Source organism: Rousettus aegyptiacus, unplaced genomic scaffold, assembly GCF_014176215.1.
Source record: "Rousettus aegyptiacus isolate mRouAeg1 unplaced genomic scaffold, mRouAeg1.p scaffold_m13_p_14, whole genome shotgun sequence".
Taxonomy (NCBI): domain Eukaryota; kingdom Metazoa; phylum Chordata; class Mammalia; order Chiroptera; family Pteropodidae; genus Rousettus; species Rousettus aegyptiacus.
The window spans coordinates 41167059-41239147 of NW_023416289.1; the positions used below are offsets into that span (position 1 = coordinate 41167059).

Genomic DNA, 72089 nt, shown 5'->3' on the forward strand with positions numbered 1-72089 from the left:
TGCAGTGTATGCTTTGGACGAATGTATAATGTCGTTATCCACCTTAGCTGGGTCACACGGTATAGTTTGACGTCCTTAATTTAGTTTCGATCCCTTGAAAATTCCCCGTGCTCTGCCTATTCGCCCCAGCCTTCCTCGGCCCGTGAAAAATGTTGAACTTATACCGTTTTCATCTGCCTTTTGTAGAATGCGTCATGCCGTGTGCGGCCTTTCCCCATTGACATCTTGCCCCGAGTCATACGCATTTAAGTTTATCCTGTCTTCACTGTGTGCTGAGTAACATCAGGTGATTTTCAACTTATTCTGCCTGGCTTCTTTCACTTAACATGATTATCTCGATCGAGCTAACTGGTTTTTCAACTACCGGTTTCATATCTTTGCAGAATATACCTAAGATTCGAATCCTTTCCTGAGTCGACATACATAGTATTCACAGATACAGCCAGCTGTTGTGGTGTGTGCAAATCTAAGACCCACGGAGCCAATTGAGATTAATTACGAGCCTTTATTAGCCGGCCGGCGACTGACTCTCTACCACGCAGGGTTAGAGGAGATCAGCCCCGGGTCTTTGTCTGAGGCACTTTTATAAAGCCTCGGACTCCATCGTAGAACAAAGAGAGAGTAAGGAAATTACAGAAAGCAGAAGGTAACCGTTAATGCCCTTTACAAAGATAAACGTATCTGGGGAACTGCTACATCGAACATAGCCTGGTAGACAGTCTTGTTATCTGTATCTTGGAATGTGGTGCCTCTTCCTGGGACTTTGGAGCCTCAAGGAATCACCTCCTTGTTACTCATTTACTGGGAAGTCTTCACTCTTACAATTTCAAAAGAGGCAGCTCACAAAGCCCAAAACTACATTAAACAAGTAAGCAGTTTACAGAAAGCAGAAGTGGACCTTTAACGTGATACGAATACATCACCTCGTACTACACTCTGGTTACTAAGTGAGCCGATTACAGAAGCAGACCCTGGCCATCTTCATATCCTATACGATACATTTCCCAAACTCACACCCAAGCGAGTAGGACAACTTCTGGTATCTAAAGATATTTCTTCCCTGTAGCTGACTTAGCTAGCTGGCTCACTTTGAAGATTTTCCACCCTTAACACAGCGACCTGATAATTCCGTTTAAAAAACATTTCTTTACCATGAGACAGGGACAATGAGGCAAAGCCCATTAGCTTCTAACGGTTGGAATAACTGCAGTTCATCATTCAGAGGGCTACGCCTTTTCAAGATTCGTATTGTCCTTGGTGAACAATCTTTAAGGACCTCGAAGGACTCCTTATGCAAGGGTACCTTTTCGACAGCTTCTTCTCTTTTACGAAAAGGTTGTTTTCCCAATTTTTCTCTTTTGTTTGATTCATCTCCGGCAGTCGTGGGCTGGCTTCATATCCCTGTTATGTGTCGAAACGTCTTGAAAATTGCTAATGAGCCTTGGAAAGTCTACTTCTACTTGTAATTTTGCCAAATTTCTGACCATAGACTTACTAAATTCTTTGAAATATCTTGTCAGTTTGCAGGCAGGACAAATGGTAAGATGTTTTAAAACACCTGCTCCGATGGCCACGGTTTACTTGAGAGTTCCTTGAGAAATTAATTTCATTTTTCAAATTTTCTAATATTTATTTTTTCACCTGAAAGCCGTAGTGAAACATGATCAGCTCTATTATGCAGACAGGCATTCTACATTTTTAAAGAATTTAGGCATGTGTAAACAGAAGAGCTCTTTAGAAAGGAAAAACTCGAGAATGAATAAAACCTTCCAGTTTTGACTTTGTCATTTGCAGTAGCTCTAGTCAGGTCTTCATTTCAAGATACATGGCAGCGCTTTAAAAGTGGCCGATCTATTTCCTCAGTAACATCTTTCACGTGACAGTGCTTAAAAGGTACAAATACTCATATGCGCGAAGAGCTAATCTGTAAGAAAAATATGTCCAGTCCTGCAGCATAATGAATGTGGTATCTGCGATGACCTCATGTTAGTCCGTTTTTAACATACATGATACCACTACCTTTTTCTGCCAGTTCACATGCTAAAGGTTGTTTCTGGAGGCCTCTGTTTCGCACGCATTACCCGGTATTTAATACACAATGCAGGCTTTTAAAGAACTTGTCCTGTGTTCAAAGCCGAGATGAGTGAAACAGGACAACAGTGCAAGAGGCGGAGAGGTGCAGTGTGAGCAGGACATGTTCGTTCCGGTGAAATGTCTATATGAGGCTGTGAGAAAGGGCTGGTTGACGAGCTTCCTGCCGGAAACGGTCCTGTCGCTGCCCCACTCAGAAAAGGATCACTAGATACCCCAGCAGCTGCAACTCCACCCAAAGGGGTCAGCACCGGCTTTGTTTGTCCAAACGCTGCACAACCTGCTGCACTGGGCTGTTGAGAAAGGCTGTCTGCTGAGGGGAAGCCACTCGGGCCGGGAAGGCAGGCTGCCGGTAGCTGCCGCTGAAGCTGGTGGGAAGGATGCAGGGCGCAGGGGTGCCGAGCCCCGCGGGCATGCTCAGGGACGCGGTGTCCGGCGGTGCCCCACGTCGCCGCTGTCACTCTGCTGGCATTCGTCTGAAATGGATTCGCAGAAAGTGCCACAGAAGGACCAGCAGCAGCGATAATGGATCTGCGGAAGGTGTAGTTCCCAGTGGAGCAGGCACACTGCAAGGAGCAGGCTGTGTCTGTGCAGAAGCGCCCCCTGGCACTGTTCCAGAGCACTGCTGCTAGCGTTCCTTGGGGAAGTGTGTGCATTCCTGAATACAGCCGCAGAGCTGCACACGCTGTCCCTTTCTGCCAGGGCTGCCTCCTCGTCTGAAGATGCACTTGGCTGGCCCGGAACGGAAGCCACGAAACCAGCCAACAGGAACTTTCCCTGTGGTCCCGAAGCCACTCCCCTGAGCACCACCTTGTCCAGCAGGGAAGATATTGTCTGAATTAACAAGTGCTGCGTATTTTCTGAAGATCAGCTGTATTCGTGGAAACTTCGCTAACAGCTGATGCTGCTTGATGAGTCTGGGAAGCACTGAGGTTCCAGAATCAGCACTGGAGGATTTGGGGGAGTCATCAAAATGAGCGAAATGAGCATTTACTGATCCAGCACTTCCACCTGTAGTTTGGGGCTGAAAAGGAGAGTGTCTCGCTGTGGGGAAACATTGTGCAAAATGACTCGAACCACTCGACTGTCCAAATGCAGGAAAGGTTGCAAAATCTGCATTTGCAGAATCTGAGCTGCATGACTGTTGAAATGTGCAGAGTTAGCAAAATGGGCTGTAACTGTTGAGTGTGGAGCTGGGGCCGAGCCAAGATCACGTCAAGGTCACACTGCTTCTTTTCGCGCTGCCGGCCTTGAGAGGGACCTGCAGCAGGGGACCGACTAGGTGTGCCCTGATTCAAGTGCAGCGCTGGAGCCGAATCTCCCAACAGAGACTGCAGCGCTCTGGCCTCAGGTGTGCTGCTGGTGCTCCCGGCAGGCCCCCTCCCTCCCCGCCCCCGGAAACAGATGCCAGAACTGACGCCACCGCCGAGGCTTGTTCTGGCGGGACGCGCCCGCCCTCGTTTCTTTGCATAATTTTCTTGTAGGAACTCTTTCACTTTTCGTGGCTCCCTGAAGTCGAGGATTGCGGAAGACCTATATCATCAAATGATCCCAGCCAACTCTGTTTACAGCCTTCATTGCCATATTCTCGCAGAATGCAGTTTCCTGTTGTGCGAATGTTGGCATGGAGACAGATTTCGCCCGGTGTGTGTGGCAGCAGGAGGGACAGACCGAGGCGCGGACCGACCTGTTGGACTCGTTCGCGTAGGCGGGGCCGGGCTGGTCGCGGTCCAGGCGCTGTCGCGAGTGCGGGAGGCCGGCGCCGTCCCGCGGCATCCTCAGGTGCGGCTGCTCCTGCTCGCGCTCCGCGCTGGGCGCCCTGGCCACCGCCGCTGCCGCCGCCGCCGCCACCGTCCCCGTCCCGACTTCTCCAGAGGGGAAAAGACGAGGAAGGGGGAAAGAAAGCAATTTCTTTTCTTGAAGCTTCTGCTCAGAGGTCGATCGTCCCGGAGAGGTTTGGAGCCCTGTCCTTAGGAAATCTCTTTCCTACCACAGTCAACTGAACAGACAGCGACCAGAAGAGGAAATGAAAGGACGCGCGGCCACGGGACGCGGCGCCCAGCCGGGAAGGACCCTGCGCGCCGCTGCCAGGGCGCTCCTGAGAGTGCGCGATCCCCGACGAGACGAGAAAGCAAAGATGATGTTCCACCGGGCACCAAGCTCCTGCGGCGTCCCTCACGTGCCAGCGCCCATCACACGCGAGCGCTGCGCGATCGTCCTCCATGGCGGAGACTCCCCCGCGAGTCGCGAATGAAGGCAGCAGGAGGGACAGACGAAAGAGGCAGGAGGTGGGACCGAGGAGGGCCGCGCGGCAAGGCGCGCACGCGGCGCGCAGGCGGCGGCGGGCACGTCCGCGGCTCGGAGGCACCGGCCCCCATTCCGGAGATGCCGGTCCGTGACGGCGAGGCCGCGTGAGACCCTTTTTCTGAACCAGGTATGTCAAACTAAAAAGAAATGGCCAAAGGGAGAGACCTTTGGAATCAAAGCGAGCGTTTATTCGAAATCCAGAACAAGAGGACAGCTGTTCAGGAAGCACTCACTGATTTTGGCAGAAGCCCCTAGAGTGTTCCGATTAGGAGGAAAAGTTGAGGAAAAGTTGAGGAGGTATTTCTAAGAAGGGGAAGGGGGACAATGGGATCAACAGCAGGAAGGCACCCCTCTCGGTGCTGTAACGGAACACAGGGGATAGTCACTGTGAAGGATGTCTATAACTTTTGGTTCCTTTGGGTAGTCGTCGGTCCGAGTTCATAACATTTATTTTACTGTCATGTCATAAAGAGTTCTCTGGCACGCAGTGTGGTTTCAGGCTCAGTGCAAAGGGGATAGGCCCTCTTTTGACATTGCATAATTTCGAGGCGTGACACGGCTCCTCTGGGATGGCGGTGCAGGCTCCCTTGTAACGTGGCTCCATATGTGTGACAGATCTTACATTTTCCTCTGCTGTGCCAGAGCTCTTTCGTTGGATGTAGCCTCATTGCTCAATTTTCCTGTTGTTGCCTTCCCTTTGGGTGTCAAATCCCAGATATTCTGGAACAGATGAATCCACGACGACATCTGTCACTTCAGGAATTATCTTCTCCTTTCGAGAAGTGGACAGGATAGTTCTTAAAGATTTCCTGACGGTCAGATTCTGTACAACTGTAGCCAGACCACGCAGCATGAACGTGAGGGCCTTTTTGATGAGAAACTCGGTCATTGCGGTGAATAACCACCCGGACATCCAGTGGTCCCCCATAAATGTCTTGACTCGTTTGTGGAGATACATGCTTATCTCAGCAGCCACTAAGTTCTCCATGGCCTCCTCCATCCGTCTCATGGTGCGGTGTCTGAAAAAGGCCATAATTGACTCCTTGGAGAACATGGCAGGTGTGCTCGTCTGCCACAGTGCAGACAGTGAGAGGTGCAGGGAGCCTTTTATAGAGGAATAGGCTAAGTCTTTCCAGCACACATTGGGGGTGAATTTTCACCTGAAAAGCTGAGAACTTTGGAGGTGGTGCTCATCTGGTAAGCTTCCGCTGGCAGTGTGTTGTGCAATACTCAGAGGACATGTTGTGTGCTCAGATGCCTGTTGAGGTGCTCTGTAAGCATAAAAAGTCTCAAAAGAGATCTCTTTGTGGTGATGCTAATCCCATCGTTCATGTGGAAAGCATCATACTACTTTCAGTACCTCGCCCTGCAGCACACTTGTTCATCTAAATAATCCCTGGGTGGGACGAAGTATTGTTTTGCTCACAGGATAGGTATTTATTTAAATCACTGAGTGAAAAGCAAAAAGAACATCATATGGTGCTCAAGGAACCAGCAAGTGACTAAGTCTTTAGGGCTGGCCTTGGACAAAGGGCACCTTAAGGTTCAGAAGGAGGCATATTTTGCAGTGTTGAAGTGATGACTGCTTATAGCTCATCGGCTACAAAACCGAGCGTTTTTTAAGAGGGCAGCCACAGATCGGAGTGACAGCACTGGGCTATACTGCAAAGTGACATGAGGGAGGTTTCTAGACAGTGGGGAGAAAGTAATGATAATAAATCTACCTCGTCTCTAGACCCTCTACTCTCACATTCTTAGCATCTCAAGAATCGTATTGGCAATGATGCAAAGTCCTAACTATCATTAGGGAGAAACATCTCCTGGAGAAGCAAAATCTGTCCTGAGGTATTTTTATTATTTTTCTATGTTTTCAGAACCGTGCACTGTGGTTTCGTTCCTTACAAATGACTGCCCCCAAATGAAATTAGTCGGCGATGGACAGTGTCAGGATCTCAGTCCCAGCGCCTGCGGGCTGACCGCATCCTCCCACCCCATCCCCTCTGATGCCAAAACTTCAATATTTATGTTTAGATGACTCATGAAAATTTCATGGATATAGTCAATTCCTCTCTCAGGCTATTTTGCTGTTGGCTAACCTTATAAGAGATAAGATGAACTTATTCTTTTTTGTAAATCCAGAGAAAATAAAAGATGATAGTAAATATTGATAATCCCAAAGACAGTTCTTTTTGTACTGAGGCATCTTAAATGAGTTTTCTACTAAATGTCTTCCCAATCATGTGATCGTGAAAAGCGTTTGAGGTGGATAACATTGTAGTTCTCGACTTATTGAAGCCAGGTAAGCAAGGTCTTTTTGTAAACCAATTCTGATCTTTTCTTCCAGACCTGGACATACATATTATTGACAGATACAGCCAGCGACCTGATAGTTACATTTAAAAAACATTTCTTTACAATGAGACTGGGACGATGAGGCAAAACCCATTAGCTTCTAACAGTTGGAATAAGTGCAGTTCCTCCTCAGATGGCTATGCCTTTTCAAGCTTCTCTACAGCAGACCTTTAAGATTCATATTGTCCTTGCTCAACAGTCTTAAAGGACCTCAAAAGGCTCCTTATGCAAGGGAGCTTATTCGGCAGCTTGTTCTCTCTCCTGAAAAGCTTCTTTTCCCACTTTCTCTCTCTCTCTCTCTCTCTCTCTCTCTCTCTCTCTCTCTCTCTCTTTTGATTTCCTCTCTGGCAGTCATGGGCTGCGTTCACATCCCTGTTATGTGTCGAAACGTCTTGATAATTGCTGATAAGGCTTTGAAAAGTCTACTTCTACTTGTAATAAAGTTATGAAATTCTTTGAAATATCTTGTCAGGTTGCAGGCAGGACAAACAGTAAGATGTTTTAAAGCACCTGCTCAGATGGCCAGAGTTGACTTTAGGATCGCTGAGATATGAAAATGTTTTCTTGAAATTTCTGCTTGTCAATCAAAGATTGATTGTCCCAGAGAGGTTAAGATCCCTGTCTTCATGAAATCTCTTTGCTGTGACAAACAACAAAACAGACGCAGACAAGAAGCAGAAACGAAGGAACACACAGCCAAGGGACTAGTCGTCGCCCAGCAGGGAAAGCACCCTGCGCGCTACTCCCAGGGCGCTTCTTCAAAGTGCGCGATTCACGAAAAGATGACAGAGCCGAGATGATGTTCCACGTGGTACCAAGCTGCTGTGGCATCCCAGAGCCCTGGACCCTCTCCGACCTCCGAGAGCTTTTGACGTTCCCTCAAGTGCGGCGGCGGAGACGACTCTCTACCGTCCTACCTTCACTGTTTTCCCCTCCACTTCTACTCTCCGGGCAGACTTTGTTGTCAGCTCTTCAGTGTGCTTCTGAAGTTACTGACTTCCACCTCTGTCCTTCATCAAGCCCCACATTGTGACAGGCCCTGGAGGTGCTTTCTCCACAGGATTTTGAGGGGAAAGTACTCAAAAGCAATTTCTTTTCCTCTCTGGAACACACCAGCACCCTGAGTGCCTTCGTCATTCCCTAGAAGCATCAGGACACTTTTCTTTCCTTTTTTTCTTTTTTGATTTTGACGTTCTTTCCATCTGCGCAGGGGGAGCGGCGGAATGTGGCTCTCTACCTGTTTGTAGAGACTAACAGAAATGGACAGACAGAAATGTTTTGAGTGTGCACAGAACATGATGTGCATGAACTCACGAAAGCTTCACCTCTTAGGAGAGTTAACAGAAATCAACATTCCTGAGCCAAAACATAATCAGGGGTGGCTTTCACCATCACCTAAGAGGTAAAGTGACATCAACAATGTAGCCCAAAAATAAAATATGCACCACAGTTACTCATAAATCTAAAATGGTTGTTTTCCTAAAAAGAACGTTGCCATGCATCATTTTCATTTGCGATAATGGAAGAGTGCCCTTCTGTCAATAGCTAGCCACAATTTTGTGACCTGGTTGGCGTTATTACCCTTTTCCCTCTTAAATCTCCAATAGAAGAACTAGTGCCAGCTCCCAGGCCCTGTGCAGGTCTCACCGCCTGCCCCAGCAGCAGGTCTACCTGGTGTTGCAGCTTCCCTGTCCTCCAGAAACGGGGAGGACAAGGAATGTCCCTGCAGCTGCATGGCCCCCGGCCCACTGGGCACTGAATGACAGCCGTGAGCTGGCTGCCAGACCCTCTGTTGTGCTCTCTGTGACTCCATCCTGACCTTCTCGCAGGTTCCGCAGACAACAGGACGCTGCAGACGCCAGTCTCTCCTGGAAGCTGGGACCCCCGCTCAGCGCTGAGTGCAGCTCCTGCGCGCTCCTGAAAACTGTGACCATCTGCCCAGGTGCTCCCCACCCGTAGTTCCTGAAAGTCCTCATATCCACCGTCACCATGACTAGGAGGTGATTTCGCACAAAGTGCCCGGATTCAAAGACCCATTACACTGACATTTTTCTCTATGAGATGCCAATCGGGCTGCATTTCCATCCACCTCCTTAGCCAAAGCCAGGATCCTGTTTTACCTGCCTGGTCTCCTCCATAGGTCTCAATGTCTCCCCCTGGAGGGAAGAAGGAGAACTGTGTTCTTGTCAGAGGCTGCACCAGAGGCCCAAGGAAGGTCACGTGAGGAACAAGTTCTGGTCGCTGTGCATCTGGATGCCAGTACCCTGTGGAGGGGATTCCTTGCTGAGGCCTAGGGCAGGGCAAGGAGGGAGTCGAAGGTTGGCAAGGAGCTCGCATGCGACCAAGAGGCAGAGACAAGGAGCCCGCATCCAGGATTAACTCGTGATGTGTTAGCCAAGGTCCCTCTCTATGCCCAGAGTGGGTCTCTCAGCAGAAGCTTCCCTCCAGTGACAATGTCTGTGAGGTGATCTTTGCCCCCAACAGATGCTTGATAAACAGGTGTTATATGGATGAAGGAAACCACACGATGGAAGACTGTCACCCCATGTGATAACTGTGGGTCAGACCTAATTCTTTATGGACACAGGGGATAGACATCAGCACAGCCAGCTGGAGATCAGTTTATGCCTGCAGCTGTCCCAGGGATGGACGTGTACCCCTCTTACTGTCAGGAGGGAGGACAGGCAGCCCCTAACGGTGAGGGAAGGACCCTTCTTCTTTCCCAGAAAAACACTGCCTTCCCGTCTGACCTTGGGAGAGAGATTTCGTCTCCTCTGAGGGCCTGGGCTGCAGCCTGTGTCCTTCCTCTTCTCCAAGAGACCTGACCTGGGACAAACTCTGGACCCTCCTCCATGCTGAGCTACCACAGGGGAGGGGGGAACCCATCTCGATGATGTCAGGGGGTGACGCCCTGTTCTCAGGGTTCCTGGTCTATGGAGACACCTGCCTGTGGTCCCCGAAGACATCTCACCAGCCCATGGTGTCCTGGGACCCAGGGGGAACTTCCTGCGCAGGTTGGGGTGGGACAAACCAGGAGCTCTGCTGGCTTCCATCTCTGAGGAGCTGAATGTCTCATGGGGCATTCCTTCCCCCTGGGGTGCCCTGGCTGAGTCTCCATGTGGAGGCGCCCTAACTCCAGGGACCTGTGGGGAAGCCTAGGATGGATGAGAGACAGGGATACAGATGACTTGGATGCAACACCCTGGTACTGTGTTCAGGGAAACACAGGGCATCATGGGGAACAGCCCTTCAGCCTGGCAACTTCTGAAATTCTCAAGAGACCCTTCCCTTTTCCTTTCATTTGAAACCTGGGGGACAGAGAGCTCCTGCCAAAACAACACATCCCCTGGGGGGACAGTACTTCTGACACTGAAGTCGGAGTCTCCTGGATGATGCCCGTCCTTTGTGGGCTAACCCTGGTATGAAGCCTGGCGGCCTGGAACCACAGTGACCAGGACCCAGGCTGACAGGCCTCTCAGTCTGGAGGTCAGAGTGCACCTCTGCCCAGGGCCGATGGTCAGCTCATACCCTCGGAACCCTGGCCTGCATCCCTGGTGCACCCCTGGCCTTGACTGCAGGTCTCCTCATGCCCTCCAGGGGGTGGCACTGAGACACCCAGACAACACATAGAAACTTAATAGGTGAACCTGGCTTTGGTTAAAGAGAGGGAGGAGCCTGATTTCCATCCCACAGACCCTTCTGGGCCCCTCCCACATGCCTGCTCTGTCCCCTTGCTCCCCCTAGGGGCCTCGGATCACGTGCTCTGTCAGGGGGCCCTGTGCATCTCCCCACATTCTGCCTGGCACCACCCATAAGGAAGGCAGGGTGACCACAGGAAATTCCCCAGACAGAGGACAGAGGAGCTCATGGACAGGGTCTGAGCCACAGCTCAGGAACAGACAAGAGAGGGAGGGCCTCCCTGAAACAGACCCCCAAGGATCAGGGAGCACACAGCCACCCGACAGCCCACCACCGTCCACTCTTCCTAGAATAGGCAGGTCACCGCCCTCTTCACACCCGGCAACTGCGGCTCCACTGAGCCTCAAGGCCCTGGGTCTCTGTCCCTAAAAGCAGAGGCCAGGCTAGTGACACTGGAAATGGAAGGTGGGTCCCCTCACCCATCACCACCCAGCTGGCCCCTTTCTCATTCTCAGTGTCATCTCTGTGACCCTCCTGCTGGGAGGAAATCCAACCTTCCCAGAGCTTTTGAGGACACAGGGAAGACCCCAGCGCCCAGCTGGGGTTCTGTGTCACAAATGGAAAGAATCCCCAGGTTGAGGGACCTCTGGTCTCCGTGTGTGGTGCTGAGGGACCCAAGGCCAGGACATAGTTCAGGCTCCGGTGGGGTTGGTAGGTGGCCAGCATCATTGGGTTCCAACATCAGCCTTGCCATCAAAAGTCTGCTCTCCAAGACAGTGTGATTGGCGTCCCCAAGAGCTTGTTAGATGCAGACTGTGGGGTCCGTTGTGCACCTTGAGTCAGAATCTGAATTTCCACAGTCTTCAGACCGTCCTTGTGCCCGAGAGCGGGGAGGGGCTGCCCCCCCACCCCCCCGCACCTGGACCTCAGCCTGGCAGGACATCCACATTAGCTGGGCAGCAGCTGGAGTAGCATTTCTCAGGTGTCGCAGGGGCACCACGTTCTTTGTACAGTTCCACAGGTGATTCAATAAACAGCAGGGGTGATGTTTCTAAGAAAAGAGTTTCTGCTGTAGCCCCCAGGACTTCTGCTTTGAGGATGAGAAAGGATGAAAAGGGCTGTGGAGGAGGGTACTGTGCACCCACCCAAATGCCCCAGCCTTGTCCAGGTCCAGCAGTGTGTGCACACACATGTGTGCGTGTGTGTGTGTATGTGTGTGCGTGTGCGCGCGTGTGTGCAGGGTGAGAAGTTACGGCTGTAGAAGGCAGAGGTCTCAGCAGTTCCCAGGTAACAGAAATGTAAGTGGAATCTCATTGGGATGGAGGGGAGAGGAGAGGCAGGAATGAAGGGAGGGAGAGGCAGAGTTGTAGCCATAGAGCCCTCCCCTGGGCGTGTGACCTGAAAAGTACTCCTGCCTGGGAGGAGGCTCAGGGCACCAGGAGGAGGGACAGCAGTGCCCGTGAGCACTTCTGTAGCTCAAGCTCTTCTCTGCGAGGGAAGAAGAACTGGGCAGACAGCAGACACCTCGAACGTGTGGTCCCTGGAGGAGGCACCTGCTGGCAGGTGAGAGGAAATGATTTTCTGCAGGTGGACAGGAGAGCTGGAGACAGAGACTGACCGGGGTCTCCTGGGGAGGCTAATGCTCTGCGAGGGGACAAAGGGCAGGACGGGGGAGGGGGCTCCCCAATCGCAATACCTCATGATCTTGAAGTGGTGACAGAGAGGAAAACATCAATTACCATAAGTGTGACAAGTTAGTCATCACTGAAGAGTAATTTCTGAAAACTAAGGATAATAATAACAACTTATGTTGGGGCGACACCAGGAAAAGCTTATCCAGGGGCTCTACATGTTGTCCTTACCAGCAGCCCCAGAAAGGGGCAGATACACACCAGGAGGTGGAGGGCCCTGGGAACACTTGTTCATTCTCCCACAGCTGTTTGCTGCCTGTTGGAGGCACTGGGGGGTGGGGGGACAACGAGGTCAGACAAGCCCCTGCTCTCACTGAGGTCACGTTCCATGGGGAGGAGACAGACAAGGGAAGGTCTAGAATATGATGTCAAGTACCCACAAGTGTCATGAGGGAACAGAGCAGGGAAAGGTCAGAAAGTGAGGACAGAGGGACTTCGGAGGAGGTGGTCAGGGAAGATGTCTCCCACAGACACCCCTGAGATGCAGCAGGAGTCTGAGGGCAGTGAGGGGGTGAGCCGGGCAGACACTTGGGGAAGAGGATTCGAAACAGGAAATACGCAGTTCGGAGGTGTTGAAGTAACGGTGGCCGACCCTGACCGTAGGTGACACACATACATTCACACACTCACTCACACCAAGGCGGAGAGGTGAAGAGACCTGCTCGATCGCCAGAGTCTTTTTTCTCTATCCAGATACATGGATCCAGATATTGACCAATTTCTCTTTTCCCTCCTAGTCTCACTCTTACCTTTCTGGGAACCGCCTGCCACTCCTGAGCTCACTACTGAGTCTGTGCTGCCGAAGGGAAGGATGTGCTTCTCCTTATCCAAAATCTGCCTGAGGGTCTTGCAGGCTATGCCTGGTACAAAGAGGAAAATGTAGGTGCCAGTGATCAAATTGCATCATACACAATACACACTCAAGTATCTCCGGGCCTGCATAAAGCAGTCGGGAGAGAATATACCCTAGTAGATTCCTGCTCTTCCAGAATGTCACCCTGCAGGACACAGGATGCTACACACCACAAGCCATAATGAAATATTTTCAGAATGGAGTAACTAGACAGTAACTCCGCGTATACTGTGAGTGATTCCTCTCTGTCCTCTGGATGTCGAGTAGGGAGAATTCTACTTCACACACACAGGATCAGCAGCCCTGGACTCTGCCTCCATCTCCCCTGCATTGTATCCCAGGCTGGGGGTTGAGCACTGAGTGCGGGACACACACAGTGGAGACACACTTCCTAGGATCAGAGCTCCCTTCCCGGATTCCAGCCCCTGCAGGCATTCACCGCAGGGGGAAGGACCAGTCTGATGGGAGCTGCTCAGCAGAGGGAGACCAGTCTCAGTCCAGCCCTGGGCCCCTCCCATTACCATGACCATGAGAAAGACCCTGCAGGACTCGGTCAAGGCCTAGCCCGAGGGGCCCCCTGGGATCCACACAGAGAAGCTCGGCCCCCCGAGCGGCCCCTCCCCAGACCCCTGTCCCAGGGCTCCTGACTCCAGGGCCCCCGGGGAGCTGGTGCCAGGTTGGATTTGGCACTCTGGGCAGGGTCAACAGTGAGCAAAGCTGTCCCAGGTGCCTGACTGACAGGGCTCAGCCCAAGAGCCACGTTTGAGCAGAGGTGTTGCCTGGCCCTTCACCTGAGACTGTGCGTGGAGAGCACAGACGAACAAAATCTCAGAACCACCAGCCGACTGCCTTGGGGGACTTGGGAGACTCCAGAGGAAGGTCAGGGTCCCCAGGAAGGGACAGGGGAGAGAAAAGGTTCTGACAGCCCTTCGTCCCCCAGAATGAGCTCAGGGGACCCTCTCTCATGGAGGCAAATAATGAAATTGGGGCAGGTCCTCTATACTAAGCTTTAGGTCAAGTGTTTGGGGGATGTTTTAAGGTTAATTTACCGATAATATAGTAATCCAGAGTTCATGTACCATTTAATCAATTTTATTCAGGCTGAACAGAGGCACAGAGAGATACACTCGCTGAACCAGGGTCACACAGACCATGAACAGCAGATCAGGGTCGCTGGAAGCAGTCAGCAGCCAAAACCTCATCATCTCCTCCACTCCAGGGCACTTGTTAGGTGTGTATGAACCTAATTAATTTAGATCAGCCATTAATTTAGGTCCTTTCTCTCAAGATTCCACAGCTCAGAGGGAGAGATTCTGGTCTGGGAAGTGAAAGCAAATGGAGGATTATTCTGTGTTTACCCTAGAATCCAATTACCTGAAGTCACAATCAGAGTCAGTGCTGGGAACACCCAGGCCATCCCAGCAGGTGGCCCATCCGCACCTCCCTGCACAGGACTCAAATCACTTATTTGTTTCCTGATGTGTTGGTGTCACTCCCGCTGCATACAAAGGAAAGGACTTTCCCTCTCACTCCCCACTCCACACCTGCAACCAGCTCAGGGCCCAACAAACACTCAAGTGTTCTGATGAAGGAGGAAGGAATGATGGGGAATGTACGAGAGAATGAACGAATGAGTGAATGATTCATAATCTCTGCAGAGATGGGCACCTGGATGCAGCGTCTTATAAGGATCTGGCTATATCCCTCCAGCAGCTAAGACCCACGTTCCATCTCTCTCACCACCTGCCCCTAAAGCCCCCCCCTGCAGCCAGTCTCACGGTGACTGTGGGGCTGCTCGGCCATGGGAGGGTTTTCCTGCCCTTGCTGGTCCTGCACTGGGGCAGCCGTGGGGTCTCTGAGTCACCTGTAACCCCCGCTGCTCACTGCCGTGGACAGTTCTGGCTCTCTGCTCCTCCCATGACCCTCACAGCCTCCTCCTTCACTCCAGCTATACTGCCGTGCTCTGCTCTGCTTCCTCCTCCTGGAAGCCTCCCTGGATTTTCCCACTAACCCCTATGGACGGGGCCACCCTCCCGGACAAGAGGAAAGGACACAAAAGTCAACCAGAGCAGCATCCCCGGACTCCATAATGAGCTAGTGTCCCAGATCACCAGGAGAATAAGCTGTGCCCTGTCCAGGGCTCCCTCCCTCTCTGATGCCAACAAGAGGAATGGGCCATGTGACAGGGACTGGGACCACTTGATCTGCTCTCTACATGACTCAACCAGGGAGTCGAAGGCAGAAGGGGCAGGTCTCAGTCCTCAAAAGCTCTTGGGCTCGCTTCACCCCTGACTCATGACTCACATTCTCACCCTGGGGAGGCTCCTGTTCCTCCTAATGGCTCCTAAGAACGTCCCTAGGTGGGGCCAGTGAACCTATGTCGTGTGACAGATTTGTTCACTGTTTGGCAAAACTGTGTCCTCACGGTGGCACCTTTACCATAGGGCGGGGTCCCCTCTGACACTGAGATCACTAGCCAATGTCCTTACACTCAGATGCTGCCCAAGTTCAATGAATTTGCTCAAATTCTACTTCTGTCTCCTGAATTAGAAAAGTAAGGATGCATGACAATCTCTCTATCATAACTGTCATTATGAATAGTTCAGGAGTGTCAGATTCCCACCACGCCCTCTTCACACTGGTCACCCTATCAGCATCAGAAAACCCAAACACGCATTTCAGGAAAGATCACCATGGTCCTCACCGCCCTCTGCAGGGGGACAGGGACATTAAGGACCAAGGGCAGAGAGCGTGGTTCTGCTCCAAAGCCAGGCAGCCCCAGCCGCCCCCTCGCTCTCTTCCTGTCATTTCCAGCCCTGACACTGTCCCACCCTTTCTGGGGTCACAGTTTCATGTCAGCCACCTGAACAATCTGTCCCACGGGAGACAGTGCCATCGGAGTCCTGAGCTGACCTCCAGGCTTGCTCCTGGTCGCCCGGGGGTCATTTCTGCTCAAACCCCGACTCCCAGGCCAGGCAGTCAGCTGGTCAGTGAAGAACCAGGTGACATGAGAGGTGAGTAGGTTCCCAGGTCCTGTGTCTTTCGGTGAACCGTGCTGCCGATATACTGACACTTGACAAAGTCTGTGCCTTCTCCCAGACATAGAGTTGGTGGTCCTACGTTCTCTGAGTGCTCAGATCCTCACGCTTTTGTCATGTGAAATGCAGAGCTGCCTTGTTTTTTGAATGACTTGGGCTGGCTGAGAGGTGACCGATGCCAACCCAACTCTGCCTGAAGATGCCTTGGGAAGAAGCAAAGGTCCCACACAGGGCAACGTTCTCTCTGTTATCTGCACAGCTGAGCTACCCACACCCAACGTCACAAGCCACAACTCCGACCCCGTGGAGAACAGGGACCCTGTAGTGTTAACATGTGAACCTCACACTCAGGACACCACCAACCTGTGGTTGATCAACCATCAGAGCATTTCAAACAGCACCTGGCTGGAGCTGTCCAAGGACGACAGGACTCTCACTTTACTCCGTGTCACAAGGATTGACACGGGACCCTATGAGCGTGTAACCCAGAACCCAGTGAGTGCCAGCCGCAGTGACCCATTCCACCTGAATGTCCTCCGTGAGTAACTTCTGTTCCTACCTGGCCCAGGCTGCCTGCCCAAAGCCACACTGACAGAGGCCAGGCTACATCTGTCCCTCTCAGGTCCAAGTACATGGACCCTCACTTCAGACTCACAGGCTTGCCATGGCTTCCTGTCTTTGGCAAATCCAGGTGGGCCCAGCCCCGGGACAATACTAGTTGGAGGCAGGCTGCTCCTGTCTTGAGAGACACAGAGTCAATCACCTGTCCTGGGAAACAAGTTCATGTCTCAGACTCAGTTAACACAGGGTTTTATGGCCCAGACTTCTTAAAAACAAGACCATGACCCAGCTCAGGGAGACATTGTGGCCCTTGTACAAATAAGGAGCTTCCCCTTCCCTCTGATTATGTCACATTGCCTTTGTTCTCTTTGCTCCAGATGGCCCAGAGACCCCCACCATTGCCCCCTCAAACCCTCGTTACCGTTCCGGGGCAAACCTCAGCCTCTCCTGCCACTCGAACTCTAACCCGCCCGCACAATATTCCTGGCTCATCAATGGGAGGCCCCAGCAGCCCACACAGGAGCTCTTTATCCCCCACATCACTGCAAATGACAGTGGATCCTATACCTGCCTCGTTCATAACTCTGACACTGGCCTCCATAGGACCACAGTCAAGATTATCACAGTCTCTAGCAAGTGGCCCCCTGGCCCATCGGCACCAGCTCTAGGGTGGAGGTCTGTCCGATTTTCAGAAGAGTCTGGAAGGAGTTACTTCCCCCAACCCTCCCACTACGTCTCCGCAGACCCCGTCTCTCTTTGCTCCTGTCCTCTCAAGACAGACGTGGGTCCAGCCTGCAATGTGCAATGTGCGGGGAGGTGCTTCTCTCTGCCCCAGAAAGCCCCATGTGGTGGAGGGAGCTCTGCAGATGGAGACCCTTATTTAGCCTACTGCAGTATTAAAACCACTTCCAATGTTCACTCTTTACGTATGAGAAATGTAGCTCTTGTAGCTGAAGTGGGCCATGCTCCCCCAGCCCTGTATCGGGGTCATGGGACCCTCAGTCCCTCCTGCATTTCCTCTATTAGTCTTCACGGTGTGCACGAAAACATCAGCCAGTAAAAAACGCCTCTTTGAAACATAACCGACTTCCTGTGAGGTTGTAGTTGGGGGCGGGGGGTGCTATCAAAAGCTGGACTGTGCTACGATAAAGTTAAATCTTGCGCTGAAAACACAGGAATCACATGTTACGTTATTTCTTTGGAACTGCTTACTTCATTTAGCAAGGACAAGCTCATGGACTCTCTAGTGGAAACTGTGACTGATCTGCTCAGTGAGTACCTATGGAATTTTGTAACAGAGCCATTAGTGCCAAACGGAATGGAGCGAGCCCTCTGGGTCTTGAAAGCACTGTTAAAATGTGTTATCAAGAAAATGCTAATATATGTAATCGGAAGGATGACTTAAGCTCTATGTAACGAAAAGCAAGGAAAATGCTTAAAAAAAATTACATCGCCTATTTCTTTCGCAAGTAACATGCTCTAATTTTTTGCTTACCAAGCCGGTTTGCACTTACGCATTCCTCGTGAATTCTTTTGCTGATGTTTCTTTTTTATTTTACTTTTCCTCATGAATTCTTAAAAGATTACCTGACCTGTTATTTTTATGAGACGATACTTCAGGAAAACTTAACGGAGGAGACTTGTTACTAACTATGAATTCCACATTTTATAATAATGATCGTTGGGAAGACACACAGATTCCTGACGTACCTTCCTGGACTGATTCTTCAACTGTGGTTTCATCCACCCGCATCAGTCACGCTAAAAGCCATGATAGAAACAGAATTAATTCCTGATCTAATTGCAGTATCCAACTCCCCAGGAAACAGTATCTTAATCGGTTTGGAATTTTCTGGTCTACAGGGATGAGGAAATCTGTCCCGTGGGCCCTCTCCAACGGCCCCTAGAAAGAAGAAGCAACCGGCAAGATAACCTAGCCTCCCCCTTCCATCCCCCCAAAGGAAAGGTAACCCTGCCCCCAAATTAACCTTCTTTTCCTTCACTAATAGCTCCCTTGCCTGGCCCTGCTTCCTGTCAAAACCCTTCCATTTTTTGCACCACCTTAGGTCGCCTTTCTGGCTGCCAGATGGGATGTCCTCCCATTCACGATTCGCTTAATAAAGCCACTTACAGCTTCAAGTTTACTCGGCTGAGTTTCGTTTGTTACCATTTCCCGACATGGAAATGTCCGCATGGAAACAGTGAGACCCTGTCGATTCTCTCAGCTTCTTAAACTCAAGAAACAAGTGTCTTTTCATGTTTCAGCAACAGGGCCTGAGCACCAGGCGTCTGAGGAAAGCAAAGCAAAGTGGGTGAGGTTTGGGGACCTTGACACAGGTTTCACGAAGCGAGTGGGAAAGCAGGAAATGGCCCCAACCGCAAGAGGGGAGAGAAAGAGGGAGGTGGAGGTAAGTGGCGGCTAGGGTGGGGGGAGGGGCGGCTCCCCGAGGCCTGGTAGGCAACAGTCAGGGGGCAGAAACGCAAAGCCCTGGGTGGGAAAGGAGGTCCACTTGTCGCTGAGCTCAGTCCAAGGACACAGAGTGGCTGTCTCGGAGCCGGAGAGAAGCTGGCCGGGACGCGGGGCCCGAGCCGACAGAGCCGGCACGGCGCTGAGCCCTCTGAGCGTCAGGCCGGGGCTGGGGCGAGCTGCGCACCTGCCCGTGCCATGCGGAAACGCCGGCGGGGGCGGCGTGGAGGGGCGAGGCCCTGGGCAGAGTCAGATGAGACGCTGGGAGAGCTGGAGGCACGGGGCCGGCGGGGCGAGAGGCGGGTGGGTGGCGACAGGAGCGCAGCTCGCGGCTGCAGGGTCGGCGGAGAGGGGCGGCGGGAGCCTGGCGAGTTTCACTAGCACACCCGCCTAGGGCGCCACCGACCAGCGTCCGCGGGGGACATGCTCCATCAGCGCGCATGGGCAGTAAGGCCCGAGAGCGCCTCTCAGGTGACTTTTCCTTCCTCAAATAATAAAAAATCACGTCCAGAGGTGGAGATTGACCACGCTAGCGAGACGCGCGCCGCAGGGAGAAGCAGGCGGCCACACCGCACGCAGGCGCCCGGAAGCCTCCGCCTCTACCTGCCCTGCACCTCGCTCTAGCCCCGCCTGGCTCCCTCTAACACCCGGCCCCACTTCTCTCCAGGAGCCCCCCGAACCTCTCCTGGTAGGCAACAGTCAGGGGGTCGGATCCCTTGTGCACAGGCGTAATACACCTTGGCCTCTTGCCTGCACTTTCCTGTGGGGAATTCTGTGGGTTTTCCCGAAGGGAGATCGCAAGGACCCGCGGCACCGTTAACAGGGTGAGAGCTTGGCTTTACGGCGAAGACCGCGCAGGAGAACCAGGGCGAGGCCGACGCCGTGAGGGGAGGGAGGAGGCCGACGGTGAGAAGTGACACCTAAGGACGAGGAAAGACAAAGAAGGGAAAAGCGAATGTCCGAGAAGGCAGGGGGCGCGAAGCGTGTTTCCTTCCAGGAAGGTGGGGAGGGGACGAAGACAGGTAAAACATCCTCGGGACACAGGAGGGCAAGGCTGAGGACAGGATGGCCCAAGGGGAAGGGGCTCACTCACGGTGACCCGGGACAGGGGACAAGGGGAAAGGGGCAGAGCCCAGTGGGCAGCGGGAGTCTAGACACAAGGAGGGTTGCAGGGCATGGGCACAGCTGGGGGCCAGAGGTGGACAAAATCCGGGGCGGGATTTGAGGACGCAAGAATGGACAGTGTGGGACCAGGGGGAGTGCAGCGGGGTGATGGGAGCGGGTCCCCAGCAGGAGGGCGTTCCAGACCCCCCAGCCGGGGTGTATGGTGAGGACTGAAGCGCTCAGGGCTCAGGCGGCAGGGGTGAGGTCAGGCCGCAGGGAACATGTCCAGAGTCCAGCTGTGACCAGGGTGACAGGCGGGCAGCTGGTTCCGTGATGGGCATTTTCAGCCTCACCTGCCTGGCAGTGCTGGGAAATACCCATGTGTTCTCCTGCCCTCCTTCCCCCGGGCCTCCTCCCCCCCGGACCCGCGTCAGGGCAGCCAGCACCTTCCCTAGTTGCAGCCCCCAGGACTCTGGGCTCATCTGCAGGAGAAGGAGGCCCTGGAGAGGGGCTGAATGATCCTTTGTGGGCAAGGAAGGGAGGGGCGCACAGGGCGCATGTGGACAGAGTGCAGGGCTGAGTCAGACTCTAGATGGCTCTCCTCTTTGCCTTCAAACTTTACCCCCATCCCCTTGTGTGGACCTTTCCCACCTGGAGCTTCCTCTGCTCAGACAGGTAGTTCTCACAGCTCTCTTGGGATCTGTCACCCAAAGACCAGTTTTGGACTCTCTGCCCTCATGAAGGGAACCTCATCCAGGCTGCCGACCCTGCTGTCCGCAGTGGAGGTCCCTTGCCCCATCATGTGAGTGTTGTGCTTCTTAAGACCCCCACCCCTGGTCAGAAGGCAGGCTCTGACACTGAGCCCCACTGAGAAGGAAGTCACCCCAGAACAGGACAGGAGGGCTGTACTCTGTGGGCATAGACGATGCTTATTTTCACAGTCAACCCAAGTCCATCACCTGCTTAAGCAAGCAGGCAGGCAAAATATCATGAATTTTGTGATGGTGAAATCAGAGTTGGGGACAGGCGCGTGGAGCCACTGGCTGATCTGAGGTCAGGAAAGTGATCGTTGTCCACTGGAGAAGATTCTCCTGTTGACCTGGGTAGATCAGGCGTCATGAATCCAAGATCACAATCGTAGCTCTCGGGAGCATCTTCTTTTGCAAAATTAGATGTTTATTCTTCAAAAGCCAACTGACAATCAGGTTGTGTGCAACTGGAGCCTCTTGCCCAGTTGCTGGCATCAGGATGTTCTTCAGTAAACACATGTGTTTGAACAACCACATAAATCATGTGTCTGCACTTGTCACGCGATACATTCCCCCCTAATGCAAGAGGAAGGTGGCCACTAAGTGCATCGTCCCGTCCATGGCTTTGTGTTCCAGAAAGGAGTTCTCAGAGAACACGACGTGTGTGCCAGTGTGCCACGAAGACTCTGAGTGCTCTGAGAGTGAACCTTTTGTACAAGTCACTGGAGGGGCTCACACTCCCTGCCCTACACACACACACACACACACACAGACACACACACACGCAACACAAGCACGCATACACAGAAGGGCTCACTAGGCAGCAAGCTCTCCCCTGGTGCCCAGCACCCAGTTTCAATCTGACCTGCACACTAGAGAGCTCATATTGGCGGGTGGGATGTGCGATGAAGGAAAGAACCAGCATTTGTTTACCAGCATCAGCAGGGGGACTGGAATGAGACAGACACGTACACGGCGGAGGGACATGGTCAGTCTCACCGACGGTAACACTATGTACACGTATAAGCAGTGTCCTGGATACCTGAAACTAATGAAAATAAATTAATTAATTTTCAAAAGTCTAAAAAAGATTCCGAGAGGAGATAGATTATTCCACAGTGCTGGGAAACATGGAGGACAGAGCTTGAAGAGTGACTTGCTTCTGCAGGGGCTGGCTCACAGTGCAGAGGACACTTGGCTCACCACCAACACTTTATTCACGTGCGTCATGATTTGTGCCATGAGGGTATACTGGGACAAACTGGAAAGTGGGTCCCATAGCTTTTGTAATCAGAGAGAAGGGACCAAGAATCGATGTGACGAGTCTGTGGCATGGGCCCCCGGCGAGAGTCGGGAAGGCTTTGCGATGTGGGGCCTCGAAGCAAAAAATGTGTTGGCCTTCAGATGCTGGAAACAGCCAGCAAAGCAGGGAGCTGTGTTCTGAGCACGAGATGTCTTGAAACACTCTTTAGACGTTTGGGCTCCAGGGCTGTGAGAAAAGACGTTTGTGGTCATGCTAAAGAAAGAGCTTGTGGTTTCAGGTACGAGGAACCAGGGCATTTCTGAAGCACGGTGTTCATCTCCTCCCAACTTTGAAGTATCTGCATGTAGCAGGGAGACGGAAGATTCTCTCAGCTTCTTCTGATAGCAGAGAAACAAGAGTTTTTTGGTGTGTCAGCAATAGGGCCTGAGCACTAGGTCTCACCAAAGCAAAGAAGATGAAGTGTGGAGGCCTTGACACAGGTTTCACTAAGCAAGTGGGAAGCAGGAAATGGCCCCCACTCTGAGAGGAGGGAGAGAGGGGCAGATAAGTGTGTGCTTGTGCTTTGGGGGCTTTGTTCCCTGATGCCTGGCAGGATACAGAGGACAGGAGTGCAAAGCCCGGGCGTGAAAGGAGATCCAGTTGTAGCTGGGAGCACAGGCCAAAGGAGGAGGGAGTCGCAGAGCGGGAGAGGGACTAACTGACGCCGGACAAACTCTGAGCATGAAGCTGGGTCCTTGGAGCATCAGGCTGACGATGGAGAGAGCTTACACCAGCTTGTGGGCTGTGGAAACCTGAGGTGGGCCGTGAGGGGTGGCACGGAGGGGTGGGGTCCCTGGGCAGAGTCCAGATGAGACACTGGACAGGCTGGAGGCAGAAGGCAGGCAGGGACAGAGGTGGATGGGGGAATGCTGGCGTTTCGAAAAAGTGTCCAGGAAGGCTAGGGAGAGGCCGACACTTTGAGTGAAACAAGAGGGACACAATTGGTGAGAGACTACTAAGGATGAAGAAAGACCAAGAAAAGAAAAGCGAATGTCTAAGAAGGCAGAGGATGGGGAGTGTGTTTTCTTCAAGGAAGGCAGAGGGGTGTCTAAGGCAAGTAAAAGATCCCCAGGGACATGGGGGCTTGGCTGCGGACAGGATGACTCCAGGGAAAGGTACTCGCGGTGATCTGGGAGAGGGGGCAAGGGCAAAACATTGTCCAGAGGAGAGCTGGGAGTCTAGACACGAGGAGCTCTGGGAGGAGATGGGCGCGGGTCTGGGGTGGACGTGGAGGTGAGCCTGGGGTGGATGCTGAGGAAGGAAGCCAGGGTCAGTGGAGGACAAGAAGGTTCCAGGTAGGGACAAACCCCAGCCAGAGAGGAAAGTGATGAGCCCTTAATGTGCGAGAGCTGGTGGAAACAGGTCCGGGGTGAGCGCGAGTCGGATGCAGGGAAGGAAGTGCACGGTCCTCTGAGATGGGCCATTTCAGTCTCTCAGGCCTGGCAGTGCAGGAGAAGAAGCCGGGGCTGTCCACCCTCCTTCCCCCAACATAAGTTCAGTGAGCTTCAAGGTGCTGCTACGATGCGAATTCCTAGACACCGAGTTAAATGAAATATAGCTAATTTTGGAATTCAGTAAAATCATATGACAGGATTATTTGAAAGCCGTTGCAGCTGTGCTAAAAATAATCTGGGCTCTAAATGCTGGTTCTATATGAATATTTTCAAAATCTCAGATAATGCCAGTCTCTGAGAATTGACATGCTGCTGTGATATGATTTGCTAGACACCGATTTAAATGAATATAGCTCTTTTTGGAACTCGGTATGGTCATATCAGAGGAACATTTTGAAAACCGTTGCTGGTTACTATAAATAGACTGAGCTCTCAATGCTGGTTATGTATTAATATTTTTAAAATCTCCTATGATGCCAATCTTTGAGAATTGACACGCTGGTGTGATATGATTTGCTAGACACCGATTTAAATGAATATAGCTCTTTTTGGAACTCGGTATGGTCATACCGGAGGAACATTTTGAAAACCGTTGCTGGTTACTATAAATAGACTGAGCTCTCAATGCTGGTTATGTATTAATATTTTTAAAATCTCCTATGATGCTAGTCTTTGAGAATTGACACGCTGGTGTGATATGATTTGCTAGACACCGATTTAAATGAATATAGCTCTTTTTGGACCTCGGTATGGTCATATAAGAGGAACATTTTGAAAGTCAATGCTGGTTACTATAAATAGACGGAGCTCTCAATGCTGGTTATGTATTAATATTTTAAAAATCTCTGATGATGCCAATCTCTGAGAATTGACAGGCTGGTGTGATATGATTTGCTAGACACAGATTTAAATGAAATGTAGATCCTTTTAAAAATATGTATAGTCATATAAGAGAAACATTTCGAAAGCCGTTGCAGGTTACTAAAAATAGACTGAGCTCTAAATGCTGGTGGATATATTAATAGTATCAAAATCTGGGATTATATCAGTTGTTCAGATTTGACATGCAGGTGTGATATGAATTGCTAGAGACTGAGTTCAATGAAATATAGCTCTTTTTGGGATTTGATATGGTCTTATGACAGGAATGTTGTCAAAGCCATTGCTGGCCGCTATAAATAAATTGAGCTCCGAATGCTGCATCCGTATTACTATTTTTAAAATCTCGAATGATGCCAATCTTTCAGAATTAACATGCTGGTGTGATACGATTTGCTAGACACCGATTTAAATGAATATAGCTCTTTTTGGAACTCGGTATGGTCATATCGGAGGAACATTTTGAAAGCCATTGCTGGTTACTATAAATAGACTGAGCTCTCAATGCTGGTTATGTGTTAATATTTTTAAATGCTGGGATTGTACCATTCTCTGAGATTTGACATGCTGGTGTGATATGAATTGCTAGACAGCAAATTTTAAATGAAATGTAGCAGTTTTTGGAATTCTGTATGATGATGCGACAGGAATATTGTGAAAACTGCTGCGGGTTGCTAGAAATAAACTGAGCTCTAAATGCTGGTTCTGTGTTAATATTCTTAAAATCTCAGATGATTTCAGTATTTGAGAATTGACACACTGGAATGACATGAAGTTCTCGACACCGAGTTTCAAATGAAACATGTACATTTTTGAAATTCAATAGGTTCATGTAACAAACATTTTTTTAAAATTAACTTTATTGGGGTAACACTAGTTAATACAATTCTATAATTTTCAGGTGTACATTATCATTTGACATTTGTATATTGTACTGCATGTCTACCACCCAGCGTCCAGTTTCCATCAGCTACCATGCATGCATTCGATCCCCTTTATCCACTTTGCTCTCCTCCTACCTCTTATATTTGATCCCCTTTAACCATCTACCTCCCTCCTGTTTTTCCTCCCCCCGCCCTCTGGTCACCACTAGTTTATGGTCCATGTCCGTGAGTCTCTGTTTGTCCTCTTCATTTGTGACTCACATAGAAGTGATAGCATGTGATTTTCAATTTTTTCTGTCTGATTGATTTCACTTAGCATGATTTCCAAAGGGTTCGAAGTCAAGTTCCTGGTATATGAAAAATGTCTTAAGCTTCAAGACGTTGTACAGTAGACTTATTTTGAAAATCTGGTATGATGACATTCCTTTAGAAGTGAGCTGCTGGTGTGAAATTCATTCTCGATACCAAGTTTTAAGTGAAAGATAACTTTTTGGAATTCAGGATGGTTAAATACCCAAATATTTGTTAAACAAATTCTTGATATATGTTGAGCTCTCGATGCTCTTAGAGTATAAGCATTTTGAAAATTGGTATGCTTACATTTTTGTGAATTTGCATGCTGGTGTGATATGAATTTTTTAGGCCCAGTTTCAAATGAATCACAAATAGTTTTGAAATTCAGTATGGTTTTATGACACAAACATTATGAAAGCCAGTTACTGGTATGAGATTAAAGACTTGAGTTTCTAGATGCCCGTATGGTCTAAATTTTTTGAATATCTGGCATAATGAGTTTTTTTGAGAACTGATTTGCTGGTGTGATATGAACTTTGAAACCGAATTTCAAATGAAAGATATATAGTTTTGAATTTCAGTATGCTCATAAGACACACATATTTTGAAAGTTTTTTCTGGTAGGATAAAAATGTATCGAGCTTTAAGATGCACTCATGGTATCAATTATTTCCATATCAGGATGCATGTTGTTGGCGATTGGAGATGCTTTTGTTACATGAATTTTTCAAAACCGAGCTTCAAATGAAACATAATTTTTTCTTGAACATCAGTATACTTCTATAAGACAAAACTTTTTAAACCAAATGCTGGTATGAGATAAATGATCTGAGCTTTGAGATGCTGGTATGGTTTAAATTATTTGACACTTAATCTAAGAACATTTTTTGAGATTAGACATATTAATGAGACATCGGCCGGTCTGAGACGAGGAAAGTAACCATTTTCCACTGAGAGCATTGTTGTGTCCTGGTTCATTCATGAGTCAGAAAGCAGGGTCAGAACCATAGCTCTCGGGAAGGTCTCCTTCAGTTGCCAAACACGGGGCACGTTTGTTTGTCAAAACTTTGCCCACGAAAGAAGCAATCTGGCGCACGGCTGACATCAGAATGTGCTTCAATAGAAACGCGCACACTTCTTCAAACAACCACATCCAATAGGTCTGTGCGCCCATCGAGTTTTCGTCTGTGACATACATCCTCCCCTCATGTACGAGGAACGTAGCCACTAGATGCATCACCAGTTCCATGGCTTTGTGCCTTAAGAAGGAAATCATGGAATTCTCAGAGAGCGTGACAGTGTGTTCGTTCGTTTGCTTCAGCCCCCAGGAGGACTTTGGAGGCTCTGAGAGCCTGCCTGCCTTTTATACAATTCACTAGAGGGAGGGACTCCTGCCACCCGCACCCCCCCCCCACTCCAACTCACACGTAAATGTGAACGGAAGATGTTTGTGTCTTACAAAATTTTAAAATATTGGTGTCTTTACAAAACTTTTGAAACCAAATGTCTGTCTGATATGAGATCAATGTCTTAAGCGTCAATATGCTGAAGAGTAGAATTATGTTGAAACCCTGGCGTGATGACATTGATTTTCACACTCCACCCTCTGCCCTATCGAGAGATGATCAGGCTCCCCCTTCTGCCTTATGGGGCAAGACCTCAGCTAGCTACTTTTTGTCTGTTTTTTTTTTTTTTTTTTACTGTGGTGCTGACGCATCCTAGTTTTCTTGTTTTTCCCTCGTCTGATCCTTGCAGGGACCGGCAGTTGTGGCTTCCCCTTCTGTCCTACAAGGCATCCGCACAGGGTAATTCCAGATACGCACTCATCGGGTGTGTTTACAGGGTGGGTCGGGGCTTCCTTAGTGGGGTACCTGAAGTCCACCAAACATGGGCACCATTCCTCTACGCTTCCCGGCCAACGCACCAGAGATCTGTTGCAGGAAGTGACACCCAACGGAGAAATTTGGACGCTCATACAACTTTGTTAGAGAAAGGAGAATTTCTTTGCCCGCGGAGCACGTGGGGCTTAACGGCACCAAAGCACGAGCTCTCCTTGGTTAGATTTGTTACAGTTTATATACTTCTGCAATATCTATGCAAGGGGCATGTGATTCCTTTGTCTGAGGTTTTGCATGTGCCTCATGACTCAGGATGGAGAGAAGGTGTTTCGGGTGGGGGACTGCAAGGGGGGAGGAATTTTCAGACTAGTGCTCTTCTCTATTTAGGTCATTTGTCTTGTAGAACCCGCAACCATGGCAATATCAGCACTGTTATAGGATGCTCAAACAGAGAGATGGGATGCCGAGCCTATAAGCAGGAAGCAGCACTCATTAATGCTGGCACCTGCTCATTGAATTCCTATCCAATGTCTGAGCCCTGATTGTAACATAACAGGCAGTTTTATACAGTCTTGTTATTCCTACGCAGCTACAGAGATAAAGAAGGACATTAGTTGTATGGGAAGTCATGAATCAACAGATGTGAGCTGGAGAGTCCTTGAATTGGGGGACGTAGCTGTGGGAAAACATGCTAGCTGGAGAGCCCAGGAGGTGGGAGGGAAAAGGGCGGTCACGATGGACTTTAACTGGTTAAGTCGGTCTTTTTGCAAGCTCTTTCCTTTGCATTTTTCAGATGCCCCTATTTGCTTTGCATCCACAAGGAAGAGCCAGTGTCCTTCCCGGTGGCATGAGTTGGGTAGTAAACCCTCGTGGGATGTTTCACTTGTGACCGTGATCAGTCTCATGTGAACAACAGCCATGGAAAGATCTCTCGCCTCAACATTTTGTTAGTTTGACTGTGCTTGTGCATCAGGCACAGGCGAATGTGCCCTTTCTGCACTCAGGGGGACTGTCAGGGTCCTGTGGACAAAGACTTTGTCCAGACCTCATGGGCACAGGCCTCTGATTGCATTGCTTCAGCGACTCGAACACTCTTGTGGTGGACCAGGGCAGTGCATCCAGCTGGGGGACAGGAGACCGCTCACTCACCACGACAGTGTAGGACAAAGAAGGATCCCACAGAGACTGGATGAACTGCTGAAGGATGATGATGGCTTTGGTTTGGGAATTATGACACTTTCACTTCTATTTTCTGCATAGAAGGAAGCACTTTCTCAATTTTCCTCAGCTATCCTAAACTGAAACTATCTGTGCTTTTCAAAGCACAAATGAAACATTGCCCTTTCTCTCTCTGTCTGATCCATGCAGAGAATTCCTAACGTCTTGAGCATTTTGATGTTTATGGCAATAGAGTTATGTCCACAGGTTCCTTAAGACTGTCCTCCTTGTTAATAGGACATAATTGGAAACACCTGCGCTACACCCAAGACTTTGACTCGAAGGTCCTGGCTAGAATGATGCCCATGGAATCAGATAAGGCCCCACACTTTAAGGAGCTAGGGCTGGCTTGTTGGATATTTTGGGACCTCGAGAAGACAGGATGTCACCTCAAGTTATAGAGATGCAGGGGGATGTCTGAGGGAGCAGCTAGCTAACTGCAAGAGACTGTTAAAATTTCCATCTGAGGTTTTGTAGTGATACCTGCATCAGAGCAAACTAAGTGATGAATGTTGGTTACTCCTCACTTATGTGAATGATGAGGACAAATCCAGTGAGATCAGTCATGTTGTAGGTTCAAGAATACTCTTCCTTGGAGATGGCTTTTGATCATAAGGGGTGACTGTAGAGAGAAATGTGATGAAAAACTCCAGAAGCCCGTATTCTGGGAGATCAGATTCTGGCCCTGTTCAGCATCTCTCAGCTGTTTTGCAATCTTTCAAAATTGCAGGAACTCATGGCGATACCAACTGTGTCTCAACTGAAAGAGATTTTGCTGCGCTTCCCCGCACTGTGCAGATGGCAGTTTTGCTGCTACCCCGAGGCCTGCGTGTTCCCCTCAGAGTCAGTGGACTTCAGACACCTTCTTACTAATGGCCGACCACTGGCTTTCATTTCCTGAGAGCGTTTTCTTTCTTTCTTTATTTTTATTATCAGGCCTTTATTTTTTTACTTTTACTATGTATTTGTTTGTTTGTTTGTTTGTTTGTCTTCATGGTGACACTGGTTAACGAAATCTTAAAAGTTTGATCTACACACTTTAACAGTAAGGCATATATATTTTATATATATATATATATATATATTTTTTTTTACACTGGGTGTTCACCACTCATAGTTAGATTTCTTTCTGTCACTACATATTTGACCCGTTTTACCCCAGCTACCTCCCCCTTCCCCCTTCCCCCTTCTCGTCTATAGTCCATGTCCATGAGTCTCTATTTGTTTGTCCTATTCATTTGTTACTTTTAGGTTTATATTCCCTATATAAGCGATATTATGTGATTTTCAGCTTTTTCTGTCTGGCTTATTTCACTTAGCATGATTATCTCGAGGTCCATCCATGTTGTTGCAAATGGCAGTATTTCATCTCTTCTTATGGCTGAGAAATATTCCATTGTATATATGTACCACAGCTTCTTTAGCCAATCATGGATGACAGGACACTTCAGTTGCTTCCATATCCTGACCACCATGAATAATGCTGCTATGAACGTTGGTATGCAAATATCTTTTCGGATATGGGTTTTCAAGACTTTGGGGTAAATACCCAGTAGAGGGATTGCTGGATCATATGGTAGATCAGTTGTTAGTTCTTTGATGAAGCTCCATAGTGTTTTCTATACTGGCTGTACCAATTTGCAGTCCCACTAGCAGTGTATGAGGTGAAAAACTTTTTCTCCGCATCCTCTTCAACACTTGTTATTTCTTGTCCTATTCTAACAGGTGTGAGATGGTATCTCATTGTGGTTTTGACTTGTATTTCCCTAAAAGCTAGGGATGTTGAGTATGTTTTCATATATTTGTTGGCCATTTGTATGTCCCCTGGGGAGAAGTGTCTGTTCAGATCCTCTGCCTATTTTTTGACTGGATCTTTTGTTTTGTTGTTGTTGTTGTTATTGGGTTGTATGAGTTCCTTTTGTATTTTGGATATTAGGCCCTTATTGGAGGCATTGCCTGCAAATATATTTTCCCATTCCGATGGTTGTCTCTTTACCTTGTTCACAATTTCTTTTGCTGAGCAGAAGCTTTTTAGTTTGATGTATCCTATTCATTTATTTTTGCTTTTACTTCCCTTGCCTTTGAGGTCAAATTCATAAACTCTCTTTAAGGCCAAGGTCCTTGAGTTTGGCCTCAAGAGGTCCTATGTTTTCTTCTATGTGTTTCCTTGTTTCAGGTCTTCTATTCAGGTCCTTAATCCATTTTGAGTTAATTTTGACATGTGGTGATAGACAACAGTCTAGTTTCATTCTTTTTCAGGTGGCTTTCCAGTTTTCCCAGCACCATCTATTGAAGAGGATTTTCTTTCTCCACTGTATGTTCTTGGCTTTTCATCGAAATTATTTGCCCATATAAATACGGATTTACTTCTGGACTCTCGATTCTGTTCCACTGGTTCATATTCAATACAATTTTTCTGCCAATACCATGCCATTCTGATTACTGTCACTTTATAGTTTAATTTGAAATCGGGCAGAGTGATACCTCCAGTCTCGTTCTTTTTTCTCAGGATGGCTTTGGCAATTTTATGCTACCATACAAATCTGATGATTTTTTGGTTCTATTTCTTTAAAAAATGTCAATGGGATTTCGATAGGGATTGCATTAAGTCTGTATAATGCTTTAGGTAATGTGATCATTTTAACTATGTTGATCTTGGTTGAGTGAGGGTTTGTCATAGATGGCCTTTATTATGTTAAGGTACTTCTATACAGATTTTGTTCAATGTTTTGATCATAAATGGATACTGTATGTTGTCAAAGGTTTTTTCTGCATCTATTGATATGATCATATGATTCTTATTTTTTAATTTATTTATGTGGTGTATCACATTAATCGATTTCTATATGTTGAACCATCTCTGTGCCTCTGGGACAAAGTCCACTTAATTGTGGTGTTTAATCATTTTAATATGTTGCTGTATTCGGTTCGCTAGTATCTTATTTAGGAATTTTGCATCTGTGTTCATGAGAGATATTGGTCTGTAGTTTTTTTTTTCTCTGTGTTATCTTTACCTAGTTTTGGTATCAGGGAAATAATGCCCTCATAAAATGAGTTGGGAAGTATTGGCTCCTCTTCGATTTTTTGAAAGAGTTTGAGTAGAATGAGTATTAAATCTTCTTTGAATGTTTGGTAGAATTCTCTGGTGAAGCCATCTGGTCTTGGGCTTTTACTTTTTGGTAGGTTTTTGATCATTGTTTCAATTTCCATACTGCTGATCGGTCTATTTAGATTTTCCAGTTCTTCTTGATTCAGTCTAGGAAGGTTCTATTTTTCTAAGTACTGGTCTCTTTCTTCTAGGTTATTAAATTTGGTGTTATATACTTTTTCATAGTATTCTTGTATGATCCTTTATATTTCTGCCGTGTCTGTCATAATTTCCCTTCTTTCATTCCTGATTATTTTTTATCTGTGTCCTGTCTCTTCTTTATTTAATGAGTCTAGCCAGGAGTTTGTCAATTTTATTAGCATTCTCAAAGAACCAGCTTTTTGTTGCATTTATTTTTCCTATTGTTTTGTTGTTGTTGTTGTTTTGTTTTCAATTTCATTTATTTCTTCTCTAATTTTGATTATTTCTTTCCTTCTGCTGACTTTAGGCTTCATTTTCTTCCTTTTCTAGTTTTTAAAGATGAAACGTTAGCTTGTTTACTTGGTCTTGTTCTTGTTTTTGGAGATAAGTCAGTAATGATATGAACTTTCCTCTTATGACCGCTTTTGCCATGTCCCAAAAGTTTTGATATGTTGTACTATCATTATCATTCTTTTCCAGCTATCCCTTCATCTCTCTTTTTATTTCTTCTCTGACTCAGTTATTCTTCAGTAGCATGTTCTTTAATTTTTATGTATTTGTGGTTCTTCCTGATTTCTTTTTGCAATTGATCTCTAGTTTCAAAGCATTACGATCAGAGAATACGGTTGGTATGATTTCAACGTTCTTCTTTTTGATGCTAAAAAACATCTCTAATTTGGTCTCTGAATTGATTAGAGCAAAATATCTGCCTAATAATTGTCAGGGCCCAAAACATGTCAAAAGAAAGAGAGCTCTCCCCTTGAAAAATTAAAACACTCAAAGCTTAACATTTCCATAGGTTTCTTATAGCTTGAGTAAATATGGGATTTATATGAAAGATGAACACATCTGTTTACTGTCTTGGGTGAGGGTTCTTTTCAGACCTTTCGCTTATTTTTTTCAGGTTGTGAATTTTTCTATATTCTTTATTAAACTTATTGAGGTGACATTGGTTAATAATATTATGTGAGTTTCGAGTGTATAGTCCCGTAATACTTCTTACTTACGTACAATCTCTGCTTGCTTTCATGAACAGATGTTGTGGGACTTCTATTTCTGACACCGGCACCCTGGGATGGGAGGGTAATACAGGACTGGGACCCCTTGCTTCTCCGGCGTGACTGCCACAATCCAGATATTCCTCCTCAGTAATAAGTGCCAAATGTGGATGTGGTACCAGCCCATTCTGTGTCTTTGTTCCTTCTACCAGTCTTGAGGTTGTTTCTTCTACATGTTCTTAGTTTTAGGACTTTTGCATATCTAGGATTCAGGTGATTTTCCATGACGGTTATTCTGTAGTTTAGTTATAATTTTGAGGTAGCCATAAGAGGCAACAGCACATAGTTGATATATTTTGTTAATTCACCAGAAGTCCCGATTTTTTTCATTTGCAAGTGGGTGTTCAGTTCTTTCAACACCACTCTTTGAAGATTCTGTGCTTTCCCATTGTATATCGCAGCTAATTTGTTGTCAATTATTTGACCGTATATGCACTTGGTGTATTTCTGGGCGCTCTATTTCTTAGCACAGATCTGCTTAACCATCAGAGATGGGGAGAGAGTCGAGGTCCTACAGCGTGTGGAGCCCTAAAACCTAGAAAGGAAGGTAATGCCTCAGAGAATTGGGGACAACCTCTAAGGGCAGATATCTCATCAGGGGTCAGAGCTATTCCTCAAATGTATTCTTTCTTTATATAGTAAAAAAATCTCTGGTGTAATGTGCTGTTCCAGACATCATCCCAAACTTGTTCTTTGAAGATTGAATTTTCTCACCAGTAGTTGGTTTGATGCTAAAGCTACTGAGATTTGGAAGTTGTATAGAAAGTCGACATGGCCAAACACGTCCAGTTCTTAAGTCTTTTCACCCTCAGGATCATGCAGCACACTCCTCTCTCGGCCTCAGACAAGGTGCTGACAACCCTGGGCAGTGGTCCCAGAGGTGCAAAAGGACCTTCAGGAATGGTTCCCTCTGTTTTGTTGTAAAGTGACAGGGCTTGTTACTGCTTCTGTCAAGGCTGATATTGAAACGCTTTGTTTTGAATGCTGCAGTTAAAGAGCCAAAGCATTGCCTGCCGCACATTTCAAGGTCAACACATTACAGATGTCTCTACTGGGTGGTTGTTCCACTCACAGGCTTTCTTCCTTCCATGGTCCCTCTTAACCTATGCATGAGTCCCTTCTTCTGTAACATCAGATTCAACACCACCTTGCAACCCAGCACATGTATTCCTGGAAGGGCAGTCCCTGTGAAGAGGGTCTCTCAGACCACTGGCAGGTCCTGAGACTGATACTGAGCAAAACATCAGCTGTAAAGATTCCCAGGTAAGGGGAAGGTCATTTCAGCAAGCTCAGGCCAGGCAAGTCCAGTGTGCTGACCACAGCCCAGGGCTCTGTGTGAGGTTCAGAAAGAGTGGTGAAAAATAGTCTTGCCTCTGAATGTGAATGCCAATGTTACTTCTGAATACTGAATGAAGGAATTCCCAGTGCAGCATCTGGCCCTTTTGGTGATGATGACGGTTGATTATCTGAGAAGCTCTTGCTTTGTAATCTGGAGCCTGTTCATGAGAGGAAGTTAACCAAGTGAGACATCATTTGTATCCCATCAAAGTACCCTTTGCCTCCAGCACCTTCTCACACCATGGGTGACTCTCTTCCTCCCTCCTCTGCTGTGACCAACTGCACACTTCACCATAAAGGCGCTAACTCCATTTAACATCTTCAGGAAAAAAAAAGGTTTCTTAAGCTCAGGAAAGCTTCAGTGGCCACACAGGGCAACTGACTTGGGAAGCAACAACCCGCCTCACTGTTTCTATCAATTCGACTACTTTCCATACCACCTGTCAATGGAATCTTACCGTACTCATCATTTTATGATTAGATTATTTCACTTAGCATAAAGCTGAGAGCGATCTTCCTTTCTAAGCTAAAGACTAGTCAATTGTATGCATATATCATGTTTTCTTTAACCATTCATTTGTTAATGGCCAGTGGGGTTGCTTCTACCTCTTGGCTATTGTGAATAATGATGCAATGAAAATAGAGGTGCAAATATCTTCTCACAATCCTACCTTCAAATCCTCACGCATGAAACCAGAAGTGAGATCACTGGATCGTAAGGTAAGACTATTTCTGATTTCTGGAGGAAACTCCATGCTGTTGTCCACAGCAGCCACACCATTTGACATTTCCAGCAACAGGGCACCTGTGTTCCAATTTCTCCGCACTGTGCTAAGCCCATTAATCTATGACAGTTGGAATAAGTGAAGTTCTTCATTCAGAATGCTAAGCATTTTAATACTTCTGTAAGCAGACTTTTAAGATTTGTATTATCCTCAGTCAACAATCTTTAGGGATATTAAAGGAGGTGCTCTTTATGCAAGGAACCCTTTTTTGGCGGCTTGTGCTCCATTTTACAAAGCTTTCTTTTCCCACAATTTCCTTGGGTTTGTTTCAACTCCGGCAGTCATGGGCTGGGTTTATAGAAAAGTCTTGAACATTGCTAATAAAACTTTAAAACATGTAGTACTTGTAATTTTGCCAAATTTCTGACCAGACAGTTACTAAATTCTTTGATACATCCTGTCAGGTTGCAGGCAGGACAAAGAGTAAGATGTTATAAAGCACCTGCTCAGATGTTCAAAGTTGACTTTACGATTCTCTGAGAAAGTAATTTGTTTTCTGAAACTTCTGCTTATTGATCAAAGATTGGTTGTCCTGGATACCTTTAGATCCCTGTCCTTATGAAATCTCTTTCCTTTGACAAACAGCATAACAGACACAGACAAGGAGAGGAAATGAAAGAACACACAGCCAAGGGTCTAGTCACCCAGCAAGGAAAGAACCCTGAGAGCTGCTTCCACGGCACTTCTGAAAAGTGCTCGAACCACAAAAAGATGATGTTCCCCGTGGTACCAAGCTCCTGCGGCCACTCACACATGCAAGCACCTGCACGATCTTCCTCCTTGAGGAGAAAACACCTCTCACTCTCGAATAAAGGCATGTGACCTCAACCAAAAGAGGAGGGTGGTCTGGAACTAAGAGGGCAGCACATCAAAGAGCACGCGCTCCATGCAAGCGATGAGCACATCCAGGGCTGTGGAGGCACTGTTCCCCATTCCAGAGATGCCAGTCCATGATGGTTAGGCCGCGTGAGATCCTGACTTCTGAACCAAGTATGTTAAACTAAAAATAAAAGGCCAAAGTGAGAGATAGAGTGCATTTATTTGAAATCAAACAAGAGAATAGCTATTCAGGAAGCACTGATTCAAGTAGAAGCCTAAAGAGTGTTCCAATTAGGAGATAAAGGCCAGGGGGTATTTATGAGAAAGAAAAGGGGGACAATGGCATCGACAGCAGGAAGGCATCACTTTTGGTGCAGTAACAGAACATAGTGATGATGATTGTAAAGGATGTTTATAACTTTCATTCTCTAGTTATCAGTCCAACAGTCATAACTTCTGCTGTTGTCATCTTGTAAACAGTTCTTTGAGACACAATGTGGTTTTCAGCCCAGTGCAAAGGGTACTGGGCCCTCTTTCAGCATTCCAAATGTTTGAGGTATAAGACAGTTCCTCTGGGATGGCAGTTCAGGCTCCATTTTTATATGGCTTCATTTACATTATATAGCGTACATGTTCCTTTGCTGTACCAGAGCTCTTTAGTTCGATGTAGCCTCACTTGTCTCTCTGTCCTTTTGTTGCCTTTCCTTTAGGTGTCAAAGCCCACATTTTCTGGAATAGATTAAAGCATAACAATATTTATCACTTCAGGAAATATTTTCTTCTTTAGAAAAAGAGACAGATATTTCTGAAAGATTTATCACCAATTAGATTCTATACAACTGGAGGAAGACCACATGGGATGAAAATAAGGGTCTTTTTCATCAGAAAGTTGCGCATCGTGGTGAGACACAACGTGGACATCCAGCGATACCCCAGAGAAGTCATGAACCATTCGTAGGGATATATGCTGATCTCACCCACCACCAAGCTTGCCATGGCCTCCCCCAACCATCCCATAGCTTTTGGTCTGAAAAAAGACATAATTGAATCCTTGGAGAACATGGTAAGTATGCTCGTCTGCCACAGTCCAGAGCCTTTGAGGTGTAGGGAGCCTTTTATAGAAGAATAGAATGAGTAATTTTCTATAATTTCCTCCCTTACACAGAGGAATAATTTGAGAATATTCTTTGTAATACTTTACATGTCTTTATAGGACAGTAAATTTATTTGTAAACCTATAAATCTCTTCGTTAGACATTAAATTTCTTTGTAAGAACTTAAATTATTTCAGAGGCATTAAATTTTTCTATAAGAGTGTAAACCTTTGTAAGATTAAATTTTCCTGAAGACATTAAATTTCCCTGTAAGAAAGTAAATTTCTTGGTGAAATATAAAAATTCTAAAAAGACATTACATTTCATTGTAAGACATTACATTTCTTCATAGACATTAAATGACTTGGCTACACAGTAAATTTTATGAAAGATATTAAATTTCTCAGTAAGACATAAAATTTCTTTGTAAGGCATTAAATGTTTTTGTAAGACATGACTGTGTTAGGCATTACATTTCCCTGTGAGACATTAAATTTCCTGGTTGGACATTAAATTTCTTTTTAAGACATAAATTTCCTAGTTGAATATTAAATTTTCTAATAAGACATTAAAATTTCTGGTCAGACATTAAATTTTCTGGTCCGATATTAAATTTCCTTGTTAGATGGTAAATTTCCTTGAGAGACATTAAAAATTCCAGTAATACATTCATTTTCTTTGTAAGACATTAAATTTCTTTGCAGACATTATCTTTCTTTATAAGACTGTAAATTTTATGTGAGAATTTTAATTTCTTTGTAAGACGTTAAATTTCTGGTAACATTAAATATATCTGTAAGACATTAATTCTTTTCGTAAGACATCAAATATCTTTGTGAGATACTACATTTCTTTATAAGACATTAAATTATATCGTTCGACATTAATTTCCCTGTAAAATATTAAAATTTCTGTATGGCACTTAAATTTTCATAAAAATACTAAAAATTACATTAGGACATTAAATTTCTTTGTAAATATTAAAAGTTTTATAAAACTAAAAATTTTGTACGACATTGAATGTCTTTTGAGTTATTAGATTTCATCATAAGATATTAAATTACTTTATAATATATTAAATTTTGTAAGGCTGTAAAATCCCATTAACACATTCAATTTCATTTTAGACATTAAATTGCTTTGTAAGAAATTAAACATTTTCAATACATTCAATTTATTTGTAGGAGTATAAACCTTTGTAAAACATTAAATTTCCCTGAAAGACAGTAAATTTCCCTGTAAGAAAATAAATTTCTCAGTAAAATATTAAATAGCAAAAAATACCAAAAATGTTCTTGTAAGACATTCAATTTCCTTGTAAGACATTTGATTTTTTGTAACACATGAAATTTCTTTGTAAGACATCAAATTTCTTTATGAGACTTTTTTCTCCTTGAAAGGCATTACTTTACTTTGTCAGACATGAAATATCCTTGTAAGAGTGTAAATTCTTTGTGAGATGTAAATTCTTTGTAAGAAATCAAATTTCTTGGTAGACATTAAATTTCCCGCTAAGACATTAATTTCCTCTAAGACGGTAAAATCTTTGTAAGACATTCAATTTTTTCCTTGTAAGATGTTAAATTTCATTGTAAGACAGTCATATCTTTGTTAGACATTAAATTTCCTTGTTGGACATTAAATTTCCCAGTAAGCAATTAAATTTTTTTGAAACTTTAAATTTCTTTGTTTAGACATTAAGTTTTGGTAAGAATTTAATATCGCGGCAGACATTGAATTTTCTCCTATAACATTAAATTCCTTTCTGAGACAACAAGTTTCTTGTGAGATATTAGATTTCTTAAGAAGTTAAGTTACTTTATTAGACATTCAATTTCTTTGTAAGACAGTAAAATCCCAGTAAGGTTACATTTCCCTGTAAGACATTACGTTTCCTTGTTAGACATTAAATTTGCAGAAAAGACATGAAAATTGTTGGTAAAACTAGAATTCTTCGTTGGAGTTTAAATTTCTTTGCAAAACATTCTATTTCCTTGTAAGACATTATTTTCAGGGAAGATATTAAAATTTTTTCTCGAAATTTTAAATTTCTTTGTTAGACATTACCTTTCCCAGTCACATAAAATGTCTTCGTAAGACATAATATTTCCTTGTAAGACAGTCAATATCCTTGTAAGGCTTTAAATTCCCAGCAAGAAATTAAAGATTTTCGTAACATATTAAATTCCAAGACTCATATTGTCTACACTCTTGACATCTTAAAAACAATTCCCTGGCAAACAACGTGGTTTTAGGCATAGTGCAAAGGGCATCTGGCCTTGTTGCAACATTCCAAAAGTTGGAGGCACAAGACAGTTCCTCTGGGATGGCAGTTCAGGCTCCATTTCAACATGGCTCCATATAAGTTCTATATCATATCTTGTCCTTTGCTGTGCCAGAGCTCCCCGGTTTGGTGTTGCCTCACTTGCTCATTTGTCTTTTGCTTGCCTTTCCTTTGGGTGTCAAAGCCCAGATATTGTGGAAGTGTTTAAACCTCAATGACATCTGTCACTTCCGGAAACATCTTATTCCTTTGAAGAATGGACAGGATATTTCTTAAAGATTTACCGACGGTCCGATTCTGTACAGCTGTAGCAAGGATGAACATGAGAGCCTTTTCACATCATGGTGAAATACCACCTGGACGTCCAGTGGTCCCCCAGAAACGTCATGAACCGTTCATGAAGATATATGATTATCACACCCACCACCAAGTTAGCCACGGCCTCCACCAACTGTTCCATGGCACGGTGTTTGAGAAAGGACATAACTGAATCCTTGGAGAAGAACATGGCAGGTGTGCTCGTCTGCCACAGTGCAGATGGTGAGAGGTGTAGGGAGCCTTTCATAGAAAAACAGACTGAATACTTTTCACCGAACATTGGAATGAGTTAGTTTTCATCTCAGAAGCTGAAAACTTAGGAGATGGTGCTTACCTCATAAGATTCTGCTTGTAATGTATTGTAAACACTCAGAGAACATGTTCTGTGCTCAGATGCTTTGTAAGACATTAGGATAAAAAGTCTCAAAATAGCCCTCTCTGTGTTTATGCTCATCCAATCGTTAATGCTGAAAACATACCACTTTCAGTACCAAAAGCTTTGAGTGCTTGTTTATCTAAATAGTCTCTAAGTGGTGTGAACTCCTATTTTGCTCACAGCTCAGGTAATTAATTCACCGAGGGACATGTAAGATGAAAAGAATATGGTGCTCAAGAAAACAGGAAGTGACTCATTCTTTAGGGCTGGCCTTGGACAAAGGGCACCTTCGGATTCTGAAGGAGGCATATTTTGGGCTGATCAAGTGACAGCTGCTTAGAGCTCTTCAGCTACAAAACTGGGGCTTTCTAAGAGTGTAGCCACAGATCAGAGTGACAGCACTGGGCTATACTATGAAGTCACATGAGGAAGGTTTCTAGACACTGGGGAGAAACTGATGATAAGAAATCAACTTTGTCTCTAGACCATCTACTCTTACATTCTTACAGTCTCAAGAGGCATCTTGGCAATAATGCAAAGTCCTAACTATCATTAGGTGGAAACAAATCTTGAAGAAGAAAAATCTTTCATGAGTTTTCAGAACCTTGTATTGTGGCATCGTTCATTACAAATGACTACCCCCAAACGAAATTCGTCAGTGACTGGACAGTGTCAGGATCTCAGTTCTATATCCTTCTAACTAATTGCACAGTGCCTCCCATTCCCTCCCCCGCCAAACACTCAATATTTATATTTAGATTTTCATGAAATTTCATGAAATAGTAGGTACAGTCAATTATTTTCTCAGGCTATTTTCCTGTTGGCAAACCCTACAAGAGATAAAATGAACTTTCTCTGTTTTATAAGTCCAGAGAAAATAATCATATGATATCAAATATCCTAAAGACAATTCTTTTTATATTGGGGCATTTTAAATGAGTTTTCTTACAAAATATATTCCCAGATCACATGATTGAGTAAAGTATTTGAGGTGGATAACATTGTATTTCTCAATTTATTGAAGCCAGGTAAGCATGGCCTTTTTATAAACCAATTCTAATCCTGTCCTCCAGACACTGAGTTTTCTTACAAAATATATTCCAGGTAAGCATGGCCTTTTTATAAACCAATTCTAATCCTGTCCTCCAGACACGGACATACATATTATTGACAGATACAGCCAGAAACCTGATAGTTGCATTTAAAAAATATTTCTTTACCATGAGACAGGGACGATGAAGCAAAAGCCACTTGCTTTTTACACTTGAAATAAGTGAAGTTCATCATTCAGATGGTTACACCTTTTCAAGCTTCTCTACGGCAGACCTTTAAGATTCGTATTGTCCTTGGTCAACAATCTTTAAGGACCTCAAAAGGCTCCTTATGCAAGGGAACCTTTTTGGGAGCTTGTTCTCTTTTTTGAAAAAATTCCTTTCCCACTTTTTCTCTTTTGTTTGTTTCTTCTCTGGCAGTTGTGGGCTGGGTTCATAATCCTTTTAGGTGTCGAAACATCTTGATAATTGCTGATAAGGCTTTGAAAGTCCACTTCTACTTATAATAAAGTTAGGAAATTCTTTGAAATATCTTGTCAAGTTGCAGGGAGGACAAACAGTAAGATCTTTTAAAGCACCTGCTCAGATGGCCAAAGTCGACTTTACTCTTCTCTGAGAAATTAATTTGTTTTCTTGAAATTTTTGCTTGTCAATCAAAGGTTGATTGTCCCAGAGAGGTTTAGATCCCTGTCCTCATGAAATCTCTTTCCTATGACAAACAACAAAACAGACACAGACAAGAAGCAGAAATGAAGGAACGCACAACCAAGGGACTAGTCGCTCAGCAGGGAAAGCACCCTGCACACTGCTTCCAGGGCGCTTTTTCAAGGTGCGTAATCCATGGAAAGATGAGAAAGCAAAGATGATGTACCAAGCTCCAGTGACATCCCAGAACCCTGGACCCTCTCTGACCTCCAAGATGCTTTGATGTGTGCCAAGGACGACTCTCTACCATCCTAACTTCACTGTTTTCCCCTCTATCTCTACTCCCTGGGCAGATTTTGTTGTCAGCTCTTTAGTGTGCTTCTTAAGTTACTGACCTCTACTTTTGTCCTTCATCAACACTGACATTGTGACAGGCCCCGGAGGTGCCTTCTGCACAGGATTTTGAGGAAACAGTACTCAAAAGCAATTTCCTTCACCTCTCTGGAACACATCTCCACCCTGAGTGCCTTCGTCATTCCCTAGAAGCATCTAGACACTTTGGGGTGGGGGGAAGGGTGAGGACTGTAGTCAGGTGCCTTCCAACTGCAGGGGGAAATGTGGCTCTCTACTTGTTTGTAGAGACTAACAGAAATGGACAGATAGAAATGACGTGAGTGTGCACAGAACATGATGTGCATGAACTCACGAAAGCTTCACTTCATAGGGGAGTTAAGATAAATCAACATTCCTGAGCTAAAACATAAACAGGTGTGGCTTTCACCACTGCCTAAGAGGTAAAGTGACATCAACAATGTAGCTGAAAAATAAAACTGCACCACAGTTACTCATAAATATAAAATTGTTGTTTTCCTGAAAAGAACATTGCAGTGCATTATTTTCATTTTATAATAATAGGAGAGTGCCCTTCTTTCAATAGCTAGCCACAATTTTGTGACCTGGTTGGCATTATTGCCCTTTTCCCTCTTAAATCTCCAATAGAAAAACTAGAGCCGACTCTCAGGCCCTGTGCAGGTAGCACCGCCTGCCCCCAGCAGCAGGTCTAACTGGGGTTACAGCCGCCCTGGTCCTCCAGACATAGGGGAGGATGACGGAATGTCCCTGCGGCCTGGTGTCCCCAGGTCCACCGGGCAGTGATTGGTGTCTGTGAACTGGCTGCCAGACCCTCCAGCGCGCACTCTGTGACTCCATCCCGACCTTCCCATCCTGTCCGCAGACACCAGGACGCTGCAGAGGCCAGAGTCTCCTGGAAGCTCCGACCCCCACTCAGCACTCAGTGCAGCTTCTGGGCGCACCTGACCACCACGACCACCCGCTAAGGTGCCCCATCCCCAGGTCCCAAAAGTCCTCACATCTACTGTCACCAAGACGTAGAGGTACTTCCGCACAAAGTGCCCAGATCCCAAGACTCATTACCCGGCTTTTTTCTCTGTGAGTTGTGAATCAGGCTGCGTGTCCACCTCCTTAGCCAAAGCCAGGTTCCTGTTTTAATTGCCTGAGTTTGTCAGTAGGTCTCAATGTCTCCCCCTGGAGGGAACAAGGAGAACTGTGGTCTTGTTAAAGGCTGCACCAGAGGCGCAGGGAGGGTCACATGAGGATCAAGGTCTGGTCGCTGTGGCTGTGCACCTGGATGCCAGGACCCTGTGGAGGGGATTCCTTGCTGAGGCCTGGGGCAGGGCAAAGAGGGAGTCAGAGGTTGACAAAGAGCGCGCATGCGACCAAGAGGCAAAAACAGGAAGCCCGAATCCGGGATTAACCCCTGATGTGGTAGGCGAGGTCCCTTTCTGTGCCGAGAGTGGGACTCTCAACAGAAGCCTCCCTCCAGTGTCGATGTCTGTGAGGCGACACAGAGTCAGCCTGGATATCAGGTCTGCCTGTCTTTGCCTCCAACAGATGCTTGGTTTTGGATTTCTGGCCTCCAGAATGTCAGAGACTCACTTCCTCTTAAGAGACACCATTTGTGGTACTTCGTGATGGCAGCCACAGAAGCTAATGCACTGTCCTCGTCAAGAACAAGGAGACCGTCCCCCAGTACAAACAGAGACAGCCCTGTCTCCCCAGCACTAGCTCCATAGTCCCTCAGATCCTGTGGGACCCTGAGGGGAGACCTAAGCGCTTGTGGGTGTCATAGTCTCAACTCCATGCCCTGAGCACTTCTGCATCCCCATCCTGTTCATGGTCTGAGCCCATTGTGCTGTCTGGGTCACTAAGACAGTCACTGACTCTGCCGTCCCTCCCACATTCACACTCAGTCTCCTCCTGTGCATAGGGGCTTCCCTCACCCCGGGAAGGTCAGGACGCAGGATGGACACTTGTCCTGGAAACCCTGACATGAGGCGTGAGGGGTTGGTTATTGTCACCTCCAATGGGGAAGGATTAGGGGATGGTCTTTGGTGTCTCATTTTGAGGATAATAATGGATTTGTATATAATCAAAACATTTAAGTTATTCTTTTTGATGCTAAAAATAATCTCAAATTTGGTCACTGAATTGATCAGAGCCAAATACATGCCTAATAATTGTCAGAGCCCAAAATGAAAATTTCAAAAGAGAATCCTCCCATTTGAGTGTTAAGACAGTCAGAACTTACCATTTTTGCAGGGTTTTGTTTTTGTTTTTGATTCAGAAGACTGCATTCCATAACACTCTATCAGTAACTTTGTAAAATAATAATTCAACATGATCCCAGCATTTATGTGCCTAATAAACCACCTGATTTTATCTCCATAAAAAGTAAAACTTGAAAGAGGTATTAAAATAAACCTTCATTGAGAAATGGGTACACACAGGTTTCAAATGAAGTAATTGTTTTATATTTTAACCTGAATAGTAGGTAACAAATATTGACTATATTCTATTTAGTTTTTGAATATTTTAAATACTGTAGGTTGTTTTTAAAACATCCACAAATTTGTGTAAAACTTGTTTGGTATGATTATGTTAAATGAGAAGGACATGAAATATATACTACAAAATACTCTATAAAAGTTAGTTATTACCATTAGAGTCTATGAGAGCTCTTGTGGAGAATGTATGATGAATCACATCATTTCGAGAAAATACCACATATTAAGTTTCTGGTAGTTTTTTTTGTTTGTTTCATTTTTAATTATTATATTTTTATTTTCTGCAATTATAGTTGACATATGATATTGCATTTGTTTCAGGCATACAACACAGTGATTAGACATTTATATAGTTTAGGAAGTGATCACCTCAATAAATCCAGGACCCATCTGACACCATAAGTAGTTATTATAATACTACTGACTATATTCCCCCCGCTATAACCTATATCCCCATGACTATTTTGTAACTACCCATTTATACCTTTTAAACCCTTCCCCACTTCACCTACTCCTCCAGCCTCCAATCTGATAACCGTCAAAATGATCTCTGTATCCATGAACTTGTTTCTGGTGTTTGCTTGTTTGTCTTGTTCTCTAGATTCCACATATGTCATCTGTCTTTCTCTGACTTACTCCACTCAGCACAATGCACTCTTGGTCCACTCATGTTGTTGGAGATGGCAAAATTTTATTCTTTTTTTCTTGGTCCACTCATGTTGTTGGAGATGGCAAAATTTTATTCTTTTTTTCTGGCTGAGTAATATTCCATTACATATATATACCACCTCTTCTTTATCTATTCAACCACTGATGGAAACCCAGGTGACCTCCATATTTTGGCTATTGTAAATAATGATGCAATGAATCTATGGATTCACATGAGCCTTCAAAGTAGTGTTTCGGGCCTCTTCAGAAAATGGTCAAAAGTGGAATTACTGGGGTTTTTTTTTTTGTCTCTTGTTATAGCCTTTTTTTAAAGTCTGTTTTGTCTGGTATAAGTATTGCCACTCCAGCTATTTTTGTTTCCATTTTCATGAAACATCTTTCATCATTTCTTTACTTTCAGACTGTTTGTGTCTTTCTATATAAAGTGAGTCTCTCTCATGGACATGGACAATGGACTAGTGGTTACCAGAGGGTAGGGGGGAAGGGGAAGGTAGATGAGGGGAGGGGAAGAAATTTAAAGCATTTCTTCAATTAAAGTAAATAAATAAATAAGAAAAAATAAAATAAGATAATTAAAAAAATAGTGTCTCTTGTAGATAGCATATGTAAGGGTTTTGTTTTATTATCCATTCAGCCATGAATAAATGCAATGGAACATTTAATACATTTATATTCAAAGTAGTTGTTGCTAGATATGATGAGTAGAGTAATCTTGGTTGTAGATCTTTGCTTTTCAACACTTGAATATTTCCTGCCAAGCTCTTCTGGCCTGCAAAGTTTCTGTGGAGAAAACAACTGACAGTCATATAAGAGCTCCCTTGTAGGTAACTGACTGCTTTTTCATTTTAATTATGACATGTCTTGGTGTGGGCCTATTTGAATTCATCTTGTTTGGGACTCTTCACACTTTCTGGGCTTGTATGTCTATTTCCTTCACCAGGTTAAGGAAGTTTTCAGTCAATATTTCTTGACATAGGTTTTCAGTTTCTTGCTTTCTCTCTTCTCCTTCTGGTACCCATATGATGCAAATGTTCATATGCTTGATGTTGTCCCAGAGTCCCCTTAAAATATCATTATTTTGTTATTCTTTTTTTGTTCTTGCTGTTCTTATTGGGTGTTTTCTGCTACCTTATCTTCTAAATCACTGATTCCATCCTCTACTTCATCTAATCTATTGTTAATTCCTCCTAAGAGAGTCTCCATTTCAGTTATTATATTCTTCATTACTAACTGGTATTTTTTGTTTTCTACTGTCGCTTTTATATTTTCTGTCTCTTTGTTAAAGTTCTCATTGAGTTCCTCTACTCTTCTAAGTTCATTGAGCACCCTAATAAATAGTGTTTCTAACTCTGCATCTGGTAGATTGTCTTCATTTTTGGTAAGTTTTTGATGATTGTTTCAATTTCCATACTGCTGATCAGTCTATTTAGATTTTCCAGTTCTTGATTCAGTCTAGGAAGGTTGTATATGTCTAAGAACTTCTCCATCTCTTCTAGATTATTAAATTTTGTGTTATATACTTTTTTCATAGTATTCTTGTATGATCTTTTGTATTTCTGCATTATCTGTCATAACTTCTCTTTCATCTGTGATTTTATTACTTGTGTCCTTTCTCTTTTTTCTTTAGTGATTCTAGCCAGGGGGTTGTCAATTTATTAAACTTCTCAAAGAGCCATTTATTCCTTGTTGTATTTATTTTTTTCTATTGTTCTTTTGTTCTCAATTTCATTTAATTCTTCTCTAATCTTGATTATTTCTTTCCTTATGCTGATTTTAGGCTTCATTTGTTCTTCTTTTTCTAGTTTTTTTAAGAGGAAGTATTAGGTTGTTAATTTGGGCTCATTCTTGTTTTTTGAGATAGGCCTGTAATGATATGAACTTTTCTTATTACCACTTTTGCCATATCCCAAAAGTATTAATATGTTGTACTATCATTGTCATTCATTTCTATGTAGCTCTTGATCTCTTTTTTTCTCCTATGACCCAGTCATTCTTCAGTAGCATGTTGCTTAATCTCCATGTATTTATCGTTCTTCCTATTTTCTTTTTACAGTTGATCTTCAGCTTCAAAGCATTATGATCAGAGAATATGGTTGGTATGATTTCAATCCTCTTATATTTGTTGAGGCTAGTTTTGTGTCTCAGTATGTGGTCAATCCTTGAGAATGTTCCATGCGCACTAGAGAAGAATGTATAAGGAGCTGTTTTGGGATGAAAGGCTCTGTAAATGTCAATTATGTTCAGTTGGTCTAATGTGTCATCTAAAGATGTTATTTCTTTATTGATTTTCTGTTTGGATGATTTGTACATATCCAACATTGGGGTATTTAGGTCCCCTACTATGATAGCGTATTGGTCTGTTTCTCTCTTTAGTGTGGTTAGTAATGACTATATGTATATTTCAGGGCTCCCTAATTGGGAGCATCAATTTTAAAAAGTGTTATGTCTTCTTGGTGTCTTATTCCTTTATCACTATGCAGTTTCCCTCAGTATTTTTTTTAATCTTTTTTATTGTGAAGTCTATTTCATCCAATATTAGTACTGCTACCCCTGCTTTTCTTTGAATGCCATTTGCTTGAAATATCATTTTCCACCCTTTCACTTTGAGTCTATATTTGTCTTTGGAACTGAGATGTGTCTCCTAGAGGCAGCGTATAGTTGGGTTTTGATTCCTCCCCTTTTATGTTCTTGTTGTCTCAATTTGTCCCTATGTATGCTGAACATTCACTTTTATCTTTCAGTAGCAATTCTCTTCTTATTATTTAAGCTTATAATAATACTATGTTCTTGATAAGGGTTTCACTACTCTGCTTGTCTGCCTGCTAGTCACCTTACTCATACGTATGTATTTTTTTTTTATCATTTTGTTTCAGGTGAGCTCACCCCTTTCAGTATTTTCTGTAATGCAGGACTCGTAGCAAAGAATTCCTTCAACCTTTGTATGTCTGCAAAGGTCTTTATTTCTTCTTCATATCTAAAGGAGAGCTTTGCTGGATACATTATTCTTGGCTGGTAATTCTTTCCATTTAGTAGTTTGAATATTTGGTTCCACTCCTTTCTTGCTTGTAAGGTTTGTGCTAGGAATTCTGAAGATGGTCTAATAAGTTTTCCTTTATACGTTTTCTTTTCCCTGCCTGCCTCAAGAATTCTTTCTTTGTCATTAGTTTTGATTATTTTAATATAATGTGTCTTGGACTGTTTTGGGTTGAAATATTTGGGTGTTCTGTTAGCTTCTTGGATTCTAAGCTCATTTCTTAGATTTGGGAACTTCTCGTGAATTATGTCTGAATATGCTCTCTAATCCTATCTCTTTTTCTTCTCCTTCTAGAATACCCATTATTCTTATGTTGGCTTTCTTAATGGTGTCAGCTAGTTCTTGTATTTCTCTTTCATTATTTTCCATTCTTTGACCTCTTTCTTCTTCCTCTTGAATTATTTTTAGATTTCTGTCTTCAGTATCACTAATCCTTTCCTCCATTTGGTCAATTCTATTTCCTAAGCTTGCTATTCCATTCTTCATCTCTTTTAGTGTGTTCTTCATCTCCAGAAGTTCTATTTGGTTCTTTATTAGAGTTTCAATCTCCTTGCTTTAAAAATAAAAAAAAAATTTAATTAAAAACACGCATTCTGCTGCTCTAGTGTTTTTCTCAACTCTTGGAATTGTTGATCTGAGTTACTTAGTATCTCACTGAGTTTCTTCAGAAATACAATCCTGAATTCTCTGTGATTTAAGCTGCATATTTCTATGGTTTAAGTTTATTTTCTGGAGATTGTTCTCTTTCTTTCTGAGCTGCCTTGTTACCTTCGTTGTTTATGGTGTTTGATGGACTGTTTCTCTGCCTGGGCATTAATGGGGGTATATTCTGCATCTTTTTTTTTTCTAGAAAGAAGATTTATTATATAAAGATTTCTCTTTAGCTTGTTGCTAAGAAGATGTTTTCCTTTTGATTTCCAATAAGTGGCATTCAAGCCTCTTCAATTCCTACTTTGAAATTTAACAGTGACTTTTTTTCTTATAAATATTCAATCAAGATCATCATCCTTGGTTTTAGTCCCTGTCAGTGTTAGTGACAGATTCTGTAGCATTTGCCCAAATTCCCCCAGGGCTCCATGGTGTTCAGTCTTGGAGGATATGGGAGAGAGGGGGTAGGCACGCTCTGGGTTGGTGGGTGGGGGTTGCTGCTAGTCTCCATATCTCAGCCTCGCACTTTGCAACTGCAGCTGCTAAAACCCAGCTGTTGCCCCTCCGCATTTAGTTCCACTCCACTTTCTGCTGCTGCGTGGAGCTCACAGAACCTCAAGCAGGGTTGTTCAGGACACCAGTCGCAATTTCTCCCCTCCCTTTCCTCCTGTAGGGAGCTCTGGCTGCAGAGGCAGCTTCTGTGTTCCTCCCTACCTACCAATCAAACTCCAGTGGTTCTGTCCACTGGAAGCTTTTACATGCAGATCACTTGCTCAGACACACTTGTGTACAGTTTGAGTGTTATTTGTTGAGTTTTAGATGTTTGACTTATTGTTATTTCGAAGGAAAAAATCCAAGGACATCTCTCTCTCCACCATGCTTCTGACTCCACCATGCTTCTGACTTCATTCCGATTTTATTATTATTTTTTTCTGTAGCCTTTTTCTGTTCTTTCATCGGGACATGTTTCTTTGTCTTCCCATTTTGGCTGCCTCTTTATGTTTGTTTCTATGTATTGCATAGGATTGTTGTGTTTCCCAGTCTTAGCTGAGTGGCCTTATATAGTAGGTATGCTGTGGAGCCCAGTGGCACAGTCTTCCCGGTCGCCTGAGCAGAAAGTTCCAGGTGTGTCCCCTGTATGGGTTGTGTATGCCCTCCTGTTGTAGTTGAGCCTTGGTTGTTTTTTGCTCATCAGTGGGGGAGATTGACCCTCTGGCTAATTGGTTGTGATGTTGAGCACTGACAAAGGGAGGAGCTGTTGTGCAGGGCCTGACCCTAGAGAGCAGGATTCACTTTAGCAGGGCTCTAGTGCCAGCCCTGTCTTCCCCTTAAGTGTGTCACCTTCAAATGTAACCCCAAGTAGGGATCCCGCTATCCAAATGCCAGCCACTGGGTACACAGGGCAGTGCTTCTTTGGAGGGACCCTGCCCCAAGCCAAGTTCAACTTCAGCTTGTGCCCTGCCTGAGGCCACCTAGCATGAGCCACCAAGCGATCTCAGATATCCACCACCCACATTGGGCTTGGAAGAGCCTCGAGAGGCAAAACAGCAAACCAAGGTTGGCTGCCACCAGTTTTGGGTTTGGGGCTGCTCAGCAAGAGGTATGGAGCACTCCAAGGCCAGATCCTGCTTGTTTGAGAGATTTTAGGAAAGTTCTCAGCATGAACTGAGACAGGGTGCTTGTATGGAAAATACACAGGAAATGGTTTGGATGGGCTGACAAAGAGAGAATCTTAAAAAGAGCAAGAGAGAAGCAGTTAGTTACCTGCAATGGAGGTCTTATGAGACTGTCAGCTGATTTCTCCACAGAAAATTTGCAGGACAGAAGATTTGGAAGGAAATATTCAAAGTGATGAAAAACAAGAGATCTACATTACAACCAAGATTATTCCACCCAGCAAAGCTGTTGTTTAGAATTGAAAGACAGATGAAGAGCTTCCCAGACAAGAAAAACTTAATGAATTCATCACCACTAAGCCAGTAGTACAGAAGTTGTTAAACTTCTATGAGAAGAAAAAAGAAAAATAAATAAAATATGAATAATAAAAAGGCAATAACTACATATCTAGCAACAATTTATTTAAATGTAAATGGATTAAATTATTCTATTGAAAGGTATAGGGCTGCTGAATTGGCAAGAAAACAAGATTCTTGAGGAGACAGAAAAAAATGGAGTAGATGATAGAGGCTCTGTTAATCCCTCTGGTGACCAAATCAAAGTTGTGGTGGAAACAAAAAGCAGCAGCAAAGGAAAAATCGCCTGGGATCCAGATGAACAAGCCATACAGATATGGAGAAATATAAGAAAGCACCCTGCAATGACAGAAGGTAGGACAGGGTGACAGTGTGGGGCTGCCTGGTCTGGAGCAGCTGAATGAGACAGAGACAGAGGCTGTGGCAGTGGCAGTGGCACCGGCAGACTCCTCTTAAAGGGGCTGCATGCACGAGCAGGTTTTTGCAGTGATGGACCTGACCTGCTCGCTCTGAGCACCAGAGCCGATTCAGCTGTGCACAGGGGGCACCAAGGACTTACAGGGAGACATTGTTGAAGTGAGGGCTGAGATGAGATTCACTTTGTATGTGGTATGCATTGTTCCCTGTTGAGCCCTCCCCGCTACCAGTGTGCTGGACACAGCACTGCCATAGCCCTGACATCATCAAATTGGATAACAGAGGTCGCTCCACCCAGAGGATTCCCTAAAACCCCACCTTCCCCAGCTCATGGCCCCACCCAAGCCACATCCAGGTGTATCCTCAGCAAGTCAGGTGCTCCTCGCTGAGCAGCACCTAGACTCACATTGGAGGCAGCCAGCCTCAGTTTCTGGTGTGGCCTTTTGAGGCAACTGTAAGCACAGCATCTGTGGATTGCTTGCTTAATCTTAATAAGTGGCTCCAGAGGGGTAGAGGCTTGGGCTAAGTTTGGCCTGCAGCTGAACCCCTCTCAGGACTGTGCCACTGGACAGACACCTACTTCACAAATCCACACTAATAAGACCGGGAGACTTAGGAGCTTTGCTTCGTGCATAGAAAAAGACAAGGAAAGGCAGCCAAAATGGGAAGACAAAGAAGCAGAAGCCATATGAGAGAACGGAACAGAGATCCAGATATAATGGAGTCAAGTAATTTAACAGATGCAGAGTTCAAAACACTGGTTATAAAGATGCTCAATGAACTTACGGGAAGTGTAGCTGAATCCAGTGAGAACTTCGACAAAGAGATAAAAAACATAAAAATGGAAAGGGAAATTATAAAAGAGAACCAGTCTGAAATGAAGAATGCATTATCTGAGATGAGAAGTATATTCAATGAAATAAACAAAGTGAATAAAGAAAAGGATCAAATTCCCTATCTAGAGGATGGGAAAGCCAAGGACACACAAGCAGAATGGCAAGAGATGAGATGCCAACACTACGAAAATAATTTAAAGAGCATATGGGACACTATTAAGTGTCCAAATATCCATCTGATTGGCATAACAGAAGAAAATCAAGATGCTGAATAGCCATTATTTGAAGAAATAATGATGGGAAACTTTCCTAACTTGGTGAAGGAAATGGACATAAGACCCCAGGAAGCACAGAGAATTCCAAAAACAAGGGATCCAAAGAGGCCCACATCAAAACACATCATAATTAAAATGCCAAAGTTTAAATACAAAGAAAGAATATTAAAAGCAGCAAGAGAAAAACAGATAATTACTTATAAGGGATCATATGTAAGACTGGCAACTGATTTCTCAAAAGAAACTATGCAGGACAGAAGGGCTTGGCAAAAAATATTCGATGGGATGAAGACCCAGGATCTCAGACCCAGACTCAGATCAACCAAGAATAGTTTATCCAGCAAAGCTATCATTTAGAGTTGAAGGACAGATAAAGAGCTTCCCAGACAAAAAAAAAAAATAAGCTAAAGGAATTTATCACCACCAAGCCAATATTACAGGAAATGTTGGAGGGACTTCTTTAAGAAGAAAAAGTACAAAAGACTCACTTCAGATTAAAAAGCACACACAGACTAAAAGGAAGGGGTTGGAAAACGATATTGCTTTGATGGACCTAGAAGGTATTTAAGTCAGACATAGAAAGGTAAACACTATATTATTTCACTTATATGAAGAATCTAAGGAATAAAAAGAACAAACTAATCAAAAACAGACTCATAAATACAGTAAATAATTTGGTGATGAACAGAGGGAAGGGAGTTTGGGTGGCTGGGAGAATGGGGTGAAGGGTTAAAAAAGTAAAAATTAGTAGCACATGGATGGCCATGAGGATGGGGAGCATGGCATAGGGAATGCAGTTATTATTAATACGTTGGTTAAGTGGAGGGTCAGAGGAGGGAGGAAGCAATTGTGGGGACCATTTTATGAACTATATAGATGTCTATCCAATGTACTGTATACTTGAAACTAATTAATATAAATAAATTTTTAAAAAAGAAAAGAAAACAAGACCCTTATTTATGCTGTCTACAAGAGACTTACCTCAGATCAAAAGACACACACAGACTAAAGATAAAAGTATCAAAAAAGATGTTGTATGAAAATGGAAACAAACAAAAAACCTAGGGTAACAATACTCATACCAGACAAAATAGACTTTAAAACAAAGGTTATAACAGGTGACAAAGAAGGGCCCAGGTATCACACTTTTGGGTATTTATCTGAAGAAACCCAAAATGTTACTTTGAAGGGACATATGAATCCATTAACTATAATGTTGCAGCATTATTTATAATAGCCAAGATATGGAGGCCACCTGGGTGTTCATCAATAGATGAATGGATAAAGTTACACACACACACACACACACACACACTATGGGATATTACTCAGTCAGAAAAAAAAAATGAGATCTTGCCATCTGTAATAACATAGATGAACTAAGAGTATATTGTGCTAATTGGAGTAAATCAGAGAAAAACAAATGACATACGTGCAATCTAGAGAATAGGATAAACAAATAACAGAAACAAGCCCATGGCTACAGAGAGCATTTTGATGGTTTTCAGATCAGAGGGAGGGGGATGGATGAAGCAGGAGGAGTTTAAGAGGTACATATTGGTAGTTACAAAATAGGCATGGGGATGTAGAATATAGCAGAAGAAATATAGTCAGAAGTATTGTAATAACTATATATGATGTCAGATGGGTACTGAATTTATTGTGGTGATTATTTCATAAGTAATATAAAGTGTTGTATACCAGATACTGATATAATATTATATGACAACTATAAATGAAGGTAATAAAAATATTTTACAAAGTTTTTACTTTTGAGAGAACAAGGAATGAAAGAGCCTATGATTTGGGTGGTGGTCAAAGAAACCAGAAATGAAAAGCAGAGAATATTTCTACATAAAAAATAGAAGGGGAGGTGACAGTAGCCTGAAAAATCATCCAACATCCAGTTAGTTATCACAAGTAGTGAGCAAGGAAGTCCAAATCTGGCCACAAGGTATTCAATAGTGGGCAGCCATCCTATCAGCACTGGTCCTATATCTTTGATTACAGTTAAGGGTCAGGCGACAAGGCAAACCATGGAGATTAAGAAAAAAAGGTATACTGTAAAATTCTACTCTGAAGCAACACCATAGAATCCTACCAAAAACATGGGAGGGCCATGCTGACTGTCACTCTTTGTGCCATTTTTTGCTCCCTCCTCCTCCCGGACTTATGGCTCACTTTCTAGTAACACCTATTTTGTGTTACCCACTGCCTTCTTAAATACTCCCTCTCTGGCTTCAGTATCCTCCTTGTTAAAATGGACATCTTATCTCTTCTCCAAGGGTCTCATATTCATGACGTGATATAAATAATGTGAAAGGCCTTAGAAAAATATAGTAAATTAAATAGATGGGGCCACTAACTTCTCCCACTTTGTCCATTCCTGCCTCAGATGTGTTCTCCTAGGGCACCACCCTATAACTCTATCCTAGCCCTGTGATCAATCTTTCCAAACAGAGGGGCACGACAACATGTCATCAAAGAGAAATGGAGACTGATATTACAGTCCCTTTCTGCTCTTTGTTATTTCCCAAGATCACTCTTCAACCTAGAAACTGGGACTATCTCCCTGTTTGGTGGGTGGGGCCTATTGGCAAGCCCCAAAGGGAGGGGTATGTACGTTACATAATGGGCATTGTGTCACGGGATGATGCGAGGGGTAGAGTGGGAGACTGTCAGATACTTTGGAACTTATGTCCAGTTACTCATTTTGATTCGACGAGTAACTACTCATATGCTCTTTGGAAAATGAATAGAAAGCTACCTCGCATTTCCCCACCTCAGCCCCCGCCTTCCCCTCCTCTTCCTTCACGCTCTCGCTATTCAACCCACCTTCCTTCCCTGGCTCCTCGCCCTGCTGTCCCTTATCTCACGCCCCAGCGCCACTCACCTCCCTCCAGTTTCCCTACTCTAAAGAGTGCCAGCCGTGCCCGCCACCCTCCCTTAAACGCTTCTCTGACCAGCTCTTCCTCTGCTCTCCCTAGACCAACCACTAGTCGTCCTGTTCATCGTGGTCCCCCTTCCCATCTCCCCTCGGTCTACACCCCTAAACCTCCTCCTAGGCCCCCTTGCTAATTCTTTGGACCTTGGTCCTTGCCGGCACTCCAGCCATCCCAACCAGACCTGATGATTCACAGATATCCTCCTGGAGAGGTCTTTTCCCTACTAGTGGGACAGAACGCTGCAGTGCAGAATGTGGATTGCAGGAGGCTGGACATGGAGAACAGAGAAAATCGGTGACAATGGAACAACCAACATTCATTCACGTTGGAGGGTAAGCTCTGCTAATGACTGGACTCCCTTTTCCATGATGGTGGTTTTCAGCCATGACCAGATGCTGGTCCTCTTACTACTATCTGTCTTTTGCCTTCATCCTCAGCTTCTCAATCCTCTGCAGGTGCCAAAGACACTCTACACGAGTTCCTTCGTCTGCAGAGTCTGATCCTTCTCTCTTCTGCCTGATCAGCCAGCCTGCAGAGGCTTCTGCCTTTTTAATCGGCTTCTCAGTGAAACTTGGCCCGTGCCCACAGGACAAACAGCAGGACCAGTCACACAGAAGACAGAGAACAGTGAACAGTGGAGAGCATGTAATCTGTTCTCCAGGAGGGTGAGTCCAATTGACCTACCCTGTGTTAAAGTGTATGCAAGAATGAGTGATCTCTGAGAACTCATGCATGGGGCACAAAGTATCTACTTTAGATAGATCAATACTCAAGGTTTTTTTCATTTGGTTCCTCCAAGACTCCATATTTCTGCATCCCAGGATCCAGATCTTTGCTAGGGCCTTTCTGCCCTTGCGAAATGCCTCCTACGGAGAGAGGGGAGGGGGCCCTCTACTGTATTCTTGTCCAAGTTCTGAAAGTTGAGCTTCTCTCTTAGTCTGCTGCCTGTTACCTAGAATGTGGCAGGTAGCAGAGTCTGAATAGCAAGGACATGTCTAGGGCCTACTCACTTAATAGCATCAGAAGAACAGAGGACATATTAAAGTGCTCTCCTCAAACTGATATATGGATTCAATGCAATCCAAATAACAATTCTAACATATATCTCTAGAGACCTGGACAAGCTGATTATAATATATAAGGAAAGGAAAAAGACCAAAAATATCCAAGACTCTCTTAAGAACTGGTGTGAACAATATCCCTACTAAATATCAGAAATTATTATAAAAATTATAGGAATTAAGATAGTGTATTACTGGTGCAAGCAATAACAAATAGACAACTAGCATGGAAGACTGTCCACATAGAATCACCCATAAGGGGACACTTACCCTAGGATGAGAGTAGCATAGTAAAGCAGGAGGGATAGGACTCTTTCCAATACATTGGTTCTGGGTCCATTAGATACTTATATGAACAAAACTTCAGTTAGACACTTATCTCACACTACACTCAAAAATTCATTTCAAGTTTCAGTCAAGATGGTGGAGTAGGTAAACACTGGGTTTGCCTCCTTCCACAAGCACATCAAATTACAACTAAACTAAATAAAAGCCCTCAATGAGAGTCGCCTGAATTCTACCTGAACAGAAGTACCACAACTAAGGACACACAGAAGAGGTCACTTTGAGACTGGTAGGATTGGCAGAGATGTGAAATGAACTGGTGTCACTCCTGTGAGTGACGGTTGTGAATCAAAAGAGATATGTTGGCTGCCAAGGCCCATCTGTGCAGTGATTTTTCCTGGCCCGACACTGGGCTGCCCAGCTAAGGGTTCCAGTGCCAGTAAGAGAAGTCTCCACAAATTTTGGCTGTGAAAACCAACAGAGATTGGGGATGAGTGAGACACAGGGCCTCTAGAGGGGCAGATATTCTTCTTAAAGGACCTGCATGCATGGACTTACTCAGTGACAACACACTTGCTTTGAGCTTCACTCTAGGGCAGCTCCTCTGAGGGTGCCAGGGATATACTGGGAGGAACTGAGTTGTCTGGCTTCAGGGCAAGGGCTGAAGAGGCAGCATTCTCCCAGATGGAAATGCTGGCAGAGGGCACTGTTCCTTTGTTCAGCCCTCCCGCACCATGCTTGCAGACCCAGATAGGCACCATATCTGAGTCTCCATAACATAGTTGACACTGGTCACACCACCCTGTTGATTCCATGAGACACTACTCACCCAACTTGTAGGCTTGCTCGAGTTGCTTCCAGTGGATTTTTCCATACAAATGACCTATCTTAGCTCATGCCAAGAACTTTTCTAAAATCTCTCAAATGTTCGCACAACCCAAACAAGCAGCATCTGGTCTCAGCATGCCTCAATACCTCTAGCTGAGCAGCCCCAAGCACAGCATTAGTGGCAGCCAGTCTCAGTTTGTGGCTTGGCCTCTCAGACACTTCGACGTATAGCATGCGTGGTAGACATGTGAGATTGCTTGGCAGGTCATGCCAGGTGGCCCCCAGCAAGGCACAGGCTGTAGCTGAACTTGGTCTGCAACAAGGTTTCTCCGAGGAGGCCATGGCCTGCATGCCCAATGAGCACCACCTGGGGTCACATCTGAAGACACATCCAAAGGGCAAACAGACAAGAACAAGAGTCCCATTAGAGTGAATCCTGCTCTGCATAGTCAGACCCTAAAAAACAGCTGGTCCCAGCCGTGCAGCACAACCCATCAGCCAAAGGGTCAGTTTCTTCCTTTGATGAGCGAACATCAACCAAAGCTCAACTACAACAGGAGGGCACACAGAACCCATACAAGGGACATACGTGGAGCACCTAGCTCAGGTGACCAGGGAAGATTGTACCACTAGGCCCTACAGCACACCAACTACATAAAATCACTGTACTAAGACCAGTAGCAGCCCTAAATAATACATCAAGACAAACATAAGTAGGCAGCCAAAATGGGAAGACAAAGAAACCTATCTGAAACAAAAGAGCAGGAAAAAGTTCTATAAAAAGAATTCGCTGAAATGGAAACAAGCTATCTACCAGATGCAAAGTTCAAAACACTATAAGGATTGAACTTAAGGGAAAGGTAGAGGAACTCAGGGAGAACTTTAACAAAGAGATAGAAAACATAAAAGTGGAGATAGAAAGTATAAAAAAGAACCAGTCAGAAGTGTAGAAAACAATAAGTGAGATGAAGGCAATCTTGGGAGGAATTAACAGTAGGTTAGATGATGAAGAAGACCAAATCAGCAATTTAAAAGACAAGGTAGCAGAAAACACCCAATAAGAACAGCAGTAAAAAAAAAAAATAAATAAAAAAAAATGAAGATAGTTTAAGGGGCCTCTAGTACAGCATCGAGCATGCCACATTCGCATCATAGGAACATCAGAAGGAGAAGAGAGATACCAAGGAAACAAAAATCTATCTCAAGAAATGATGACAGAAAACTTCCCTAACCTGGTGAAGGAAATAGATACACAAACCCAAGAAGCACAGAGAGTACCAAACAAGAGGTCCACACCAAGACACATCATAATTAAAATGCCAAAGGTTAAAAACAGTGACTCATAATGGTAACTAGAGAAAAGCAGTTAGTTAGCTATAAGGGAGCTCCCATAAGACTATCAGCTGATTTCACCACAGAAACTTTGCAGGCCAGAAGCAATTGGCACAAAATATCCAAAATAATTAAAAGAAGGACCAAGAAAAGCTTTTCTTTTACCCAGAAAAACTATCATGTAGAATCGAGGGACAGATAAAGAAAGAGCTTCCCAGACAAGAAAAACCTAAGGAGTTCGTCATCACTAAGCCAGTATTACAGAACATCTTAGAGGAACTTCTGTAAGAAGAAGGAGGAAAAAGAAAAAGAGAAATATGAATATAAAATGTCAATAACTACATATATGGCAACAACTTTACGTTAAATATAAATAGATTAAATGCTCCAATCATATGCCACACGGTGGCTAAATGGATCAGAAAACAAGACTCTTACATATGTTACCTACAAGAGACTACTTCAGATCAAAAGTCACACACGGACTAAAGGGATTAAAAAAAAACATGTTTCATGAAGGCATCCCGGGTGTCCACCATTGGATTAATGGATAGAAAAGAGGATAGATAGATGATTGATAGATAGATAGATAGATAGATAGATGATAGATAGATAGATGATAGATAGATGTAGATATAGATAGATAGATGATAGATAGATGTAGATATAGGTATATAGATATGTATAGATATAGATATACACACACATACATATATAACTGCATGTGCGTGCACGCACGCGCGCATGCGCACACACACACACACACACACACACACAATGATCTACTACTCAAACCAAAAAAAAAAAGAATGAAATCTTACTATCTACAGCAACATGGATCAGCCTAGAGGGTAATGTGCTAAGTGGAGAGTCAGACAGAGAAAGACAAATGTCATATGTGCAATCTAGGGAACGGGATAAACAAACATTAGAAACAAACTCATAGATACAGAGAGCATTTTAACGGTCGTCAAAGTGGGGGCTGGGGGAGTGGTTGAAGCAGGGAGGGGAATAAGAGGTACAAATTGGTAGCTACAAAATAGTCATGGGGATATACAGTATAGCATGGAGAATATAGCCAATAGTCCTGTATGTAATAATTACATGTGGTGGCAGATGTGTACTGAACTTATTGCAGTGAACACTTCATTACTTTTATAAATGTTTAATCACTGTGTTGTACACTTGAAATCTCTGGTTTTCTAAAAGATACTCATTCTGTCTCTTTCATACATATATAAATTTTATACACACACAGACATAAAGAAGTCTACTATATAAATGTCTTTGTATATCTATATGACAAATAAGCTGTACTCAAAAAACATAAAAAATTCTACAAAAGCAGTAGAAAAAAGCCGACAATACAATTTTTTAAAAAATATCTAAAAACTAAGAGATACTAAACAGTAGAACCTATGTAAATGGCCAGGAAGCACATGCAAAGCTGAATTTATTTTATTGTTTATTTGGAAAATGCAAATTAAAATTAAAATTAAAAATGTTATTTCAGTCGCATGAGAATGGCTAAAATTAAAAAAAACTAATGATACCAACAGGTAGAACATTAGACATATAAACATGGCTGGTGGAAATAAAACTTTATCCAACTCTCTGGCTGGAGAATCTAAAATATATATACTTTAGAAGATGTCCCAAGAAATACAATGGTATTTACCCTAAGGACATGAGTTTGACCATACAAAATACTGTATAGGAATATTCACCTCAGTACTGCTGAGAAGAGCCAAAAACAGATAATCCGAATGTCCAACAGCACAATGATGATTCTTGTACTGTGTTCAAAGGAATATTATGCAACTTGAATAAGAAATGAGTTAGTGCTTGCCACAACATGGATGACCCACACGCACAGACTTGAACAGAAGTCGTCAGATGCAGAGGGAACACAGTGGACGGTTGTCCTTGAGCGAAGCCACAGAAGGCTGAACTAAACCCCCAGTGCTCGAGGTCAGAAAGGAGGTGGCACTAGGGTTGAATCTGCTTGGAGCGGCAGAAGAGCGTTTCCAGGTTCAGGCAAACTTCCCTACCTAAATCTGGGTGGTGGTTTCATGGGCAGGCACACACAGAAGTATATTGCAACATTCATGTTACTTTACAAGAAAACGTCTATAGGATTTCTTCAGGTTACACAGAACAGCAATACCCACAAAGCAATCAAAGGGCATCTCTGCTCCAACCTAACACAACTCTCCCAGAGGAAAGGAAAAATAAAGATTAATCATTAACTCATTTCCTGTCAAAATCAGACTAGGAAAGAATGAGGAGGTAAGAGTGCAGGCCCTTCTCCTGACCAGAGATGAAAAATCCCTACACGAAACTATACCAAGATCGATCAGGAATTATCAAGTTGAGTTTGAGCCCCGGGAATGCAAGGTGGGTTTAAGACTCAAAAATAATCTACTGACTTTTATATACATCAACAGATTAACAAGAAAATACTGTGTGATGACGAACAGGGAAATAAATGGCCTTTGGTGAAATTCCACATCCACTTGGATTTGGACAATGCAGACACGGATAGGGGATATCGAGAAGAGTGGGGCTCCTTAGCCTGATGAAGGTACCTACAGAACTGCGGCAGGCACCACACTCACTGGAGGATCCCCAGAAGCATCACTTTCATCAGGAGCGAGGCAAGGCAGTCTGTGTTGGCCACCTGGACTCCAACCCTCCGGGCCTCGGCCTCCTGTGAGAGCTTTTGTTTGGCTTCACCCATGCGGACAGCACAAGGGCGGGCCAGAGCCACAGTCGGGGCTGGTGCGTGGAAGCCCTGCTTGGGGTGAGAGTATCCTGAAGAGACCTGGGCCTCAGGGAGGGCAGCTCCCATGGACAGGAGAACCAGGCTCTGTCTCCAACCTGACCAAAGACCTGACACACAGGTTTCCTGAATGCACCAGAGATAAAGGGGCCACCAGGAGACACACTGCTTGTTGCAGATTGGCATAAAACAAGGAAAATGTGTGAGCTTCCTATTTCAAGGCCCGCAAGTGACCCAGAGCTTGCCTCCTGCAGCAGTAGCCTGAGTGAGCACAAGGCTAAGCCAGACTAATGGGGGTGGGGTGCACATGCTCCTTTCTAGCAGGAAGAACTGCAAGGTCTCAAACAAAGGGTGCGGATGTCTGATCCTGTGATGAGGATGACAGGGACAGACAGGTAAGCGGAGTAACTCAACCCTTCAGGGCCACAGACTCACTGTCATTTACCCCAGTGCTCACACACAGGGTGGGGGCATCTGGGCACTGAGTGTCCAGCCCACATTGCCCAATATCCCTAGAGCCGGCTTCCTCTCCGATGACCTGGGCACTGGGGATAGTCCTGGATCACCAGTCCATGCTATTGCATGCTCCCATGTGAGGTTCCTCCCTGGGGACCCTGATATCTGTCCCAGGAGCTTTGTCCTGAGCAAATCTAAAGAATAATTGAAGGCTAGGGGTTGCAGCAGTAACAACTTTTGCACTTATTTGTCTCAGATGATGGAAAAGGTCTACAGAAGATCAAGAAGGAGCACGAGTGCCCCCTACTAGTGGACCGTTTCTGCTAGAAAAGAAACACGAGGTGCAGGAGACTTGAGTCGCTATGGCTGACCTTGGACTAAGGACATCTACAGGTTCAGGAGGACTGGAACTGAAGATGCAAGAGGAGGGGAGACTGGAGATGGGGGCGCTGTCGGGGGAGATGAGATCTGTAGGGTGAGGGGATGCCTCCTGGGAACGCTAGGGGAAGGGCACAGAGCAGGACCCTCGGTCCCTTCAGCATTGACATTTGGGGCTGGAAGTTCTTATTGTGGGGCCTGACTTGTGTCCTCTAGGATGTTAGCACCATCCAAGGGCCTCTCTACCCACTAGATCTCAGTGGCACTCACCATGCCCTCATGTAAAGAACATTTTCTCTGACTTTGTTGTACGGAGGAAAGGGGAGAGCAGGTGCTACAATCACCCAGCTTGAGAACCCCTGATACGCACTAGTCTGTACATCAACCAAACAAATGGAATCCTATACCTCTCAGTGTGTGAATAAGAAAAAAAACAGACATTTTTAATATATAAGAAAGATATTTTTAATAAATTAAAAGTTGGTTGATTTGTTGAAGGCTTATTGAGAGGTGATTAACAGATGGCTGCCTGTATTTCACCAGACAGATGACGGGAGGGTATTTAAAGAGTATAGCCACAAATAAGGGTGACAACACTGGGCTATACCTCACAGCCAGATGAGGTGGGCCACCTGAGCCCCCAGACCCTGGGTGGTGCAGGAGCTGCAACCTGAACCAGAAAATTAGATCTGAACCCTGAGGATATTCAAGGACCTGGGCCTGAGGTTGGGGACCTTCCTTATTACTGGAGACCCCAACAGGCCATCCTGATTCCTGGATGGATCAGGACAAATGCTCCCATCCCCCATGAAATAGGGGCTCTAGAAAAAGTAATCAAGCATGTGACCCACCCTAAACCACCTGAGTGATCTGAATAAAGAGCACTTCCCTAGTTTCCTCTTGCTCTGTGAATGGGAACTTCTCTCCAGAATCACACAGTGCATTCATTCTCTCTCAGTTACCCCGACCTCCGTCTCTGTTCCCTGGGAGAGAGGAGGGGATTTGGGTGTGCTGCTGGGGGGAGCTATGCTGAAAGGAGAGACAGAGATAACAGGAGCTGTGGCCCAGCCAGGAGAGCACTCGGCTGTCCTCACACAGCTCTGAGGACCAGGCCATGGACACCTCTCAGGGTTTGACCCTTTGCACATGTGCACTCAGTCTCAGGAGCCCAGAACAGTGGGAAATGTTGTGTCCTCACAGAGATGAGCAAAGATTCTTCTTTGGGGTCATGGCCTACAGCCATGGGCAGGCCACATATCCTGGGTGGGGGCCCCTTCCCAGACTCAGTGTCCTGTGCCCTTTGGCCCACCTCACTCAGGCCCTAGTGGCCCTGATGTGTGCCTCTGCAAATGAACTTGCCTCTCCCCAAATCCAGAATTCAGGGTGTGCTGAGCCCTGTCCATGGGTTTCTGCTCTGTCCCAAAGGCCAGCCCTCAGGAGACCTATACACATGGGGTACACAGAGAGAGGCTGTCAGAATCACCAAGGTGGGGAGGACCCAGATTCATGCCCTGAGCAAGGCAAGGCCCTCCCTGGCGCTGTCCGTGACCTCATGCCACACTTGCTGTTAGCTTCCTCTTTTCTCCCTGACATGGATCCCCTTGAAACACGCCTCCTCCTTATAAATGAGCATCCAGGTTGGGGGTGGAAGGCTCTCCATAGATCCCATGGAGACAAGACAACAATCTCCTTTACCCGGCCCACAGGCCTCCTCCCATCTGTGCCTCACCCGCAGCCCCCTCTGCACACCTGGGCCAGCAGTTTCGGTCCTTCTAAGATAGACAAATGGGAGCTGTTCTCACACAGGTGCACACAGATCAGGGTGCCCACATTCGCACAAAGAAAGCCGGTCCAGAACTGAGGCCCAGAGCCCAGTTCACGAGGCTGTTCTGTCATTACCCGAGTGGTGTTTGTCAATGAGATGAGAGATAGGTTTAAAAAAACCTACCCAAGTTTCACATTACGATTTAGCTCTAACTTCTTTACCCCAGTGCATGCAGCTTGGATTAGACAAGGTGACATCTCTCTTTAGTTTCTACTGCGGCTGTAGAACATTACTGCAAACTTAGTGGAGTCAGACAACACAAATCGAGACTGTGACATGGCTGGTTCTTTCTGGAGGCTCTAGGGAGGCGTCGTGTCCTTGTTCTTTCACGCTGTCAGAGGCCTGAGTTCCTTCGTCGTGGCCCCTTCCTCCAGCTTCAAAGCCAGCAGCGCAGCATATCCTAGTCTCCCTGTGTTCCGCCCTCATCATATCTCCCTCTGGCCCTGTCTCTCTCCTACCTCCTTCTCTCACTTATCAGGAAATGATACCTATGGTTATAATGAGCCACCCAGAAAAACCACCATAATCTCCCAATCACACATTAAAATAATCCTCAATTTAATCTGTAACTTTCCTTTAGCAGTGGAAAGATTCACAGACTTTCAGGATGAGATGTCGACGTCTTTGAGGGGACCCAGTTTTGTCTACCTTACCTGCCAAGGCCACGTTCATCTGTCACTACAGGCTGCACTTGGGCAGCAGGGAGCACCCACCAGAAGGCGGAGGTGGGAAAGCCTGCTCATTTTTCTTCTATTCAAGAAAAACTAAACAAGGGGAAGTTACTCTAGTGATAACCTGGTTCTTCTCTGGTTTATAAATTGTGAACTCGCGGCACGAGTCTGCACGTTCATTGTTGGCACATTTATCAGACTCCCCACGTGGCCGACTGCTGCCCCACAGGGTGACCTCTGGGAGGCTGAGCCTGCTCCAGCCTCTAAGCACCTCTCACTGTCCCTGGCATCAGGCAACCGTCTTGCATACAGCCCAGAGGGGACGTTTCATGCTCACCTTCTGACCCTCGGTGTCTGACTTTGGAAGCGCACCCGTCACACAGCCTGGAGCACCCTGAGCACAGCATCTTGCTCCTCGATCCCCAGCTGAGCCCGCCAGGCCACAGGGCTGAGCCGAGCCCCAGGGCCACTGTTCCAGCTCCGCTGGGCCGAGCCCAGTCCCGGTGTCAGAGGCCTTTGCCATTTGCCCGTCCCTCCCAGCAGATGATCAACACTCCCTGGGACAACTGGGGCATGACCAGCAACCTCCCAGTGTAGAAACCAACACCCGAGGGATGCTCCATCTGCCTGTGACCCCAAGGACAAGCTAACATGCTAGGATCGCCACAGTCCCTCTCACAGGGGCTCATGTTCAACCCATCCAGAGCCTGGGTTGGTCACTCACTCCCATCACTCAGCATTCACAGTGTAAAAGTCCCTTGGGTCCCCCATTCATGGAGACAGGCGTGCTGACACGTCCCACATCTGAGGAGCCTCCAGGGTCCCCATGCCCCACAGTGCACCTTCTGTCTCTGTGCTGGGTCACCCCCCCCACACACACCTGTCCTTTCTCCAGGACAGGACACAGCTCCTGCTAGGTGGAGCGGGCGCTCTGTCCTGCAGACGTCCTTCACACTCTGGCCATGTGAACCTGCTCAGCCCCATCCAACACTGTCCTCAGCACAGCCTTGTGCTCCAGGTCCCTGGACACTAGGGTCCCCTTCACTCAAACCTCAGAACACTGACACACACCACAGCCATGACCTCACCCGAGGCACGAGTCTGAAGTGAGCCACCGGCAGAGACCCCTGCACTACACACATCTGAAGCTTAGGAGTGCAGGGTAGACCTCATCCGTCTCCCCCTTTGCAGTGGTTAGTGGGCACCACAGGCTGCCACAGAGCACCAGCCCCTTTACCAGATCCACCAGGACACTCTACTCGGTGACACGCTGGGCAAAGCAGATGCTATGAAAACCCACCACCCAGATACCACCCCAGACCCCAGATCACCTCATATCCACAATAGCACAGACACCCGTATCACAGCTGTACTCCCCAATCGAGCCCCCAAGTTCCATCTAGGTTAAAGCTGCATGCAGGATGACCTCCTTGCTGTTTTTGGTCATACAGGTGGATTCCGGCCTTTGTGTTTTGTCTGGAGTGCATGTCTCCCCTTCCCTATTAGCCCAAACTCATCAGCCACCTGCTCCCTCAGTATTTCTCGAGACTGCACAGAGATGTGACTTCTAGAACTCCCACCACTCACTAGTCAGTCTTCGGTGGTGTTCATAGATTCTTCAGGAGTTACCTGTGCTCAGGTGTGCCACCTGTGGAACCAAGATTCCTGGAGGGGCCAGCAGAGGGACCTGTCCAGGGCCTCTCAAGTCCCCCTGGCATCTCATATGTCATAGGGGCTTGGCCATAAGTACTCAGTAACATGCTGCAGGGGTGGATGATAAAAAAGATAAATGATGGACAAGATGTGAACAATGAGGTGGACATGTGGACACCCGTGCTTTCTAGGAAGCGCCCACCACAAACACTGCACTATGAGAGAATGCCCTAAAAAAGACCGTAATGCCCTGATGTTTTGGCTGCTAAAACTGTGAGTGAGGCGACGTGGAAAACACTACAGAAAGATGCGACCAGCCCCTCCAGAGGTAAAGCCTGCCGATGGAGTAGGTCAGTGAGGCCTTTGGAGACCTGACGCATTATTCGTCTGTGTTTATATTGCAAGAATTTATGACAAACAAGCCTTCTTGTGTGATTTCAAAAATAACAGATGGTCCATTTTAAAGCACCCAGGAGCCGTCCGAGGTCCTCCTGGCCTGAGCCAGGCCTCCGTCCAGGCTACCCTGTGGGTCCCCTCTGAGACTGTCCTTGGTGAATTCCCTAAACCACCCCTCCGGGACACATTTGATTAAGACCCACAGAGAATGTCGACCTTGCTGCAGCTCACACAGCAGTCAGGGGCAGAGTGAGGTTTTCTCCAGCCACACACATGACCTGTGAGCATAGCAGTCCCCTCTGGACCGGGGGACAGTCCCTGTGCTCCAGGGAGTCACCACCCAGAGGACACTGAGGGGGACATAGGCAAGGCCACGCCACACTGCAGACCCTACAACAAGGGCAGCGCCAGAGTCGCAGACCACACGCAGCCCTGAGCCTCCGCTGTGCACGCAGCCTCGCCCTGGCTCCTGATCCAGGACCAGATACACAGTGTGCTAAGGAACAGGACCTCCTTCTCAGAACAGCACTCAGCACTGGGTTTCGACATGGGGTCAGGAGAGCATTAAATTAAGGGCAGGACCCCTCTAAGCTGAGGATCCTGTGAGGTGATAGAGGTCATGCACCCGCACAGCTGGCCTGGCCCTATCTATCCTCTTGCCTCAGGATGTAGACACCTAAACTTAGGAGCGACCTCAGATATTAAGAAGATAAAAATTCTAGGCATGCAGGATGAAGTACGATACTACCGCCCCCGCTGCCTCTCAGCTTTGTTCATCTCTTCCAAAAACCTCCGTTGTCAGACAGCCCATTAGGTCATAATGCTGGGGACAGGTCTCACTCCTGGGACCCAACACAGTATGCTTGAGAGGACCCAGGGGACCTGGAGTCCTGAAGTGACCGAGCCCTGCACCGACTGCCCTGCAAGGGGAGATCGCATCCAAATCAGCCCAGGAGTCAGTGGCTGGTGCACTAACCTGAACCCTGGCTGATGCCTGCTCCCCACCTGACAGGTGCTTCTGAGCCCCTGAGACCACGAAAACCGGGTGACAGTGTCTCTCTCCTGATGGAACCATCTGCGGCTCGCACGGTCTGCACGGCCATGCCCACTTGCCCTGCAGGAGCCCTTTCGCTCCTCTGCTACCTCATCTCGTCCTGCCCCTAATGACACCTGTGCCCCTCCACCTCAGGGAGGTGCACTCACAGGTCCACAGGCAGGGTGCATGCTGCCGTCTGTGTCCACACTTAACAAAAATTGATAAGCGGCAGAGAGGCCCTCGGCCTGTTGGAAATCACTGTTGAAACAGCATTCTAGGCATTTTGTGAGATGAAGATATAAAAAGAAGACTTAATAACTTCTGAATAAACTCTTAATACTAAACTTCTCTTTGCCTATAGGCAGACACTGATTCACCACGGCCGCCCCACACCCGAGGACTCCACGTTTGGGGTTGGGTGGATGCACACACGACGTATGCCACTGTTTTTGAATTAACGAGCCCATGCACCATCGGCAGCGTCTCCACTGACCCAGAGGGTGCGACAGAGCCAGCAAGACCGTACCTGACGCACGTCGGTCCAAACTCCTAGAACTCACAGATGCCGAAGGGACCCCTGATCAAACTGTGGAGGCGGTCATGATGTGGTGTCGGGGAGGCTCATCGATCGGAACAAACGTTTCCCTCTGAGGGAACATGGACAAGTGGGGAGGCTGACCATCCTCTCACCTTTGCTGTGAAACTAAAACCTCTGTTAGGAACAGTTGTTCCTGACAATATTCCTCCTCACTGTCCAGGAAGAGGAATGAATCCCTCAAGACTTCATCTCTCAAACGGCAACAATAAACAAAAACAAGTCTAAGGGTCAAATTGGAACATGGAGAGGCCATCGATCCTGAATAATTCTTACTTCCACCCTGAACAGCACGTTAGAGACACTCCCTACGACATAGAGAAGAGAGACTCGGAGTTCCTGGAATCCCGGCATTTCCTGTCCACACGGGGAAGCGCATCAGGTGGCAGGAGTGACAGAGAGATGCTGACAGGTGACCTTGACCTACTACTGGTTGCACAGACAGGAATCAGCATATGAGTTTGGATGTCCTTAGGACCCACGTCACATAGGACGGCCGATTGCACCCGGGGGGGCTGAGGACGCCTCTCCTCCCCTGTCCCACATATTGCCACCACTTCTGGGACAATGTGCTGTTTCTGTCCTGCAGTAGAAGGCTTTCGTGTGATCGTCTCATCTCCTGAAACTAATATAACATTGAATGTCAACTATGATTGAAGAAAATACAAATTAAAAAAAAAATACTTTGCACTTTCCAGCTACACTTCCCTCCTGGTCCAGTAGGGGGCGGCCGGCCTCCCTCAGCGGGGTCCACAGCAAAGCAGGGTCTAACCCTCACCAGCCTCACTCAAGCCACAGTCCTCCTCCCTCTCCCAGCTGCCCACGCTGGGCTCCCTCACCTAATCCATCTCACACAGCACCTGCCCACTAAGGCCAGTCCTCTGCAGGACACTCCTCCCCCACTACCCTCTGTTCTTCATGGAGTGATGGCCGGCCGCTCATGGCCACTCCTGCCTCAGGTCTCAGCCAAGAGGTCACCTTCTCAGAAGTGCTCTCTGTGATCTCCAGATCAGCTGAGACTCCACACACGCAGCAGACACTGTCCCTTCACGGCCCTTCTCTCGATGATGGTTAACTATTTAGAGCCCTGACTTCTCTGAGGGCCTGTCTGTGTTGCAAGTAAATTCTATGGGAGCGGGCCTCATGTGTGACCTGTGCTCTGTACGGGTTTCAGGGCCCAGTCCAGGGCCGGAACTGTCATGAACACTCAGTAAACACGTATTGACAGATGAGGAAACCACACCACAGAAGCGGGTCTCCTGCGCCTGTGACACCTGCGGTCAGACCATGCTTCTTACAGACTCGAGGGCACTGGTGTCGGCGTGGGAGGCCAGCAAGAGGCCTCGGCTGTCCCAGGGATGGGCCTTTACCGCAGATAGAGTCAGGAGGGGAACAGGGAGCCCCTAACAGTGACAGTGACTGTCGGACCTCCCTTCGCTCCCCGAACACCACAGCCTCCCCATCTGACTTGTGAGGGACGTCTCCTCTCCCAGGGAGAAGGGGAGACCATGGGCTGCAGCCTGTGTCCTTCCTCTTCCCTCGGAGACGTGACGTGGCACAAATCCTGCAGCCTTCACCTCAGGTGGACCCACCACTAGGCAAGAAGGGGGCCCACCCTGATATCCAAGGAAGTCAGGGGGCAACTCCTGGTCCTCAGGTCCATGAGGACACCACACAATGGTCCCTGATGGCCTCTCACCACCCTGTGGTGGTCTGGGACAAGGGGAGCTTTATGTGCAGGATGGGACAGGGGAACACGGGACCTGGGGTTGCTTCCATCTCAGAGGCACTAAGGGTCCCACAGGGCCTGCCCTCCCCTAACAGAGGAACCCCTTGGGTCCCCTGGTTGAGTCTCCACATGCAGATGCTCCATTCCTGGGCCCTGTGGGGAGGCTTAGAGCAGATGACAGACAGGGACACAGATGACATGGGTGCTGCAGTGCATGATGGGGGGATCATAGGGCAATCTGTGGACCACCACCCAGGCCAGTTCCCAATCCCGAAAGACTCAAGACCCCTCGGCAGGTCCTTCCTCTGAAACCTCAGGGACAGAGAGCCCCTCCTGAAACAGCACGTCCCCTGGAGAGACACTTCTCCTGTCACTGGACCCATAATCCTCTGGACAATGCTCGTCTTCTCCCTGGGCTCACACTGACTTGGATGGAGTCAGGTGGCCTGGGACCTGCCGTGAACAGGACCCGGCTGACCAGCCCCTCAGCCTTGAGTTCAGAGCCCACCTCTGGTAGGGCTCAGGGTCAGCTCCCACCCTCCTGACCCTTGGTCAGCACCCCAGGTGCAGCCCTCACACTGGCCACAGGTCTCCTCATGCCCTCCAGGGGGCGACATTGAGACACACAGACAAGGCACAGGAAATAACACAGGAACCTGGCTTTGCCAAAGGAGGTGGAGAAGGAGCCTGATTTCCATCCCACAGACCCTCTGGGCCCCTCCCACGTGCCTGCTCTGTCCCCATGCTTCCCCTAGGGGCCCACGAGCACCTGCTCTTTCAGGGGTCCCTGTACACCTCTCCACCTCCTGCCTGGCACCACCCATAGGGAAGACAGGGTGACCCCAGGAAAGTCCCCCAGACAGAGGACAGAGGCTGCCCCAACTGTCAGGGAGCTCATGGACAGGCTCTGAGCCAGAGAGAGCCAACAGACAGGGGAGGGAGGGTGTCCCTGGAACCAACCCCCGAGGACCGGGGAGCCCACAGCCACTCAACCTCTCACCAATGTCCTCTCTTCCCAAAACACACAGGTCACACCTCCCTTTCACACCCGTGAACCACAGCTCCTTCTGAGACACCTGGCCCTGGGTTTCTGCACCTGCAATCAGAGGCCAGGCTGGAGACACTGGAGATAGAAGGTGGGTCCCCTCGCCCGTCACCACCCAGCTGGCCCCTTCCTGACCCTCAGAGTCAGCTCTGTGACCTTCCTGCTGGGAGGAAATCCAAGCTTCCCAGAGCATTAGAGAACAGGGGGAGACCCTGGTGCCCTGCTAAGCTTCTGTGTCACAAAAAATAATAATCCTTCAGGTGTGGGAACCCCTGGACGCTCTGTGTGGTGCTGACAGACTCAAGGCCAGGACACAGCACAGGCCAACAGCGAGGTGGACAGGAATGTCATTCTCTCAGTGGACAGGGTTCCCCTTCAACCTTGACACAGAAAGTGAGCTCCCAGCAAGTATGATCAGCCTCCCCTGAGAGCTTCTTAGAGGTGGACTGTCTGGTCCACTGCACATCTTGAGTCAGAATCTCTTTATTAACAGAATCTGCAGACCCTCCCTGTGCACGGGAGAGAGGATGGGCTGTCCCACCCCACATCCTGTGTCTCAGCCTGGCCAGGCACCGGCAATAGCTGGGCAGCTGCTGAAGCAGTATTTAATGTATCACCTGGGCACGATAGCTTTAT

The 72089-nt window shown here is 46.1% G+C and overlaps 1 protein-coding gene, 1 long non-coding RNA gene and 1 pseudogene across 2 annotated transcripts; 2 read left to right on the forward strand and 1 right to left on the reverse strand.

Moving 5' to 3' along the window:
- Positions 1-797: 797 nt before the first annotated feature.
- Positions 798-4069, reverse strand: LOC118611450 (annotated as a pseudogene).
- Positions 4070-7086: 3017 nt separating this feature from the next.
- On the forward strand, positions 7087-19235 carry LOC107507048 (carcinoembryonic antigen-related cell adhesion molecule 6-like). Its single transcript, XM_036232694.1, is given in 5 exon segments — positions 7087-12871; positions 12874-13108; positions 15904-15947; positions 16138-16509; positions 16910-19235. Coding segments are annotated over 5 exon segments (1428 nt in total). The 5' UTR covers positions 7087-12777; the 3' UTR covers positions 17593-19235.
- A 112-nt stretch (positions 19236-19347) lies between these two features.
- Positions 19348-37935, forward strand: LOC107507050. The gene is made up of 3 exons (XR_001596063.2): positions 19348-22912; positions 35718-36122; positions 36662-37935. It is a non-coding gene; the product is annotated as an uncharacterized LOC107507050 (long non-coding RNA).
- Positions 37936-72089: the final 34154 nt, after the last annotated feature.